The sequence below is a fragment of the Saccostrea echinata genome, unplaced genomic scaffold (assembly GCF_033153115.1).
Source record: "Saccostrea echinata isolate AGI-Se365-2 ecotype Australia unplaced genomic scaffold, CSIRO_AGI_Sech_v1 ptg000041l, whole genome shotgun sequence".
Taxonomy (NCBI): Eukaryota; Metazoa; Mollusca; class Bivalvia; order Ostreida; family Ostreidae; genus Saccostrea; species Saccostrea echinata.
The window spans coordinates 4,882,912-4,955,000 of NW_026889790.1; the positions used below are offsets into that span (position 1 = coordinate 4,882,912).

Below are 72,089 nucleotides of genomic sequence, written 5' to 3' on the forward strand. Positions count from 1 at the left end.
ATGGTATTTTTCTGCAGTTAGAGTGATCTGCCCTTAGATCTAAATTCCAATAAATAAAAATTTGCAGTATATTACTCAATCTATAATCAATTCAAGTATTCTTAACATTTTAAAAGGCCAAGATAAATTAATTGAACATGCTATTTACATGTATTTTCTCCATGGAAGTAAACAGTGATTTCTGTTCACTGATACTGTGTTGTGTTTAAAAATTTTTCCCGGGGTAATTGCCACGTACCATATATTAAAAATTAAAATCAATATTTACACCTTTATTCAATATAATTTTCTCTAGGTCCCAAAAACATTTTCCACTGGTGTAAAGAGGGTCCTTAAAAAGTTACTTTCATTCGTATGTCGACTCGATATATCCCACTAATGCGCTTGAAATAAAAGATAACACAGATTCTGACACATCTGTTTCATATTTGGATATTTTAGTAGAAAAAGACGTTAATGGTAACCTAACAACAAAGCTTTACGATAAACGTGATAGCTTCAACTTTTCAATCGTCAACTTCCCTTACTTAATTAGCAATATACCCTTATCACCTGCCTATGGAGTTTATATCTCTCAGTTGATTCGATATGCAAGAGCATGCTCTACGTATGATCAATTTGGAAAACGAGGCAAGCTATTGACAAACAAGTTGATGTAACAAGGATATCAACAGTCTCGTTTGAAGTCATCATTTCGCAAGTTTTATGGTCGTTATATTGATCTTGTCAGCACATACAACCTATCATTGAGTCAAATGCCGACTGACGTTTTTCATACTTATTGTTAGGCCATTATTTATACACTAAACTGTCAACGGATTTTTCCGTTTTTTCCAATCATGACAAGGAATACATGGCGGTTGTGACCGGTCGGCAGGGGATGTTTACTCCTCCATGGCACCTGATCCCACCTCTAAATGTTGAGGTCTGTGTTTGCTCTGCTCCAAATTTGTAGCGTTTCATTGGACATTCGAGATTGAATTCTGTTCGTCTTCATATTTCATGAAACAAGTCAGTAAATTAAGACAGTCGACCTATTGCTACGCTTGCTACCTATTTTTTATCGACTTGGGTCAGTCGCGGCCGGGGTTCGAACTCACGACCTTCAGATCACGGAGCGAGCGCGTTTTGCATTGAGATATATATAGGAAAAAAACTTCAAACATCTTTTTCTCAAAAACTACAAAGCCAGAAAAGCTGAAACTTTTCCTGAGGAAGTGTAGATTCTAAATTGTACAAATCATGACTCCCGGGGGTAGGATGGGGCCACAATAGGGAATCCAACTTTGAAATATATAGGAAAATCTTGAGACATTCGTGGAAGCCTCCTGGGGCATTGTAGATTCTAAATTGTTTAAATCATGACCCGGGGGGGGGGGAGGGGGAGGTGGGACCACAATAAGTATTACAAGGGGGGTCTGGAAAAGAACAGCAGGGCCAAAGTTACTCAGGTGAGCGTTGTGGCCTCTTGATCTGATAATATATAATATTTAAAGTGTACAGTATTTGGCGGAAATTAATTTTTGAACAAGTTGCATAGATCTGATTAGCAGATTTCATAATGATCCTATTTATGTGAATACATATTTGCAAGACATCTAGCGTTGTAATTGATTAAAAGTGGAAGTATCTACCTCCAAAGGCGCAAAAAAGAATGCACAATCAAATGTAATACGTTTACAGTATTTCAAGTTCAGTGAAAGACATCGAGCTGACATATGAATGGAAGTTACTATTGTTAATTGATAAAACGTCGTCGGAGGCCAAGCAAGTGTTTTCCTGGGTTATTTTTGCCCTGAGGTTGAAGTTCATGAGTGTTGATGTATTTGTCCTTAAATATGATTTTTTTTAATCCCCAGTCTTTATCTGGCCGGGCTTTGGACTGATACAAAGAATCATTCTCAATGATTTGGTATTCCTCGCTTCTTTTGACTTGCTAAAACATTTGGCGATAGAGAATCAGAATGATGTTCAAGTTCTACGTGATTAATTAATGTTAAAATGTTCATGAAATATGGAGATAATGAACAGTATTCGAGCTCAAAAGTCTATTCAAACAATTCAAACTATTCTCAATACAAATCAGGAGCAGAGCAAACCGGACCTCTAAAACATCAGAGGTTGGGTTAGGTGCCATAGAGGAAAGAGCATCCCCTGCAGACTGGACACACCTGCCATACGCTCCTTGTCAAGATCGGGAAATAATGGAAAAAATCCTTTGACAATTCTTCGAGTAAATAATGGCCTAATAATTAGTATGGAAAACGTCCATCAGTATTTGACTTAATCGTTAATGATCGATTTTATTTGCTGAGAAGGTCATGTACGTAACTTAAAAAAGGTACTCCATTTTCTGACTTAAAGAAATACAGTTGCATCACACTCATTGCAGATGTTTGAGAATCGACAAACTTATCACTTAAAAGGTTGTAAGGGATACATTATGTCTGGCTCACATGTGTCACAAATCTTTTTTGCACGACGTTTCTTTCTTTATATAGCCAATTGGCACAAATCTTCATGAAAAACAACAGCAAGCTATCAATATATACTAGTACAGGTAATTCAATGTGACAAAGTTTTAGAAAATCTTGGAAATCAATATGTTATCATATCTTATTTCGCTCAAATGTGTTCTTTTAATCCATCCACAGAATAATATTTCCAAAGATTATTTGATCTTTCCAACGTTGTTATCCATAGTTTTAAGAATGGATAAGAAAAAATCTTGACTTTGCCTTTATTTCCAAATCTATGATTTTTTCCCCCAAACATTCTACAGTATCAGTAGATTCATGTCTATATATTAAATATAAATATATATATATATATATATATATATATATATATATATATATATATATATATATATATATATATATATATATATATATATATATATATATATATATATATATATATATATATATATATATATATTCTTTTCACACCGAGACAATGAATACATATATTTATCTATTCTGTTTCATGAGGGGAAGGATCTTCTGTTTCAGAAAACATTTTATAAATAGATAGGAATATAAAAATGTTGCCGAAAATTGCGAAGATACAAGCTGTACCAGTGATCTGAAAAAGGAAAGAAAAGTATGTTTTGAAAAAAGCATTTCCACTTCCTTTATTTATTTTTTAAAGATATTACACATTACTGTACATGTGATTCTTACAATGGATGTGGAGTGCACATTTTAGACAAAGTATGGGAACTCTTGACAAATAAGAATTTAATCTGCACGTTCGCGCCTTTATGATCTTTAAAAACACAACATATATAAATATATACAGTATACGAATTGTGCGACTTTTGAAAGTTCAAAGCCGTGAAGACGACACTTAACTGAAGGATTGTTTGGCCTTTGCGCATATGCATTGTAAAAAAAATTACAAGTATCAAAAATATTTAAAAACCTACCTTAGAATTATTAGTGAGTACAATCGGGAGAGCGTTGGCTGACACAAAAGCACCTGTTGCAAGGAATAACGAGAGACCTGACCATTTTGAAAGGCCTGGTAAATGTCGGCGTAAGGGAGAACAGAGGGCAAACCAAACATGAAAAAATGCCACGAAGAAAGGATAAAAATTCCTAAAACCAGAAAATTCGTCCAAAATACTTGTCACATCTCTGAATTATTAATGGCTGATTGGTACTAACGATTTGCTATCTGACCTAATTGTCAATTGAAGATCATTGTGCATTCTTTATATGAAGAAAATGGCTCCAACTTAAAAAATATAAGTTATAGTTACATAAATATAAACATGAAATGTATAGATAACGAACGGAAATCAAGCTCAAAAATGCATCGGAACAATATAAATTGGGAGCAGAGCAATCATGGACATCTTAAAACATAAGAGGTGGGATCATGTGCCATGTAGGAGCTAACTTCCCCTGTCGACAGGTCACACTCGCAGTTGATTGAATCAACTGGGAGACATAAACTACTTTATATTTATATAATAGTTATACTTGCTTGAAAGGAATGCATCCAATAAGTAAGAGCGTTAACCCTATGGCGAACAAAATTGCACAACAAAACAATCTTGACATTGGTTTACAGTAGAAAAAAAAATAACGTCAAACAAAATTATTTTAAAATGAAACAGTTCATAGTCGTGGGACATAGACTTCTCTCCGCGTGTCGGAAGAATTTTATGACATAGAAAATGTGTGTACATTTGTACATTTGAAATATGTATATTGTCTTCCACTTTCACTGACGCTGAAATTTTCCAAAACGTTGCTTGAAAATAAGAGATATCTACAAACTTACATTTGCGTATTGAAAGAACTGGTTGCAGAAATAAAGCACTGCATCTTTTACATGCATTTGATTCAATTATCTCTTCATCTACGCTGACGTGTTCATCCTCATCTTCATCTTTCGCCATTGTTTCTGATTGGATAACAACTGGGTATTCTTCTACGTCATGAAGTCGATGTCCTCCAATCAAGCAGCTAAGACACACGTGGACCTGACAGTCTTTACAAAAGGCCTCACATCGGTGACCCGGATGTGACGTACATTGCCGCCTTCGTCTCTTTTTTAACGGCATGATATCATGTCGTTCATCCTTCAGTTGCTGTAGGTGGTTAGCAACGCACTCCCCACACAGATAAGCCTGACAACTTCTACAGCAGATCTTGGCAGCTTGATCACAGAAGTTACAAAGGTAGACATCTTGGGCCATTATGGACTTGTCAGCCATGACAAACTCTTAACTGTCAACAAAAAGGCAAGCTAAAGTTTAGGATGAATATAACTAATGTTATTTTGACCAACATTTTCTGCAGAAAATAATGATATCTTATACAATGTAAACAATAGGTCCATGGCCACATAGCGCACCTGAGTCACCCTTGGCCCTGCAGTTCTTATGAACTGACGTCATGCGCAAAGACATCGAATGGCGAGGAGGCGACCTAATTCAAGTGATGCTTCATTTGTCGGTGATAGGGCCGTTTAAATGGCGATAGCATCATATTAGTGATGAATAAGTTGTAGAAGAATCATCTCTTTACTGAGTTCTCGCGTCTCGGAAGTTAGATCCGCGAAATAAAGTTGTAAAAGGTAGGCAGAGTCGCGACACCAGCTGGTGTCGCTGAATTCCCACTTTTCAATATGGCCTCCGCTCTGACTCTCCCCTGCACATGTCAAAAAATAAAAGCAGGGGTTAGAGTCAGAGGAATCTCGGATTAATAATTTGGGAGACACAAACATCAGAGGAAGGTGATGTTGGAATCATACTTAATAAATAAGGGAAGTAAACGATGGAACACCTGAAGTCATCCCGTTTGTCGAAGGTATTAGTTGGTCATTATCGTTAATGTCAGTAAAACATCCAAATGTGAAACAGACTAAAACCTACACTCCCTGAGGATACTTGCATATTAATATCAGTTATCATGGTCATGCTTTATTTTAGAAGATTTTAAAAAATATTTTCCTATATATTTCCCCGTAAAACATTGATCCCCCACCCTATTCCTTGGGGCCATGTTTTGAACAAACCGGAATCTACACTACCTGAGGATACTTGAACTCTTGGTATTAATTAATATCACTAATCGTATTCCTACTGTCCCTGAGAAGAAGGTTTTTAAACAGTTTCCCTATATATTCCAATGTAAAACTTTAATCCCTTTTTTGGCCCCAGTCTACCCCCGTGGGTCATGATTTAAACAAACTTGAATTTGCACTACCTAGGAATGCTTGCATATTTCTATCACTTATCGTGATCTTGCCAATCTTGAAAGAAGATTTGTAAAGAAATTTCCTATGTATTTCCATATAAAATTGATTTTCTATTGTGGCCCCACCCTACCCCTTTGGACCACGATTAGAACAAATTTGAATCTACACTATGTCAGAGAGCTTTCATTAAGTTTTCATCTTTTTTGGCCAAGTGATTCTTAAGAAGATTGTTTTATGACAACCACCCTATCTTTGCCTTTTCTTCATTATCGCTTCTTGAAAGAAGCCCTATCCCTTCATGTGAATACATATGAATCCCTTTTACATAGTGATACCCTGCGCCTAGTTGAGATTGGCAATTGGTTCTGGAGAAGAAGATGAAATTATGAAAAGTTTACGAATATGATATGTGAAGATCATGATTAGTTAACACACTCGAGGGTCTATTTAAATAATACAGTTGGTGAGCAGAGCCAACACGGACCTCTGAAAACAAAGGTGGGATCAGGTGCCAGGAGTAGGCATACCCTGTCGATCAGTCACATTCCCCGTGTGTATCATCAACTTATTTTTAATAGCTGTAGACGACAACGACGACAGAAAACGAAATAAAAGATCAGAAAAAGCACATTTGAGTCTTCGACTCAGGTAAGCTTAAACACAGCATTTATGCTCTTGATGTTCTCTGGTTGACTACTCTTCTTTTCTAATGAGGAAAATGTCAGCAAACAGTCAACGTTTCAATATTTCACTCAAGAGGTCAACTGATAAGGTGACCTCTCTAAAGAAAGAATTGGTTTAGCTTATTCAAATTTCATTATACCCTTTACCATTATTTAATGTTGTGAGTAATTCAAAGAGATATACGAACCAAAACTTTTAAGTCAATATTTAAAAAAAACTTTAAAAATTGGTTTATGCGAATAAAACAAAATAGTAAGGATTGTATTAAACAAACGTTTATAGACAGACTGATGGAAAAAAGTCTGTGTTATCTTACATATGTATAATTATATTTAAGATAACACTTAAGACCGCCACATAAAGTGGATCCAGTATCTTTTTTTCCCTATACGTTAATTCTCTCTTTTTTAACTGCAAAATTTCGATTTAATTGTTTTGTTCATATCGCTGAATAATTTAACAGAATGTTACTGCATCTAGCGTTGTTTTGTATGAATATATCCAAGTCAAAAAGCAAATGTTGGATAATTCCAGCATCATGAAATATCGCATTTCCCCCAAAACCTTTCAATATTTAGACTTTTGAATTATAATCATATTATGATAATTTTAAGCAGACAAATATCTGAAATATCACTGACCTCGTAAATGAAGTCAAGGGAACAATCGTTTTATTTCATTGACAACCTGTCTATCTACCTGTACAAACGTAAGAGGTACGTTACATCCAAGCATTAATTCCAGTTAACAAAAAAGCTTTCACTTTCGATTTTGATGAATATATTATTGCAACAGTGGCTGTCAGCTATCATCCGCAACTGTACTCGGCAATGCTGGTACCAATCGTAACTACTCGGCCATTTCCGTAACCACAAATAACTTTTTATCGGTTACGGAAAAGGGCGAGCGTGATCCGAATGTGCTGGTACCGGACATCCATGACTGTACCTGCTCATTAATATCAAAAACGGAATGCCAGAGCAAGATTTTCCGGATTGTTCAACGTATTAAACTGTATGTTGTTAATTAAGTGTGGATTGTTTTTTTTAATGAAGCATACGAAATGTGTTAATAATTAATCTACTTTATGGAAGGTGTAATCGCCAAAACGGTAACGATAACTAGCTTAGTGAATATATCACGGAAAATGACTATGCCTAAATCCATTGCATAGATCGCTATTATCTCTAAAAAGTAACATTTACTACAGCGTACATTTTGTATATCTATGACTGTATACCTGTGCCTGATATACAACATCTGCGACTGTACCTGTGCCGTACATACACACTACCACTGACTCAACCCGCGCTTGATTAACTTAACCCAAAAAATTCTGTGGATTTTCTCCGATTTAGATTTAGACTGAAATGGGTGAATTCAAAAAAAAATGACCAAATGCATATTTATCAACCCACACTAAAAATACAGACAATGAAAATAGATTTCTATGTCTCAGCATATGTCTTTAGATAGTGTCTAAATACCTGCCAAATATCTCGTTGATATCTCAATTAACAAAAAAGTTATGCCCAAAAATGATGCTAAAATTGTCAGGAGTGCAACACCTTTTTGTGACATTTTGAAATTTCAATATTTTTTGGAGATCTGTGAAATAAAAAATAATGTATCATGTTGAAAATAAAGACTTTCCTGATAATGTTCAAAGTATTGAGCTTTAAATGTGGACTGTTGAAACTTTTGTTTAATCAAGTTGTGGTCATGGCTGATGTTTAAAAAAAAAATGTTATACCATGTCAGGAGTGCAACAGAAAAAATGTAGTGTTGCCAAAAAAACATTGATTGTAAAATTCTGATAGAAAATTAAGACAAAAAAGAATTTTGAAAGTGTAAAATCATAACTGATATACATTTTAAAACTTATAAATGTTATATAAATCACAAGCAGCATTAATGAGAGTCAAGTATATGTGCATACCCAAAAATGTCAGGAGTGCAACATTTGATGTTTTGCTTCCAAGCATGAAAAAACTATTATCATTATATGATTTTCTGATTTTTATTTTGGAAAATAAAGACACAAAGAACATTTTTACCAAATAGATTTATCAATTACAGGATCTGTCTGTGCTTCAGATCCATATTTCTATGGTCAGGAGTGCAACACATTTTTTTTTTAAAGATTCAAGTTCTGTGACGAAAAGACTTCTATTCATGCTTAGAAGTATTCATTAATTAATAATGATCTTTTTGTATAATTTAATGCTATATTATTGACAGTTTTATTATCAAAATCCTTCCTTTTTCAATTTTATCAATTCAGATGTGTTTTTATCTTTTTTGTGATTTTTTTAATGAATTTTAAAAATAAACACACTAAAACATTGTCATAAAATTCAAGTAATTCCTCCTCAACTTCACTGAAACAACAGAACAAGTTCTTATGTAATTTTCACTTCACAACTCTACTTTAAAGGCCCCAATGCTTTTGGTCAGGAGTGCAACAAATATGTTAGAATTATAAATCATCCAATAAGAATAAAAATAAAGAAAAAATGATGAGTAGAATTTTTCTGGTGGGTTACTGTGTTTGTCTTCTAAAGGAAAATATGCTTTAAAATATATTTTATCTTCTAAATATACATTTAAGCTAGTTTTTTGGCATAAAATAGGGTATAATTCCAGAAAAAATGCGAATTTTAAATACTTTCATCTGTTTTAATTATGAAGTATTGGACTATAAGTATTGCACAATTTCATTACCACTTGATGTTGCCAACACTTTATGAATTTTTGTGTTCTATGGTTTTAATTTTAAACTTTACTGCAGTCAGGAGTGCAACAAAACTGCTTCATAATTACCGATGCTTTTTAACTATCTTTTCTAAAACATAAGTTGAAAAAAAATGCTTGATACTATTTGATGTTCAAAACACTATGTCTATCAACAAATTACAGAAATTTTACAGTCAATTCAGGGAATAGTTTTCATCATATCACATATATTTTAAATACAATTTATATATATTACACTTTGCAAATAATCATGTTTTAAGGTCTTCAAAATATGAAAAACCTGCTGTAAACGATGAAAAATATCAACACGACAATTTGATTTACAAAGTAAGAAGGGGTTATTGTGTGTTATTATTTTTAAAACAATATTAAATAAAATACATATCAGATCTCAGGAGTGCAACACAATAATGTAACATAGGATGACTTCAAAATCTAGTATTTTTTGTAAGATAACTCGTATATAACAATTCTTTTTTGGCTTAGATTTAAAGAATTGACTTGAACGGACAAAAAAGTGAATTTTGGGGAATTTTATTGCTTCATATTTTTTTCATATTAAAACTTTTCAAACCAGAATTGAAAAAATAATGTAAAATAACAATCAAAAACCCAATTTTTTGTCACATGTACAAGAGAAGATACTCATTCAAGGTCTAGATTTAATCATTTATACCCCTTTTACCATTTTGAAGCATAAAAAAACTATAATTTCTTGTGATTATGTATTTTAGAAAGTCTTTTAAGGTGTAATGATATTTTCTTTTTTCAAAAGAAATTTTACTAATTAAAATTCTGAAACATTTTAATCCAATTGTCTATTCTATTGCCACTTCAGGATTTTAAACTAGAATGCATTTGCAATATGATGATATAAGTGAAAAATATGTTATAAGTAGTTGAATTTTGCCAAAAAAATTCAGTTTGGTGGTCATTTTTTTTAAATTCACCCAATTCAATCAAAGCGCAATTAACGCTTATCTTTATATTACCCATGACAGTGATACCGAGACAAACGATGTCAGCAGTGATTAGGGAAGGATCCAAAACTTTTACAGATTTAAATTTAAAGCTTTATGTTCATAGTACAATATGAGCCAGGTCTTTAATTTTTTTTTTTTTTTGGGGTGGGGGGGTGGGGGGGGGGGGGCTGGGGGCATGATTTCAATATCCTACGTGCTCAATAACAATGATGAATTTAAAATGAAACATGCTAGTATAATTATAGAAAATATACGAGTAAACAATAAACAAAGTAAAATAAAAAAGGAAATTAAAATAAATATTGGAATTAATTTGTAATCCTCAATTTTATGTTAGAAAGTACGTCACAATATTATTAATTTCACCCATTTCATTGATCACGCAAGAGGTGTCAATGAAAAGCACAGGTTTTTTCCCATAAATATATGTCTTACGATATATACGGGTGGAATGGGCTGATCCACCCATTTTCAATGTGTTATATATAAACATCTCAAGTGCACCCCAGGAAGTAGCTCCTATATGCCCTGAAAAAGAATAGTTCCTGACAAAAAAAATTATTTATTTACAAAGTACATAAAATTTACTAGGCACAGGTATCAAAGTTGTAAAAATAGGCTGGAAGACCCCCCCCCCCCCCCGCCAAAAAAAATCTCAAAAGAAATAAAAATTAATTTTATTTGCATGGAACAATTAACATCTTGACTGGTCATTAGCCGTGGTGTGATACCTGGAATATGTAGGGTATGGTATTAAAATAATTGCTCATATTAAAGGAAATTAATGCTATAATTTTACACCATGACTGTACCGGTGCCTGATTGACAACATCCACGACTGTACCTGTCCAGTACACACACTTTATTCTACATCCATGACTGTACCAGTGCTAATAAACAACATCCGTGACTGTACTTGTGCCTTATAAACAACATCCATGACTGTACCTGTGCCTTTTAAACAACTTCCACGACTGTACCTGTACCTTATAAACAACTTCCATGACTGTACCTGTGCCTTATGAACAACCTCCACGACTGTACCTCTCTAGTACACGCACTTTATTCTACATCCCTGACTGTACCTGTGCTTATAAACAACATCCACGACTGTACCTGTCCAGTACACACACTTTATTCTACATCCCTGACTGAACCTGTGCTTATAAATAACATCCATGACTGTACCTGTCCAGTTCACACACTTTATTCTACATCCATGACTTTACCTGTGCCTTATAAACAACATCCATGACTGTACCTGTCCAGTACACACAATTTATTCTACATCCCTGACTGTACCTGTGCTTATAAACAACATCCACGACTGTACCTCTCCAGTACACATACTTTATTCTACATCCATGACTGTACCTGTGCTTATAAACAACATCCATGACTGTACCTGTCCAGCACACACACTTTATTCTACGTCCATGACTGTACCTGTGACTTATAAACAACATCCATGACTGTACCTGTCCAGTGCACACACTTTATTCTACATCCATGACTGTACCTGTGTCTTATAAACAAGATCCACGACTGTACCTGTCCAGTACACACACTTTATTCTACATCCATGACTGTACCTGTGCCTTATAAACAACATCCACGACTGTACCTGTGCATATATACATACTTTATTCTACATCCCTGACTGTACCTGTGCCTTAAAAACAACATTCACGACTGTACCTGTCCAGTACACACACTTTATTCTACTTCCATGACTGCATCTTTGCGTTATTAACAACATCCAAGAAAAGTTACTCAAGGCTCTCCTAAAAGTTTGTTCTTTTGTCGTTTGTGACCCGAACCCCCACCCCCAATGCAACCCCCACCCCGTCAAAAAAATTGAATCATATGCCTGCAAGAAAGCTTGGGATTTAGTCTTTTTTTTAAGAGGAAATACTCCTTCTTTCGATATACTCCATCCTCGCCTTCACAACTTCTGCTAAGTTTTATTATTATTGTAGAAGAGTTTATAAGTAATGGATTAATTATTTTAAAACCAGTGTCAAAAAGTTAACTTCTCATTTTCTTCTCATTTTCAAACTCTTCTCATAAAGAGGGGGAAGGGTTAGACAATTTTATAAATTGAAATCGGGCTTTAAGCATAACAAGTGATCCAGATTTTCAAATACTCATGGAAATGGATAAATAACCATCAAATCTCTCCTTATGTTTATTTTATGTAAAAGTCAACTGACATATTAGATTCATTGGCAATAAAATGACTATTTTTGCTGCTTTTAGTCTGTAAACATATGTTCTACACCCTCATCCCCCCCCCCCCCCACTCCCCTGAAACAAGAAACAATTGGTATAAATTTGAATTTGTGAAATAACAATTCATAATACTTTAAAAGGAATTGTTGTTTCAGTGAGAGGGGGGGGGGGGATAAAAATATTTTCCGTTGATTTCTATAGAGATGAAGTTTTACCAAAATTATAGACTTATCTCTCTTTGTTTTCCCAAGTAAGTTATGTTTTTTGATAAAATTCACATAAATATTCGGTATATAAATATGAAAAAATCATTCCAATATGTCAACTTTCTAAATTAACTCTACGATAGGTGGCAGAATTTTACTATCATTCTTGCTATCATATGGTTTATTCAAGCATGCGTATTAAAGTTATTGAGACAAGCTTTCTGCATTAACAATACTAGTCCACTACCGGCAAGTGTTATCTGGTTCCCATTAAAAATTGAAAAATGCTGTAATTCTGTCAAAAAATCATTGAAGCGGAACATAATGCAAACTTGATCTGTGACTCATCAAGATACACTCACATACCAAAAATCAACTCAATATCTGCAAACGTTTGGAAAAAAAGTGTGGAAAACCCTTAAAAATTAAAAAAGATTGTAATTCCCTCAAAAATCAATGAAGCAGAATGAAATTAAAAACTTGATCTGTAACTCATCGATACACACTAACATACCAAAATCAGCTTAATATTTGCAAGCGTTTAGAAAAAAGTGCGGAAAACCAAGTGGGACAGAGTGACAGAGGGACAGCTAGGCGGACAGTTTGACAGACAGACGAACGGACAGACTCAGAGGAAACATATCGTCCCCTCCGGTTTCAATTTATTTTATTAGTCCCCTACCGGTGAAACCGGAGGGGACTATAGGTTTCCTCTGAGTCTGTCCGTCCGTCTGTCGGTCTGTCTGTCTGTCCCACTTGGTTTTCCGCACTTTTTTTCTAAACGCTTGCAGATATTGATGAGCTGATTTCTGGCATGTGAGCGTATCTTGATGAATTACAGATCAAGTTTGCATTTCGTTCCGCTTCAGTGCTTTTTGACGGAATTACGACCTTTCCATTTTTTCAGGGTTTTCCGCATCTTTTCCTAAACGTTTGCAGATATTGAGCTGATTTTTGGTATGTGACTTTACCTTGATGAGTTATTGATGAAGTTTGCATTTCGTTCCGCTTCATTGATTTTTGACGGAATTATGGTATTTTCAATTTTTAACGGAAACCAGATTACACTTGCTGGTAGGGGACTAGTATTGCTAATGCAATACTCTCAGAATGCTTGTTCTTGTTGAAAGGGCAGATTACTCTATTTGCATAAATGTACCACAAAATTAGAACTCTATAGTGTGCAGTGTATAGAGGGCTCTTCAGCACATGAAAAAAAATCCAACTTTGTCCTCATTTTCCCCTCCTGTTTATGTCATGTTTCATCATTGGGTTATTATACCCCCGCTCCGAAGGAGAGGGGGGTATACTGTTTTACCCTTGTGTGTCTGTCTGGCTGTCCGTCTGTCTGTCTGTCTGTCCGTCTGTCTGTGTGTCTGTCTGTCTGCCTGTCCGTAACAAAATTTTCGTCACAGTTTTCTCAGCAACTACTCATCGTAGATGCTTGAAATTTTAGCACACTCTTTGTTTAGGCATGCCATATTGTGGGATTCATTTTTGTACGAATCTGATGTCAACTTCTTGTTCATTCTTGTGTCTGTCCATAACTGAACTTGTGTACATTCATGTCAAAGCTGGGGTATTACTAGTGAGCACTGGCTCACAGACATCTTGTTTTTTTAATTCTTTTGGATGCCATTTAAACATTGAATTGTGAAGAGTAGATACATGTAGTATTACATGTACTGCAATAATTATTTTCGATAGGTCTTTCTTTGTTAACACGATAAAATGCGCTATTCCATCCTAAAATGTTTTCAACTATCAAAACATTTTTACACCTTCTTCTGTGCCAACCCCAAAGTTGCGGGGTATTATTATCATAGTTTACAACTGATTATACGTCAAACGTATACGACTAACGTTTATTAAAATTAATTAAAATTATTAATAGTAATTGGCTATATGTTGACTTATAGCTTTGAGTTTTCCACCTGTACACTGATGATTAATTGTGTCTCGAACCTGATTCTAATTGATTTTCATGGTCAAATTTTAAGTGTCAAGTACACACTTAAAGATCAAAATTTTTGAGTGAAATAAAATTGTTTAAATATTGTTGTTTTTTATGGTAGGATGGTCCAAATACAGTATACAATACTTACCTCTTAAACCCTGAGAAGTTTATTGTGTGTAAATCTTGATTATAAGGCATAGGTACAGTCATAGATGTAGTGTGTGTCATACGCAGGAACAGTTGTGGATGTTGTTTATAAGGCACAGATACAGTCAGGGATGTAGAATAAAGTGTGTGTACTGCACAGGTACAGTCGTGGATGTTGTTTATAAGGCACAGGTAAAGTCATGGATGTAGAGTAAGATGTGTGTACTGGACAGGTACAGTCGTGGATGTTGTTTATAAGGCACAGGTACAGTCATGGATGTAGAATAAAGTGTGTGTACTGGACAGGTACAGTCATGGATGTTGTTTATAAGTCACAGGTACAGTCATGGATGTAGAATAAAGTGTGTGTACTGCACAGGTACAGTCATTGATGTTGTTTATAAGGCACAGGTACAGTCATGGATGTAGAATAAAGTGTGTATACTGGACAGATACAGTCGTGGATGTTGTTTATAAGTCACAGGTACAGTCATGGATCTAGAATGAAGTGTGTGTACTGGACAGGTACAGTCATGGATGTTGTTTATAAGCACAGGCACAGTCATGGATGTAGAATAAAGTGTGTGTACAGGTACAGTCGTGGATGTTGTCAATCAGAAACCGGTACAGTCATGGTGTAAAACTTCTAGAGTTTTCAGGACAGGTACAGTTGTGGATGTTGCATCCCAAGAAATTCCTTACGATTTTCTTTGAGCTGAACACAATAAAGGTGCTATTAACGCTATTTACCAATATTCCCTATAGATTGATTCCAGACAATTGATTGCAGAATCTTAGAGAGGCGGATCTAATAAGAATATTTACTTATACAAATATTTTCTTCGGATGTTATCGATAATTATAGCATTAATTTCCTTTAATATGAGCAATTATTTTAATACCATACCCTGCATATTTCAGGTATCACACCACGGTTATCGACCAGTCAAGATGTTAATTGTTCCATGCATATAAAATTAATTTTTATTTCTTTTGAGAATTTTTTATTTGGGGAGGGGGTGTTCTTCCAGCCTATTTTTACAACTTTGATACCTGTGCCTAGTAAATTTTATGTACTTTGTAAATAAATAAAGGTTTTTTGTCAGGAACTATTCTTTTTCAGGGCATAGGAGGCTACTTCCTGGGGTGCACTTGAGATGTTTATATATAACACGTACATTAAAAACGGGTGGATCAGCCCATTCCACCCGTATATATCGTAAGACATACAAATGTATATTTTTGGGAAAAAAAACCTGTGCTTTTCATTGACACCACTTGCGTGATCAATGAAATGGGTGAAATTAATAATATTGTGTCGTACTTATACTTTCTTACATAAAATTAAGGATTACAAATTAATTCCAATATTTATTTTAATTTCCTTTTTTATTTTACTTTGTTTATTGTTTACTCGTATATTTTCTATAATTATACTAGCATGTTTCATTTTAAATTCATCATTATTATTGAGCACGTAGGGTATTGAAATCATGCCCCCAGCCCCCACCCACACCCCCCACACCCCAAAAAATTAAAGACCTGGCCCATATTGTACTATGAACATAAAGCTTTAATTTCAAATCTGTAAAAGTTTTGGATCCTTCCCTAATCACTGCTGACATCGTTTGTCTCGGTATCACTATCATGGGTAATATAAAGATTAGCGTTAATTGCGCTTTGATTGAATTCAGTCTAAATTTAAATCGGAGAAAATCCACAGAATTTTTTTTCGTGGATGTTATTAATCAAGCGCGGGTTGAGTCAGTGGTAGTGTGTGTGTACGCCACAGGTACAGTCGCAGATGGTGTATATCAGGCACAGGTATACAGTCATAGATATACAAAATTTGGGCATAGTCAAGTTTACATATATTTTCCGCGATATATTCACTAAGCCAGTTATCGTTACCGTTTTGGCGATTTATTTAAATTTTCTTTCCTCCATATTAACACATTTCGTATTTTTCATTAAAAAACAATCCATACTTAATTAACAACATATAGTTTAATATGTTGAACAATCCGGAAAATCTTGCTCTGACATTCCGTTTTTATGGAACGCCAAATTAACATATATTCAAATATTTGTACCTATCTTCAAATAATTGTACCTATCTTCAAATCAATTGTACCTATCTTCAATTGAATTGTACCTATCTTTAAATCAATTGTACCTATCTTCAAATGAATTAGAGATAGGTATAATTCAATTATACCTATCTCTGATTCATTTGAAGATAGGTACAATTGATTTGAAGATAGGTACAAATGCAATGAATTGAAGATAGGTATAATTAATTTAAAGATAGGTACAATTGAATTGAACCTATCTTTAATTACTAAGATATTGGCAATAATAACTACTCCCTTCATTATACGTCATTTCCGTTACGTCTACCGATCTCCGACACTTTCGGTGTACTCGGGTTTTTATATTTTGTCGCTCACTTATTGACATACATGTGTATTTTAATAAGTATATAATGCTTTTTGCACATTTTAATATACCTTTATTTCTCCTTTCATCCTCGTTGTCGTCGCTCTGTATGCTCTGTGCGTTTCCCTCCATGTTCAATATTGTCTCCAAGGGAGCGTTCATTATTTTCAATAACACAAAACGAATTGAACCTAGGTATAATTCAATTGTACCTATCTTCAAATCCTTTGTGGATATGTTCTAATTGTACCTATCTTCAAATCAATTGTACCTATTTTTAAATCAATTATACCTATCTTCAAATGAATTAGAGATAGGTATAATTCAATTGAACCTATCTTTAATTGAATTAAAGAAAGGTGTAATTCCATTAAAGATAGGTATAATTTATTTGTACCTAGGTATAATTATTTAGAGATAGGTATAATTATTTACACCTATCTTCAATTCAATTGTACCTATCTTTAATTCAATTGTACCTATCTTCAATTCATTTGAAGATAGGTACAATTATTTGAAGATAGGTACAATTATTTGAAGATAGGTACAAATATTTGAATATATGTTAATTTGGCATTCCATACGTTTTTGATATTAGTGAGCAGGTACAGTCATGGATGTCCGGTACCAGCACTGCCGAGTACAGTTGCGGATGTTAGCTGACAGACCCCACTCTATTATTGACATGCACAAAACAAAACAAAACGGGTGTACTGTAATGTAAAGCATGAAAAATCTTGTGATCTTGAGGCTTGGGTCAATACTTTATTGAATATTCTGACTATAGGCAATCGTGGATTTGTCAATATAATTTACTGAAAGTTGAATTTCTGACAAAAATAGCATGAATAGGGCCCATTTCATTCACCCAAATACATGCATAAAAACGAAGTCTACTGTTCCAAATCTACTAAAAGAAGTTTGCTCAGTTTTATAAGAGAAAATTTGAAATTCGCCTATCATAAGGAATATCTGTGAAGTTATTGGAGTTGAAATTATATAACCCCTACAATCAGTGACCAAATAAATTCTACAAATACTCAAGCAATGAGTGGATAATCTAGATTCTAATTTGCTCAATAACGGGTATGATCGTTAGTTACAGAACACAACTTACGAATAGATTGAAATATTTTTAAAAATACCAGAAATTGTCTAGATGCAAGCTAATGAGATCTTAACAGACAAAATATGTACTTTTTTGAAAGAGAAATCTGCAATATTTCAGGCATCACACTGATGCGTGATTTCAAGTTTGTGCCTTACACATAAAAGAATCCAAAATCTCAACATAAGAATTTATACTTCATGTAATTTATGTTCAGTATTTAATTGTCACATCTGAATGGTTAATTGCCGATTGATACTAAGATCTGCCATCCGACATTTAAACTGACATTTAAAGTTCATAATTTACTTTATATTAATTATTCATACTTTATTTGATCGAGCGACTTATATAACTTATGTCGTATATGATATCATATATATATATATATATATATATATATATATATATATATATATATATATATATATATATATATATATATATATATATATATATATATATATATATATATATGATATCTTGTATGATATCCTAAATGATAGATTATATCTTATACTTCATATCTTTTTAATACTTGCTTGACAGGAGCACCTCCAGTGACTAAGATGGCTGCCTTGGCGATGAACGAAATTGCACAACTAATCTATGGTCCAGACTGGAACGAAATCAACATTAAACAAAACCCGATGTAGTATTACCAGCTTTCATCTATCATCCAATCATACGCAAACTGAATTTAATTATTTACGATTGCTATATTATACACCTTAGTTAAATTCGCCCTTCAGTAGGAATGGTGGAATAAATTCATATTCAGTTTTACGCTTACATATATATCTCAGAATTTTTACTAATAAAATATGGATAATGGAAAGTAATTTTGAAAATTGTTTTTCAATAAAATGAAATGATTGACTTTACGCAAGGATGATGCAAAGAAATCAGAAAAAAAACTGCGATCTGTTCTGTTCACTGATTTAAAAAATACTATTACAACTTTAAAGTCTGGTGATGGAGGACACGCCTTCATTATACTAGTATTTACGTGTACATAGGTTTATTCCATGAAGATACGTAAAAATAATCAATTTTTGGAAAGCGTTGCTTGATCATATTAAACCACATTTGGCGAATGAAAAGAAACACCAAGCTTTGCTCTACTTCATTTGATTTCGTATACTTTGAAAAGACCGTAAAGGGTCTAAGATCATAGTAAAATGGTTGAGATGTCAGTTGACTCAAGCTTATTTCTAATCATATAATCTTAACATTAAGTTTCTGTCTTAATAATTACTTAAAACAATTATTTCACGTATGGAACAATTTGTGGAGCTTTCCATGTTATTCTGAGGTGTGAACTTTGGATGTGTCAATGCAGGGAATGCTTATATGTGTTCATTCATTCGCGAATACTAGTACACGTACTGTAAACGTGAAAATGTTTGCTTTGGGAAATTTTTGCTGATCTTGTGTGACGACTTAAGTTTCATAAAATCTATCACCACATCAACGGTTTCTCAAAGACATGTAGTATAAGAGATTGAAGAGATTTGATGTATACAAGAAACAAGCACATTTTTAAAATTCTCTATTTTCCCCAAAACTAACCTTCAGACACTTGTGTAAAATTTTCCAGTTTTTTTTTTCCAGTTTACATTGTACTAATTATTTTTTGCGTTACATTTTGAATTTAAAGTATTTTCAGAAAGACATAACAAATAACAACAAGTATTTGGAAGTTGTCTGGGTTTTATACATGTATGATATGAAAATATTTCTGTTGCAATGCACAGTAATGTGAAATTTTTTAATGAGTAGATGGGAGATATCCTTCAGAAACCTAATGTCAGCTTGGAAAGAAGTAAATTTAACACTTGATCATTTGATATATATATATATATATATATATATATATATATATATATATATATATATATATATATATATATATATATATATATATATATATATATATATATATATATATATATATATATATAATTATTTATACACAAATTAATAAAATAAAAAAAAAAACGCCTATATTTTCTTATACAAAATAAATTATATTGAAAAGTTGGTCTTTTGCAGATGTTTACATAAGAAAAAAGAGTGGTCGAAAAACGACTGCTATAAATCTTAAGAATAGAAACAAATATTTCTATCTATGTTTTTTATTTGTTTATTTGGGAAGCATAAAATATACATCTTCATACAGCATTCTTGTGCTCTTGTTTAATGAAACTCGTAAATTTACATACCATGTTATTGGACATAAGCAAACTTATAGAGTCTATAAGGAACACGGGGTCTCAAAGAACGGTTGGTGCCCCTCGGATTCTCCTTCGCGGCATCAACAATTTATCATACATACAGTCAGCACATAACCAGTTTTAATTTAAAACAAACCAAACCTTTACTAAAATAAAGGATTGTAACATTTCAATCAAAGATATTTTACTAGCTGACCTGTTTTTATATTCCTATGAAGCAGAATTTATTCAAAAACGTCTACATGATAAGAAGAAGAAAAAACACAAAATATCACAAGTTTTACAATTTTTAGTAAAGCATTTTGAAATGGGACACATGGGGTCCGAAAAGGAATTATTGAACCCTGACCCTAACCCTGACAAACGAGATGACTTCAGCTTTTCCATCACCACTTTCCTTATTTATGTAGTAATATTCCGCTATCACCTGCATATGGTGTTTATGTTTCCCAGCTTATTCGATATTCAAGAGCATGATCTGAGTACTATCAATTCTTTAACCGAGGCAGGCTACTGACAGATAAGTTGATGTTGACTTACCTTGTCATCGGTCATTTGCAAAATCATTTTGTTAAAAAACAATCTGATTGTACACACAAGTACTTTGAAGTTGACATTAAGGTATTCAATGTATAACGACCATATTTTGTATCTAATAAATGAATGGTCCTATATTTGTAATTATGGTATCATTTTGATAGTGTTGTGAAATAAAAATACTCCACCAAAGAAATTTAAATTTTTTTTATTATTGTCAAATTAATTGCACATTGAATTTTACACTGAAGTCTATGGGCAATGCATGAGTTATTAGAATATTGTAAAAAGTATTTTGAATTTCATAAAAAAGCTCTTGGTGAAAATATGCATACACTCCCTCATTATTAAAATATGAAATAAAATTAATCATTTACCACAGATATTTTGACGAAATTAAAATTTTCTTCTTTGCATCAAGGGCAGATAACTCTTTAAAAACTTTAAAAGTGCAGAATGACCAGCTTCTTATATGTTATCAGTCATGTGATTTTGGTTCATTTCACTTTCATCGTTATCTAGCAATGCAATTTTAACTAGTTTAAAATGATTCAAAATTCTTCAAAATCCCTTCATTATACATTAAATACCTTAAAAAGATACTAGAGTTTCTGATTGACAATATCTATGTAGTTTTTGGAGACCAGGTCTTCTAACAATCTATGGAAATTTCCATGGGTACCAATTGAGCCCCATTATTAGCAGACCTATTTTTGTATTCATATGAAGCAGAATTTATTCAAAATCTTATACCTGCGAAGAAGAAAACACTTGCTGTAGCCTTCATGTCCACATTTCGATATGTCGACGATGTATTATCAATTAACAATAGTTATTTTCAGTCATGTGTCGACTCAATATATCCCAGTGAGTTTTAAATAAAAGATACCACAAATTCTGACAAACTGTTTCATATTTGGATATTTTACTAGAAAAAAAAACGTTAATGGTAATCTAACTACAAAGCTTTATGATAAACATGATGACTTCAACTTTTCAATCGTCAACTTCCCTTGCTTATGTAGCAGTATACGCTTAGCACCTGCATATGGGGTTAATGTCTCTCATTTGATTCCATATGCAAGAGCATGTTCTAAGTACGAACAATTTCTAAAACGAGGCAAGCTATTGACATATAAATTGATGAAACAAGAATATCAACACTCTCGTTTGAAGTCATCATTTCGCAAGTTTTATGGTCGTTATAATGACCTTGTCAGTAAATACAATCTATCATTAAGTCAAATGCTGACTGATGTTTTTCATACGTATTGTTAGGCCATTATTTACACACTGAATTGTCTACGGATTTTTCCATTTTCCCCCGATCATGACAAGGAGCACACAGCAGGTGTCGGCAGGCGATGCTCACTCCTGAGCTTGAATACAGTTCGTATCCTCCATATTTCATTATAGAGATTTCAACAACCTCATTTAAAGTCAAAATTTCGAAAATTCTATGTTCGTTATAATGACCGTGTTAGCAAATATAACCTATCACTCGGTCATATATTGACTGACATATTTCGTCCCAATTGTTAGGCCTTTGATTTTATACTAATTTGACTACGGAATATTCCGTTTACCTGATCAATACTAGGGCTCACGGCGGATGTGACCGGTCCACAGGGGATGCTTACTCCTCCTAGGCACCTACATGACCTAGCTGATCCCAACTCTGCAATTTTCAGGAGTCCGTGTTTTAGGCCTTGTTTACAGATTTGTATGTTTTGAAGGTTTTTTTTTTTTTTTTTTTTTTTTTTTTAGATCGATCACTGTTTATTATTTCACCTTTTTCATCTAATAAAAACATTTTGATTCTAAGCAAAAGTACTCCTAAGCTGATATTGAAAAGATGCTTGAGTATCTGATTCACAATATCTATGTAGTTTTGGGGGACCATGTCTTCCAAAATTCTGTTGGAATTGCTATGGGTCCTAATTGTGCCCCTTTATTAGCAGATGTTTTTATATTCATATGAAGCAGAATTTATTCAAAAACTTTTACATGAGAAGAAGATGTCTCCTGCAATGATCCTCAATTCGACATTTATATATATTATATATTAACATTCCACATGTATTTTGCTTATAAAGTGTGTGGAAAGTTACGGCATTTAAAACACCATAACACGGACGGGGAGGTCAAAAGGTTAAAGTATGCGTTTTATTTTGACGTCACAAACATTGAACGCCATGCAACTCCAACGTCATAAGCGAAAATCAAAATCCACACTCACATTGAACAGAAGCTGTTGCAATGGCTCTTCCATTTATTGTAACTTACCCGAAGGATAATACACGGATTTTAAAATCTAAATCACATTTGCAGACAAGGCAAGGAGTTTAAAAATGTAAATATAAGCATTGAATCATTATTTTTTCAACGCGCGCTACTCAATTTGTTTGCACACACCGTTGCAGTTATGAGACTACTTCTTTCAAAAAATAATGATTCAATGCTTAAATATCGACGACATTTTATCAATTTAATTAACAATATTCATTTTCATTCTTTCGTTGGTTCCATGTTTCCCTTTCAACTCGATATAAAAGACACCACGGAATCTGACACATCTGTTTCATATATTTGGATATTTTCATAGAGAAAGACATTGTTGGCAAACTAGCGACTAAACTTTATGATAAACGTGATGATTTCATCTTTTCTATCGTCAACTCGCCTTATTTATGTAGCAATATACCACAATCACCTGCATATGGAGATTATCTCCCAGTTTATTCGATACACAAGAGCATGTTCTACTTAATTACGAACAATTTCTAAGACGAGGCAAATTACTGACAAATGTGTTGATGATACAAGGATATCAGCAGTCTCAAAGTCAACATTTCGCAAATTCTATGGCCGATACAATAACCTTTTTTTAACAAAGACAGTCTATCTTGAAGTCGAATGTTGACTGACATTTTTCATACAAATTGTTAGGCCATTATTTCCACACTGAATTGTCCACGGATTTGTACGTTTACCCAGTCATGAGGAGCACCGGTCAACAGGTGATGCTTAATTTTAAAGTTGGAATTACCAATTCTTAAGTTGGAAAAGCCAACTTTTACGTTGGAATTGCCAACTTAAAAAAAAAAAAAATATTACGTGACACTAATACGCTTCCGTATTTTCTTCATATTTCATTCTATAATGCATCGTATATAGGGTTACATTGTTTTCGCTTTCCTTCCTGCTTCCTAAGTCTTTTCTTTCACCCTGTCACTTTTAGTGATTTGCTTAGATTTTCTTGTCTGGTAAAGCTTTAGAATAAATCAAAGCTTGATATTTCTTGCCCAGTTGATACTCACAAAGTCAAACTAAGGCTGTGTAATTTAATGCAATTACAGATGGCAACGTTGAGATGTTCTTTTTATGTTTTTGTATTTTCACTAGAATTGGCTTTTGCGGGGAAGTAAGTATTTCCATTGTCCGGCGATTTCTCCTGTTAAATTCATTCATTTATTATTTTATTTATTGCTAAAACTTGAGCAGCTTCAAAAAGGGATGTATTTTGAGTATGTTTTTAGACCTTGTCAAGTGAAATTGAGAGTAATTTGCAAAGCTTTTTCGCACAAAATTACAGGTTATGAAAAATTTCAATGGCTGCATGTGGCAAAGTTTTTGCATCCCTTTTTAAGATACGTAAATGCATATTATAAAAGTTTGATATGAACTGTTAAGACACTTAATTGAAAAAGTTAAATAAATTTTTGAGAATTTTTCAGTATTGGAAAATCAAACTCATCATATTTTGGGTTTCTGGCAATTTTGTTACCAACTAAATTTCTGTTTTGCAATATTAATGAATATATCAGCAGCAAGTTATGCTATTACGAGGTTTGTTCAGAAAGTTCACGGACTTTTGACATAACTTTTTAATTTAACGTCATATTATATCCAAATTGAGTAGAAATGTTTACAATAAATTCGAATGATGTGTATTTTAAAAAACACTTAAAAATATCGATATATTTCAAACTTATTAAGAATTAAAAACTGCGAGAATGAGATAGCGGAGCAGGTAAGAATTTAGTAACTTTACAAACAATACACTAAATAGTAATATCTCTGTAAAAGGGCACAGAAACGACGTCCAAGTTAAGAATAGATACATCGTTTCATATTCCACATTATGACTTAATCAAATATTTTGCTTCGTTGAAAAGAAATCAATTTCAGAGGATAATTAGTCCTCATTGAAAAAAAAAAAAAAAATGACGCGGCCGCCGTAGAATGTCACGGAGCAGGAACTAACGATATATTTTTGTATTGTATTCGGGAAAGAATAAACTCAGAAAATACTGGAGGAAGCAGGAACTATGTCAGAAGTGAGTCGTGCATGTGTATCTTAATGACACAGGCGGTATTTGTATGATAAATACTCCGTATCACACGAGGACAATCTGTGAAGAATCGGATTATCTGTAAAATTCTGATCCAAAACAACAGGAGTAACGTCATGGAAAAAGATACCCAGGTAGCACAAAACGTTTTCATAACATTTTATTCTGTTTGTAATGTTATCAGAAGACGTTTTTTATCAAAACGTTTTTAAAATGTTTTTATATCCTTTTATTTCGGTTGTAAGGACGTCATTAGAAAACGTTCTTGACAAAATGTTTTAAGAATGTTTTCATAACATTTTATTCCGGTTGCAAGGACGTTTTCAGAAAACATTTTAACATAACATTTCTATAACGATAAAAAAAATCATTTAGCTATTTTTCGAATAGCATGGTAAAAAATTATATGATTTTTTCAATTTAGATATTTGGAAAAAAATAATTTTAAAAAAATTAACAATGATTTTAGGAACATTTGTGATGTATTTTGTTACTTTGACTTAGATTGAAATAATGTTTTAAAATTACATATATTTATACCTTGAATAAAAATTAATTATAATGAATTTCATAGATTACAAATGTTACCAGACAACATGAACATAACATTGTCTTGAAATGTTGGCAAAACATTGTTTAAATCTTACAGGAAAACTAATCATCTAAAATTTATTTTTTAAATTTTAGTACGTGTAAGACGTTTTATATATCAAAGTTCTTTTTACTTATAAATTACAACAAGATATTTTGGATCATTTTGAGCTATAGTTTTTAAAAAAAGACAAAAATAGGGATTTTTTTTTTGAAATTCATTCTTCTAATTTTAATTGTTTCATTAAAGCCACATTCCTAGTAATGTTGTAAAAAAAAAAAAATAATGTACAAAAAAAAGAGTATAATCCCCCCCCCCCAATAAATGCTAATTCAACAAAGTTGAACAAAATAATGTAGTGCATTTATTTACTTGTGCTCCTTCGATCATGTGTTTATGGAGAGTTGAGTGACACAGATGGATTTTAATTTATAGCGGCTGCTTGGGAAAAAAAAAGACAATCACTTTTTTACGACAAAATGAGGTTTTGGACATAAAGAAGTTTGCACCATACCTACCTGGAGGGATTTATTAATAATGTTAAGGTATGTTTGAAGTTTTTTGTCAGAAATATAAGGGTACTTGTTATGTTTTTTGACAGAATTGTATACCAAAACATAAATACAGTTGTATTCATCAGATTTATAATTTACAAACTATGTGTAGTTTTCAGATGATCTGAAGCATGGATATGTTTAACTAAAGATATGTATGATTGAGTAATCATTTTGTAAATTGAAATTTTATATCGAAATCTTTGTTTTTCAGAACTTGAGAAAACAAAGAAGTCCACGTGTCAAATAGATGACTCCCAAACAAAGAAGGCTGTTGTGATTTATTCATATTTCAATTTGTACAAAGTTCATTTGCTTAAAAGACTGAAAATTCTGTGCAGGTGTTTGGAAATACATACAGGTTTTAAGTTATATATTAATGAGGGATATTATCTAATTAAAAATTGTTGAAAATACCATGATTTTTATGTTGTAAAAATGATTTCTTAAAAATGTTTTGCAAACGTTTGATAAAACATTACAGACTACAATGTTTTTGAAAAATGTCATAATTACGTTTAAAAAAAAAACAACAAAAACACACACACACACACACAAACTAATATAACGTTATAATAACATTTTAGGAAATGTTTTCCTAACATTTTCACAACGTTTTTATTTAGGTATTGAATCATTATTTTTGAAAGATGTAGTCTCGTAACTGAAACTGTCTGAGCAAACAAATTTGGTAACGCGCATTAGAATGTGTCCCAGATACGGTGCTGTTTGGGCCCATGGGTCTCTTTTTTCCTTAATGAAAACTCGAATTACAAGAAAGTCAAATGTGGAAGTTTGAATTCTGTTGACTGGTACTTTATCTCTACTACAGAGTCTATAAAACTTAAACAGTAGGAAATCTGCAATGTAAATATATATTTCAGTTACATTATTTATACACTGAGCTATCTACTGATTTTTCCGGGGTTTTTTTTTCGATCATGACAAGGAGCACACGGCGGGTGTGACCGCTCGGTAGGGGATGCTCACTCCTCCATGGCACCTGATCCCACCTCTTAATATTGAGGTCCGTGTTTGCTCTGCTCGAAATTGTATCGTTACATTGGACTTTCGAGATTGAATACTGTTCGTTATCTTCATATTTCATTACTTCATTCTTATGAACCAATGACTTAAAAGAAACCCCAAGGCCTATAGTTCTTCAGAGTCAGAAGCTGGAGTTGTTTTTATTCTCACTCACTTTGTCAATCTATTTCTGTCAAATATTCTCTAACAAACATCTAGTTTGTCAAAGTAATAGGCAAGCATCTTATGATGTATAATATTCCAATTTGTAAAAGATAAGGTCCACAAAAATGACATCAGGACAATGCAACAGTAGGCTTTCATTAGCATTTATATACAATCTGATTAAATTCAGATTCTTTGATCTTGTGTAGCTATCTATGTGAGCGGATCAAAGGATCTGATTTTAATCAGATTGCATTTATATATTAAAAAGAACTGAAACACTACAGTTTGGGTTATATTAGGGGGTAAAACTTTGTCCATGGCAGTAATGTATGAAAAAAATATTTCCAATTCTCTCTTTTCAAGACCATTCAATGTACAGTTTGTTAGGATTGGAGTACTTAGTATGTCTTTCAATTTATTCAACCCATGTCCTCTCACCTAGAGTGTGGTAACAAGAAGGTTGTCAGTTTCAAATTTAAAATTAATAGGAAAATTCATCTACATTGTAAGTCATATTCTTCTAAAGAAAGCAATGAGAATTGTGATGCTTATATAACCAATGCCACCGAGTCCAGAAAGAAGAAATAATATGAATTACTCAGGAATCTACAAGAAAAAGTCTTTTTTTTAACTTTGTTAGAACATTGAAATTCAATGAATTTCATCTCGTAAAATAAAAAGGTTTCCAAATAAAAAAAAAAAGAATAGAGAAACAACTCAATGCGTATAAATTTTGAATTTATTTTTATCAAATAAACAAACACATACAAAGTGTATCAAGCCTGTACAAATCATTGCAGAATAACAAAAAAAAAATTATAAATAACAAAGTATTGGACATTTTGGCAAAAATAAATCATTAGGTTCCTACAATGTAAGCCTGTAGCGATCCATCTTGTTACGGGAGTTTTCCCTTGATATCTGCTGTATATGATGCCTAGTATGAAAGTAAATGTGGTCACAAATAAAGTCTAATAAATCAAAAGCTATCATAGGATTTGAAGACAGAAATGAAATACTTTACTTTAAAATGGAATTAACTTTTAATTACTCATCTGTTAGTAATAATACATGTATACTGGAGAATTCATATATAGACATGTATGTCATAGAAGCATCATAATTGATTGGAAGTTTTAACTTCTAATAAGTAGTTAAGAATTATGCATACGTATGCAATCAGTAGATAAATAAATAATTTATAGAAGGATAATTATGTATGTATGCTGGTGATATAAGCTAAACACACAAAATGAAATTACTTTTACATTAATATTCCCCCATGTATGCTGTACATATTGTATTCATTTTCAACAATATATTATCCTGATATCAGGGAAATATACCCATCTACGTTAGCAGTATGAAAGAGAAAAGGGAGGGGTACATTTTCTATATGTCACTGATAGGTACATGTAAATGCTAACATTACATTTTCATGTACAAATAAAAACCCTCCACTATGCAGAAAGAACTTTTGACATTTTATCTCTAGTTTTTTAGTTTAGTTTCTCACAGATTTATTTTTTTTTTAAAAAAACTCTACATTTGAACACTTGCATATTGTGGCTTTGCTTGAAGTTGTACCTTGAGAGTGTAAAACCCTAAATCCATAGAATACGCTACTTACTAATTATAGGAGCAAAAGGGGGTTGGTCAATTGTAATATTATTAATGCAGTAACTGTTATAAAACAATTGTCATGTCTTTTCTATGATGAAAAGTGTGAAAATGATCAGTAACAAAACAGTTATACAGACATGATGAAAATTTATGCTGATTGCTTAAAATCTTGCATGGTGGGGTATTTTCTGGCCTTGCTGGAGTTCAAAATATGTAATAAGTTAAATATTATACAATTCAAATATGCAAAATATAAGATAAAAAGCAGATGAAAAACTTATTTTATAAAATGAATAATTTATGATACATTTTGAGTTCAGAAGTCCATAAGCTGAAATAAAGCAGCCCCTGGCACAACCGTAGTCACTTTTGAAGATCATTCTTTAGTATATTGTAAAATCACTTATTTTCATGGGGGACAAATTTTTGTGGTTTGGGTGGGGGGGGGATCTTGATTTGCGTGGATTTTATTTCGTAGTTGATGACGTGAACAAGATGCTGCAATTTAAAACTTTAAAAAAGGAGGACAAGAATTTGTGTGCCTCATCATACAACGACAACAATAAAAAAAATATCCCCATGAAAATTAGTGATTTCATACTACATGTGTAATAGTGTAATAGACATGCAATTATTTGGGAGAAAAGGCAGTATTTTATATATATATATATTATATATATTATATATATATATATATATATATATATATATATATATATATATATATATATATATGGGACTTTGCTATGGTCAAGCCTGTCTATAGCTACCATTGAATCAAATCCAACATCACATCAATCCTATAAGACTCCAAACACCAAGCATTCACTGTAACCATGTAACTGGTTACTTAAGTTAACTGATTACATGTGTATACCTATTTCATATACTATACTGTTAAATGTTTTAGAACAAGTTTCACAGGAAATGATGCAAGGCATGTGGAGATGCAAACCTAATACATAAAGATGATCTGACTAATACTAACAATTCACCATCTCTGTTTTACAGCAACAGGTCTGCAACATAAAACACTACATTACTTCTCTCTGCCATCAAATTTTTCTACATCAAAATGTAGAATTAATTTTTTTCAAAATTAATATTAAAAGGTCAGGTTCTCTAGGTCTGTTTTAAAATATAAATAGATCAGGTCTGTGTTCATCACCATGAGGAATAATCTAGCTCATCATTTCCAAACACGAAGAAATATCCAAGGATTGTTAGAAACACGACAACATTCCCTGCCAGGACCAAACCACAGGCTCCCCACTGGATCTACAACACATCAACGACATCCTGAATAGTAAAGCTAAGGATAAAAATACTGAATAATTACATCAACCATTGCCGGAAAAGTTATATCAAACGATATACTGAACAGTTGTTTAAACAATATGCTGAATAGTTACATCAAGGATATAACAAAAAGTTACATCAACATCATACCTAATAGGTACTCAATGACTTACTAAATAGTTACACCATTGATATAAATACTGAATAGTTCCATCAATGATAGTAATTCTGAATAGATATGGCAATGATATAAATACTATAGTTGATGAGGAAATGTTTGAATCAAAACATAAATACTGAATAGCAGTATCATTAACAATAAGTAATGGGTTATAATGACTTCCCATTTACAATTAGTAATGGGTATATTTTCTTCCTGTTACAATAAGTAATGGGTATATTTTCTTCCTGTTACAATATGTAATGGGTTACATTTACTTCCTGTTTACAATAATTAATGTGTTTATTTACTTCCTGTTTACAGTAATGGGTAATATTTACTTCCTGTTTACAGTAATGGGTTATATTAACTTCCCATTTACAGTAATGGGTTATATTAACTTCCCATTTACAGTAAGTAATGGGTTTTATTATATAGTCTATAAATAGTCCCTATATAATCTATACAAACGCAAACGGTTCATAACACTACATATTCACTGGATTTGAAGCCGTATTCACCGGAGGGTCAGTGAGCGTGCAGCGGCATTGTGACGTCACAATCAATACCCCAACGTTAAAAACAATATGGTTACAACGGCCGGAGCCAGCTGTGTATCTGAGCAGGAAAAATGTTAGGCAAGTCTATTGCAGGATTATTTTCCAAACATTTCAATGTTTTACACACAGCGAAATGAAATCACGGAAGTTATAAGTTGAATAATATGTACGTTTCATTTTTTAAAATTTTCTACAAGAGGTTCGTTAAAAAAGGTATCGTCATGCAGCCTTCAATGTCTTATTTATTTCAAATCTGGACTATATAATAAAACAATTATGGACCCTTTCACCGAAAGACTCCATAATTGTATAATATTTACTTCCTGTTCACAATAAGTAATGGGTTATATTTACTTCCTCTTTACAATAAGTAATGGGTTATATTTACTTCCTGTTTACAATAAGTAATGGGTTATATTTACTTCCTGTTTACAATAAGTAATGGGTTATATTTACTTCCTGTTTACAGTAAGTAATGGGTTATATTTACTTCTTCTTAACAATAAATAATGGGTTATATTTACTTCCTGTTTACAATAATGTTATATTTACTTCCTGTTTACAGTAATGGGTTATATTTACTTCCTGTTTACAGTAATGGGCTATATTTACTTCCTGTTTACAGTAAGTAATGGGTTATATTTATTTCCTCTTTACAATAAGTAGTGGGTTTATTTTCTTCCTGTTTACAATAATGTTATATTTACTTCCTGTTTACAATAAGTAATGGATTATATTTACTCTCTGTTTACAATAAGTAATGGGTTACATTTACTTCCTCTTTACAATAAGTAATGGGTTATAGTTACTTCCTCTTTACTGTAAGTAATGGGTTATATTTTCTTCCTGTTTACAATAAGTAATGGGTGATATTTACTTCCTGTTTACAATAAGTAATGGGTGATATTTACTTCCTGTTTACAATAAGTAATGGTTATATTTACTTCCTCTTTACAATAAGTAATGGGTTATATTTTCTTCCTGTTTACAATAAGTAATGGGTGATATTTACTTCCTGTTTACAATAAGTAATGGGTGATATTTACTTCCTGTTTACAATAAGTAATGGTTATATTTACTTCCTCTTTACAATAAGTAATGGGTTATATTTACTTCCTGTTCAGATTACTCATGAGAAATTTAGTTTTTGAGAAAATTGTATTAAAGTCTTCACTAGCCAAGATTTTCTGGTTCACTCCAGTCCTCACAAAGACTATTGGCTGATCATGTCAATTAGACATCAGGATAATTTATATCACGTGACCATTTGGATTACATCAGGGACATAAAGAAAAGTCATTTTAAATCTGAACTTTCTCAAGAATACTCAAAAACAAGAGGCCTATGGGCCACATCGCTCACCTGAGTAACTTTGGCCATGCTGTTCTTTACCAGATTTTCCCCCTTGTAATACCTATTGTGGCCCCGCCCTATCCCCAGGGGTCATCATTTGAGCAATTTAGAATCTACACTACCCAAGGATGCATCCACATAAGTTTCAGCTTATCTGGCCCAGTGGTTCTTGAGAAGAAGATTTTTAAAGATTTTTCCTATATATTTCAATGTAAAACTTGGATTCCCTATTGTGGCCCCGCCCTACCCCCGTGGATCATCATTTTTAGAATTTAGAATCTACACTGTCTTAGGATGCTTCTGCATAAGTTTCAGTCTTTTTGGCCTTGTGGTTCTTGAGAAGAAGATTTTTTAATGACCCCACCCTATTTTTGTCTTTTCTTGATTATCTCCCCTTGTAAGGGGACTTGGCCCTTTATTTTAACAATTTAAACTCCCCTTTACCCAAGGATGCTTTGTACCAAGTTTGGTAAAAATTGGCCCAGTGGTTCTTGAGAAGAAGTTGAAAATGTTAAAAGTTTACAGACAGACGGACAGACGGACGGAGGACTGACAACGGGTGATCAGAAAAGCTCACTTGAGCTTTCAGCTCAGGTGAGCTAACAGGTATTTAGCTTTGATTATTTATTAGGATGTTAAACTATACATCTGCAAAGTATACAGCAAATCATGTTTTATCCACATCATATTAGTGAGATTACATCACTGCTTTTTATAGAATGGTCATAGACAGTCATACTACGTGTGTCTTATTTCTGTAACAGATGTTATGTGAGCTTTTCATTCCCAAGAACATATACAGCAGTCAAAAAACATCCCAAATGAAGACATAATAAGTAACTGTAGCTTTAAATTGCAATGATTGGTTAAATCCATTAGAGATACTGTCCACATCTCGAAAAATCCCTTTTGATAGTACAGTAGACCAAGGGTTTGTGAGGAATGAAGCAGTCCGTTCAGAAATACTAAGTTTTGCTCAGACCCAGGCTAGGACATTCTACCTACTAGTTTACACTGATACTGGCTTTAATTTTATATTCATATAGATCTATAGAAATAAAAAATATTATTTATATTTATTTTAGCCTAAATAGGTAAAATATTTGAATCTTATTGGTCAAGAACTGTTTGAAAAACATTCTGTGCCAAGTGTTTCCTTCACTTTCTTGGCTGATTACCATTATTTACCTGCAATATTTATGTATTTGACTTACCACTGAGGTTCTAGCCAATACAATGGGTAAACCAACTGCTGAAATCACAATTCCCACGGTCAGAAATATACACAGCTCGATAAGGGCACTGCTGGAGGAATCGAGACTGCCTGAGAGACGACGAGAGATTACCGTTGGTACTGGTGACAGGAAGTAGAAAAACAGCACAAACATTGGCCACCAGTTCCTGCAGAGAAGTACAGAAACAATACCGTAATTTGTCAGACCGATCTGTCACCTAATCATTGTAGTCATCTTTAAATGCAGTATTCCAAATCCTGCTTTACTATGGTTACTAATGAAATGCCCTTGAGTTTAATTGAATATCCCTGACTACAGTTCAAGGTCAAATTATCAAAGTAACTTACTGAAACAGAGCACATCCCAGAACAAGAAACGTGATCCCAATGGCAGCAGAGAAAGCCAAGGCTATTAATCTAAAAATAAAAAAATCATCGATATCAATCACACACACTTATAGGAAATAGAATGTTTCCAAATGGAATATTTTAGAACTCTTCACTAAAAAATTACCATGTTTACAACACAGATTATTTTACATGAGTATAAAATGAATTGTCATATTTATTTTCAAATCCATGAAATAAAGACTGAAGTTTCTTGTAACTCATTAAGGTTATTTTTGTTATTATTATTTTGTATAATATCAAATAAATAAAATCAATAATCAATATTTTGAATATATGCTGCTGAATCTCAGTTGCCTTTATACAGTCTAGACAAACTCCCAAAGGAGAGTGAATGCCAAAAAAAAGGACCTTGGCTCCATCATGCATTGTGGCAAATGGTGTGCATTGCATATCCAAAGTAATTAAATAATGAATTGTTGTCACTTTTTCCCAACATACAGCAGCATAATGGCTTTTAAGTTTTTAAATCTTTGGAAAATGGCAAAAATATGTTTTGATGGTTATATCTTGTCTGTATGCGATAAAAAAATTAAGTAACTGTAAATAACAATGGCAAGAACTTATACTTTTAATTCAGGTGTTTTTAGTACTTTGAACAATCTAAATCCTGAAATGCTAATTGATGTTTAAGGTTCAGCCAGGTTTTTCACAGTAACAACATATATTGTTCCATAATGATCTCTTGTGAAATGTCAACTTCGAAAGTGAATAACTTATTTTGCAAATAGAATCAGAAATCTAATGAACACAATCTCTTCTTAAGACTTTTATGTAGCATTTCAGAGTACTGACACGATTGTCAGATTTTCCAACTCTCTGCACAAGCAGTTTTGGTAGACCTATGATTTTTGCTGAAACATTGACATTTTTTGTGTTTGTGTGTATGCGTGGAATCTATTTTCAGCGTCTTATTTTAATCTTAAATTCTTATTCACTTTCAGAGGTTCATTTCGACTGATATAAGGTATGATGTGTCTAAATAAAATGTGCTGTCTATAGTTGACAGAAAACTTTACAATCAGATAATATTTCTCAAAATACTGTGTTACACCTGTGTTTATACTTACGCTATAGAACATTCCAATCAAAAAGCCAGGAAAAAACAGAGAGCATCAATATGAAAGATAATAATAATTTGCATTAAATACATATTATTATATCACCATGATCACTTAAAGAAACATAGAAGAGCGTGTACATTTCCTTCTGCACAATCACATTAATGTCATAATCTCTCTATCAAATAGTTTTATCAAAATAAATATAATTTTCCATAAAATAAATAAGAGTAAATTATGTGTACTATCCTTAATTATCTTATCTTAAGGACAAAATCATAATCGACACGCAAAATATTATTGTAAGACTTTACTCCTGAAATTAGAACATCATTCGGTATATAATGCATAAATTACGCATAATTTATCATTGAACTTTGCAAGACCAGGAAGTAAAGTATAAAATAATTAATACACAGAGTGACTGACCGGAACTTTCTTTTTCTTATTTACAAAATTGACCAGACCCGGTACAGAATCATCTCAATGTTAAAAGATCGGAAACATCTTCAAATGAGCAGTTTCCAATGAACAGTGATGCAAAATTGCTATCTCATTTAATGACTTCAACAAAAAATTAAAAAACTGCAGATAAAATTCTCTCAGAGTTCAAAATTTTTAAGAAAGTTAGAAACTTAGAAAGCTTACATCTAATTCCGGCCATTTTTGTTGACGAATAGTCATGAACAGATGATCAATCGATGAATCTAGAGTAATTCCGATATGAAAAAACTGGTCCTCTAATTCATGAGAACCAAATTAAAAGGCTAATTCGTGCCAAGTTTATTCTCGTGCATATTTAAAGCGATATCATATGCTACATTAGAAAGCACAACTATGGAGTTTGTAATCAGAGGTAATAAATGAAATATATCATGGTGTTACAGGAATCTCAGAGGAGGTTAGAACCCCCTTTATTATTTTTTTTGCCAAGTGGAAGAGAGAAAGAGAAAAAAAAAGGGGGGGGGGATAAAACATATTTTCTTGAATAGGCCTAGATATTTACGTCTTTTTCGTTTTGAATTTAAGGAGGTTGGATCCTGCCATCAAAAGTAATGAGAATTTTTAATCAAGTATATTTTTAGAATTTATACCCATAGCTTAATTAAAACTCAAAACAAAAATTGGGGGTCAATGTGCTTCTTTTGGTGCTACAGAGCATTTAGTTTGACCTTTTTGCACTGTAAATATGTCTTACACATAAATCAATTTTTAAAGTTTTTCCTCCAATATTTTTTATTCAAATAAATTAAGGGAACAAACACAGTCCTATTTCATCTTGAATAGACACATTAAAATTTGTGACAATGAAATTTTTTTTCAAATTACTCCGCATGTTCAATTATTTGACCTTTTTGCACTCAAAAAATTTCATTTGTCTGGCATTAGAACTTTAACAAGCAAAAAAATCACTTGAAAGTAATGACATTTTACTGAATTTAAGAAGAATGGTTAAAAGTATCTTGTATATTCAGAAAAGAAAATAAAAAGTGGGGGTCTGTGATGTTAATTTTTAGATATTACTAAAATAGTGCTAATTTTAAGCTTAAAATAGGGATATTTTTTTCTTGATTTTCACAATATATTTGCTATATTTATCAAATATGATGATAGAATTCATGACAGTTTATTTAATATATAATTTAGGACCAGTATAAAACAGTTCACAACACAAAATAACTCTGTGTGCAGACTGCATGTAAAAATTGGAATCCAAACTAAACGTACTTTAAATACTTCGAAAGAGAAAAAATGATCATTTTCTTCTAAAAAAAACCTTCCGCCACAAAATATAGTTCCTCACATAATGCTTTTGGTATGGAATTTAATCATGGAGTTTTAACTGAATATAGTGTAATTGGCATTGTAGAATCCAATTTTATTGCAAGAATTAAAACATTATGCAGAATTTTTAAAATATAGGTTAAGATAAAAATCTGCTCAAAAGCTCAGGAGCCAACCTCGTTAAACGTAGTACAAAACCGCTCGATCGACCGCAAGAACTTATAGATGTATAGAGTTTCACATATTTCCTTCCCTCCATAAATATTTCAAATAACCGCCATCCTCAGAGTCTGCCGCATCCACACAGTTTTGTTTTACTTACTATATATAGACGATAAGGGCCAACTAACAACTAAACTGTATGACAAACGAGATGACTTCAGCTTTTCCATCGTCAAATTTCTTTATTTATGTAATAATATTCCGCTGTTACCAGCATATAAGATGTTTATGTCTCCCAACTTATTCGATACTCAAGAGCATGCTCTGAGTATATGATCAGTTTTTAAACCGAGGCAGGCTACTGACAGATAAGTTAATGTTACAGGGACTTCAAAAACTCCCTTAAAAGTCAGCATTTCGTAATTTCTATGATCGTTATAATGATCTTGTTAGGCTTACAAACATAACTTATCATTGCGTGGTATTTTGACTGCATATTTCCAAAAAGCTAGTTTTAATTTATCATGAAGAATGGTTGTATAAAGTGTAGTAAAGTTATACCTTTTGATGTTACTGACTTTTTTTTTTTAAATGTGACTTTTAAATTTACTAAAAGTTCTTTGGAGTTTTTGAGAATCCCCATCTGATTTACACTTCTGGAATACCAGTATGCTGTAGCACAGTGCGTCTGAAATTCCTCCTTTAAGGTACTTAGTATTTTTGTGAGGAGTAAAGACAGGGGCTTGGTAGAGATTTGTTGAACCCGGCAATGTATCTTTTTTGTAAGAGTTTTTATGAAGTTTAGGAATGCAGTATAGAAAGGAGAGATCGAACTCAGTCACCTTCGTTGACATGAATGTTAAAAGTTTTTAAAGACTGAAGTGTGATTCTGAAGAATTTCCCCTTAAAAATTGAACTGTGAGTATATGGTGGAATTCCAGACGTAGAATTAAAACCGGCCAAGTTCTTCTAATTATAAACTACATTTATAATAATGAGCCTTACAAACAAAAACGATATCGTTACAAGCTTGTCTGCTGGAACGATAACATATTGTTCATGTAGTCTTTCTAATTTATATACGCCTCCGATTTAGTAAAAACGGAAGGATAGGTGGTTGGTTTATTCCCCTTTAACTTTCTAACATGATTCTTTAATGTATTTGTATATAAAACATTTAATCCATTCTGACAAATCCCGCTTTATATTTCGCCTGGAACGTTTGGCATAACCTTCGACAAAATTCAGAATAGCTAATAAATAAAAGATACTTCTTTTATCTTTGACATTTCGAAAAAAAAAAAGTGGCGACCATTAACTTGATTTCTTGTGATTGTTAAACTAGATTCATAAAAATTAATGCAGTTTTTTTTTAACTTTGAACCCATGAAAGTGTAAGTGTGGATCGAGTCACCTTAAAAATTAAATAGACAAATATGAGGAAAACATAGCAAAATAAAACAAATAAATAAAAAAATTTATAGAAATAAATAGATTAATAAAACGCTAAAACTGTTTTTTCTTGGGGGGGGGGGGGGTACTTCAGTCATAGCTGTAAGGACATATATAGCAGGGGCGGATCCAGCAATTTTTGAAAGGGGGGTCCAGGTCGGTGCCCCCAACATTCATGCATAGAATTATGCCACAGGCACTTCAAGTCCGTAGCAATGCTTTATCAAAAGGGCCAACCTCCGAACAGAGTTGACAAGCTAAAAAAAAAACAAAACAAACAAACACAAAAACAACTGTGCGCCACATTCTTACATCCTATTTCGGGGTAAGGGGGGTCCTCTTACTTTTTGGCACTTTTTTGGTTTCAAATGCTTGAATTGCGTATTTTGAACTTCAAGCAACAAAATGGGGGAGCATCCAAATCAGAACTTGCACATTAAAACTACAGCATAAGATAATTCTCAGAAAAAGTGAACACACTCCCCCCGCATATTACCGGGGCATTTTACACCTTTCTCTTCATAGATTAAAATATCACCATAATAGTATGCTCCCTTTCATGACATTCATACTTTTTAAAGTTAGTTACTTCAGAAGATGGTCCAAAAATGGCATAGCTGAAGTTTGCTGGAATCTTCCAATGATACCAAAGTGAAATCTTGCATGTTACTTGTGGGTGGTCGGGGCCCGGGGCCAAGGTTCTGAAGGTACGTGGAGGATGGAATAAGGGACACTCTATCTAGCGAGCAGAAAGGGCAGAGATTGAACTACTTATTTTATTCAAAATATTAGACGTTTAATTATCTATATTACAGAGATCTCTCTCTCTCTTTCTCTCTCTCTGCAAAAATAAAGGGGGGGGGGGTCCAACCCCGGAACCCCCCTCTGGATCCGCCAATGTATAGCAACGTACCTTACCTACTGATAATTTTTCAAGATATTCTTAATTTAAGATAGTGCCATCAGATGTTCGTAGTGTAGACAAAAAATCAGCATGCATTACCAGGGGTTTTGAAAATAATCAATTGATGAAAATTCTTGTATAATTCAAAGAAAAATATACAAAAATTACTAAACTTATATTCTAGATGTTTTTTTTATCCAAACTTTTTTTTAGAAGTGTACAACAGCATATATACACATTAAAAATTAATGTAGCACACAGTTCCTTTAGGTATTGGAACTCTTCAACTCCAGGAGAAAAGATAATAAAGTTCAAACTACGTTGCGTATATTTCCTTAATTTTATTAGTTTTTGTGACTCAACTAAGCCGCACTTTAAAAGTATTGGCGTAAATAAATAAATAACAAGGCAAAAAGGACGTGCATGCTTTGTTGATTGCAAGGGGTCTGAACTCCATCACCCCCCCCCTCCTTAACCCAGCATGATAAATGGGTTGAAGCCCCTCGAAGCTCCACAGAAATATTGACAATATTTGGAAATGATATAAATTTATTCTCAGAATGTGTTTTTGTGAAGATAATTTGCATTAACACATTATATTCGAATAATGAAACAAATATTGAAATGTACGTGAAAGAATTTTCTAATTTATTTGATTTATTTTTGATATTTTGGTGAAATATAATGTGGATGCTTTGGCATACAAGCATACGGGGTAGCTAAGTACTACGCCACTGCAAAGCTTAAGATTATAGTGCCATAGTGCGGCTTGCACTGAACGGGAAGAAGATTGATTGATTGTATATTGTTTTACGTCCCATTCGAGAATTTTTCACTCATATAGAGACGTCACCATATACCGGTGAAGGGCTTCAAATTTTGACCTTTACTCGGCACTCAGGGCCATTGAGCAGTGAGGGATCTTTATCGTGCCAACGCCTACCGTGACACGGGGCCTCGGTTTTTAAGGTCTCATCCGAAGGACCCGCAACTTTCACTTCAAAGTGCCGAGCGCATGGCGAAAAAGCTTTTCCGTATTTTATATTAAAAAAAAAACTACATAAAATTAGAATTGTATCCTAACTCTGTTTATTTCTTTTATATGAATAATGAAAAGTTCTATATATATGTGTGTTAGTTAGGTCATATTTTGCCAAATAGGTGCGACTCATTGGTACACGTCAGGTTTATTTATATTCCGGAAATGTAATGTTTACGTTCGAGATTTTTCGTTTTACAATATAAACAGCCATTTTGTGCTCACGAACATTGCGTCGTGAAGTTGTGTTTGAGAAAGACTATCATAGATCATAAATAATAGACAAAATGGCAGAAGGAACAAAGTAAGCAATTCATTCATTTGATATTGTGTTAACCTGTTCATATTAAGTAAATATTTCCTTGGAAGTCCATGTTATTTTTGTAAAATTTCTTACGCCGGTAGTCTCGTATTTATTCAAAATCAGCAAGTCATCATATCAAGAATCTGCTATTTTCAGTTTACATGAATTAAGATTTTTCAAGGAAAATTGTTTTTTCGCTTAAATTAATGTAATTTGAAGAAATACAAAAGCTTTTCTTCTTATAAATATAGTTTTTGTTCATCGGACAAAGAACATGTCTGAATTTGCAGACGATTTCGAACAGTAAGCATGTCCAATTCAGTTTTTTCCCCAGTAAGATTATACTGAACATATTAAATAAGATAAAATATTTTTAAAATCTTAAGAAAAAACAATTGAGGTACCATTTTTAGTGTTCAAAATTTTAACAACTTCGGGGAAATCCTGGATCCCCTTTGTCTGTTTACATAATGACGTCATGTTCTAAATACGAACGTGTCGCAGTCAGGTTCAAAACTGCTGTTTCACTAAAAATTGTGTAACAATTTTAGTTTCACTTTCATTTTTCACATGCCCAATCTTAAGAAAATGATATACTTTATGACAAGACTTTTACTTATGTTAATACAAGAAAATTAAATAAAAAAAAACAACATTAGCCAAATAGGAGAAGACATAACTAAAGATATTTTGTATAACATTTATAAGGCTTTAATTTTTTATCTGAAGTCTACTGAAGCCACTTTATCAGTGTTATTTCCTTTACATGGAGAAGAATTTTCAGTGCCTACAGTTCAGCAATGAACAGGAAATAAAAAAAACAAACATGTACAACATATTGAATCCTCTGACTTTCTTCAATTCTGCCAGAGGATCCAGGCATCTTTGAAGCCAAGAGGTTTAATGATCTACATTTCCCACAAACCCCTGATAAATCCCTGGGAACAACTTTACTGGTCCCCAGAAAAAACGCGCTAAAATATAGTGTCGCCATAGGCGACTTCCATATATATGAGATCACGTGAGCAATGAAGAAAAATTAAAAAGTATGAGTTTTTGGCCTTTTTGAGCCCAGAATCATTTATATAAGAATGTTCATCTGTCAGTTTTTTAATGCAACAGTTGTCTTTAAATTGGAGTGAAACGAACAAAATATCACAACTTTCAGTGGCATAATCTGATGAGGGTTTGTGGGTGGGGAGTGTATTGGACTGATAACCCTTTGCTTGCAGAGATGAGGTATCTGCGGAATGCTCACATGGCAAACATCTGATGAAATTTTGTTTTATTTATGTTTCATAATGTAATTATCAGATTCTATAGACTAAATACTGGTACATTGTTACTTGAGCTAACTAATCCAATAAATGATGTGACTTTTCAGTGATGATTTAGCAACAGCTATCTTGAAGAAGAAAGATCGCCCCAACAGACTACTAGTGGAGGAAGCTATCAATGAGGACAACTCGGTCGTTTCACTCTCTCAGGTACAAACTTGATCCCAGACTGGCAGTTAAAGTATATTTTATAAATTTTGATAGATAAACTAGTAAAAAAGAAAACTATTAAATCATAATTTTATGTAGGATTTTCTTTATTTGATGAGTAGTCGTGTTAATTACATACACATATTTGTAGTCTGTTCTCAGTAATTTAATAGAAAAATAATTTGGGTTGATTACTGATAAAGAATTTTGTAACTGAAGTATGAATTGAATGCCTCTGTTTAGGGTAAGATGGATGAGCTACAGTTGTTTCGTGGCGACACAGTTCTTCTGAAGGGAAAGCGTAGAAAGGACACAGTTTGTATTGTCCTGTCTGACGACACCGTCAGTGACGACAAAATCCGAATCAACAGATGTGTCCGTAACAACCTCAGAGTTCGTCTGGGGGATGTTGTCAGGTAAAGTAAAAGACCAAGACACAGAAATCTTTGGTCCATAAATCGCACATTTAAAAACAAAAATACTGTAAGAACTTATAAACCAATTGTTTTATTTTTAATTGAAAAGAAAACAGATAACTGAGAATGCATAACAGAGCTATAGGTTAGATATGTTTTTTGTAAATATTTCTTCCATGTTTACAGTATTCAGGCCTGTCCTGATGTCAAGTACGGGAAAAGGATCCATGTTCTGCCTATTGATGACACAGTGGAGGGACTAACAGGGTAAGGAAGGGAGGGGATAGAAAAAAGGATACAAGTACATGTCAATCTAGGGGTACAATAATGAAATCATTAAAATCCCATATTAAAATTTAACAGTACATTTTGGGGGGGGGGGGATGCAACAAAGCATTGATTTAAATAATTTGAGGGAATTTTATTCATCAATGCAATTTTTAGTGGATTTGTAACTTTTACTGTCTTAAGAACCATAATAGCTCTGTGTACGTATACATTTAAGACTCCTAAAAATGTGTCGTGAATATCAGAGATTTCACTGTTCCAGCAATGATGGTCCGGTCAGGTAATGTATAAGATGGGGCTGTCATTGATGAGTTGATTAAAATATGTCATTGATTTAAAATGCTCTGATATGATATTGATACATTTTTTGGGAAATGATATGTTACACACCCATGTAATAAACTGCTGATATTACATTTACACTACATATTTCCAGCTACTTGTATGAGTTAATATTTCTTCATTACAAAGTTGCAAATCAGACAAGAATTTCGCTCTCCAAATTCCCATGGAACTGTTCTTATTCCAATAAGATTTATTCAAGCTCATATGCTACCATCTTACCAAATCAAAATTATGAGCTAAGATGAAATTGTACACAAAGAGACAGACAGACAAAGGTAAAACTGACAAAGCAACGTACAGAAATAAGCAAGATGAAGTTGCAGATAGAGATGAACAGACAATTGAAAAACACAGATACATGTATGTTCGAGCGATGGCACACAGCATAGGTTAATGTAATCTTTTAAAAGTATATGTGCCAGAAATAACATGATTGAATTCCATTATTGTAATAAAAACTGTAATTGATTAATTTTTCCAAATAATGAAAAGACCTGTACTTGTAATGGATATTATGATTAATGACAAGTTTGGAAATGCATTTCTATATATAAAAAATAAAATTTAAAATCACAAGAAACAGCATGCCTCAGCCAGCAAACATTCAGCATTGCCAGCAAGTATAGGTAGCATGACTAGCATACTGTCAGCATGACTAGCATTCATGTCAGCTTACTAAAAAATCCAACAATGAGATATTGCTTAGCTCAAATACAAAGTGTATACATTTATTAGCAAGCTATATCAGTATTTATGTAATATCAGAACAACCAGTCATAAATATTTAGAATTCATATGCAATTGCATTGATGAAGTTTGATGTATCTTATGCCTCACTATCAACAGTGCTGTAAATAATTCAAGGATTATTGAGCTCATTAAATTAACATGGGATTAGCATCAGAATTCCTAGTATTAAAAACAGATAAATATTGAATCTTTAATCAGTTTGTAAAATGCAAAAGGTTACACCGCCAAAAAAATTTAAAGAAAAAAAAAGTAAGTGATGTGGTCAATGCTACCTGGAAATTTTTGTATCTGTGATGTAAGTTTAAAATATAGTTACCCGGTAATGTGGCTAATTATGTTGGTGAATAAAAGCAAAAATTACAGAAAGTAAACATTTAACAGTCAGGGGCAAAATGCAAACAAGTTATTGTCAAAAATAACTCGTTATTTTTTGGTCACAGTGAGTTACCTCTCTTAGCTTCTGTCCTACTTTTTCCCATCAGTAGTAACTCAAGTTATCTTTCCAAAATAGTTTCAATAAAATGATAACTTGTTTAAGTTATTTTATGTCATTTCTCCCTAACTTTACACCTTGTGCAATAAAGGTTTTTGCTCATGCACCAAGACAAAAACAAATCTTTGGTTAAGTTTAAACCTTGCTAAATCAGGGGTTGAAATATTCCTGGAAAACTCACTAGCCAAGGGGCTACTGATCAATAAAAAAAATACTAGCCCAAACCTCAAAGTAACACCCAGCAATTTCTTGTGCAAAATGAAAATATAACACAAGTAAATTTTCAAATGCTTTGGTGACGGAAACAAATTAAACTAGTTCTCGGTCAAAAGAAACCTGTCTACATAGCAAACAAAAGTAAACTGACGAGGATTTTTTTCCTGGTCTGCTAGTCCGATGGACTATCATTACATTTAAATAAGCTAGCCCGAGTCTAAAACAATAAGCCCCAGATGTCAGGCTACCATATATTTCAACCCCTGCTCAATCCACAGGGATAGGCATTAACTTTCAGATTTACTTGCCCTTTGGGCAAGTAATCTCAAACTTTGACTTGTCCGAATGCAAAACTTTGTTGCCCAAAATAAGGAAAGAACTTCAGAAGAATTTTTTTTTTATTACTGTAAATGTTATGACAAGAAATAATGTGACCAAATACACTACTGTCAATTTGGCAAGGTGAGGTACCTGAAAAAATTTCGCTGCTGTGTTTGTACATAAATGTATATCACTGTCCTTGTAAATTTAACCTGTTAACACACACTGCCATATTGCAATAACCCTCCATTTTAATGAAATTCATATTTTAAAAAATTATTTTCGGTAGGATTCTCTTGTGAATCGTGATTTTCTGAGATAACTGTGAAACAACGCGTGATTTTCTGAGATAACTGTGAAACAACGCTAAAGGAAGATAGTTGCTACGTAACATACATCGATCTTTACTTTGATGAGGATACATTGTGTTACACTGAACTTACATTCTGTGAGTGAATAAATAATCTAATATCCAAATAAGTTAACATTTTAGATGTTAGACAAACAGCAAATTTATCAGGGAAAAAAAAACCTGGAATAACGAACCCGATTTTCAAATGAAAGGTATAATCCAGAAATTGTGACTAGGAATTCCAAATGCAAAAACAATGTCAGTCAGTCAGGTACCTGGCAGAAATCAAATCTTCATTTTATTGTTTTTTTATATAAATTGATGTAAACTAAATAAATATGTACATTTCTATTTCACTTACCCGATCGGACAGGTACGTCGTAAGATTCACTTGCCCGAACTGAGAATTTACTTGTCCAGGGCAATCGGACAACTGTAATGTCGATCCCTGATCCAGAAAAATTGTCCAAAGTCTTGGGAAAAATCATTTATTTAATGATAAAAAATTGACCAAAAAATGTAAATAACTCTTCAAAATAAGAAGTAAAATGCTATTTGTCTCCACCTCCTCACCAATTCTCCATTGGAGTCTGTGCACTCCATCTTGTATTACATAATGGAATACATTTTGGCAGGAAATACGAAACCCCCTTGAAATCAATGTCCAAGTAGGATATAAAAGTAACTTACATAAGTTATCATTAAAAAAAAATTTGTGTGTGTACACTAACTTATATAAGTTATTTTTCTAATAACCTGTTTGCATTATGCCCCTGACTGTTTAATATAACTAACACATTGTGTCATATAATATATAATTTTGTAATGAACATTCTTTCTAATGATTATGATGCACTCAAATAGAAGCAAAATCTGACCATAGTTATAAATTTGTGTTATAAGTAACTTTATTTGTGAAACAGGTGCTTAAGAGACAGTAATTTACATAAAGAATCAAAGTGTTTTGAAATAAACTTGCAAAAATGTACATGAACTTTCTATGTTTGATTTTTCTTTATTCATCCTAGTCTCTACCTTGTCAAAATTTTGAACAATTACTTATATTGGAAATTACATTAATGTACATAGGTAATGGCTATGTGTTTAAAAATATACCCCTTCATCTTTCCAAGTTTTCCCAGAATATGTATGCAATTAAATAAAGAACATATATTATTGAAAAAAAGTAAACAGAAATGAATGAATAACTGATTTCTAGTTGATTAAAAACCTTCAAATAATGGACTAATGAATTATGCTCATTTTGACGTCCCTAGTTAAAAATGACATTCTCAAGACAATTTTCATTGCTTTCAGCACTTGCACTTCTTTAGCATGCATAACGTAAGCTTGTTGGTGAAAAAAAAAAAGATCATGAATATTCAATGAATATTCATCCAAAGAAGTAAATATCTGATTATTAGAACCTTTTTATCATGCTTCTGCAGTGTTTAAGTCCTTTTACGTATGTTGCTAATTGCTGAGGTCAATAAAATGCATTTTTTATTGACTGTTTCCATTTTTTCTCTTGAGATCTGAGGTTTTGAATTTCATTTTTGTCAGAACAATATTTTTGGCTGAATAAAAAAAATTAATTCATCTGTTTGCCAATTATTTTTCTGTATCAAAAAATAATAAATAAATAAATAAAACGTGCAGTTATGGACCATATCAATTTATCAACAATGAACAAATACTCACTGAATACACAATATCTGAAGCAGTGAAAACTTTTAGAAAAAGTTGCTTTTATCCAGAATTATCTCTGCTCTCACAATGTTTTCCCCAACTCTGCATACACCTTTTATGCATTGTTCCAATGTGTTACATTCATCAGTTAAGTAATGACCAAGCACAAAGCTAATGCTTTTATCATTTTTTTTAAATATAAATATGCAAGCCTTTGCTCCATTAAAATTGTATACATGTGCATGATGTTTGTACATGTGATTTTTGGATAATCTAAGAACAGGATTCAGGCATGTGGTTGTATAAAGGTCTTCCTGAATGTTTCAAATACTTCATTTCAATTAGATAAATAATACACCTGTTGGCAGTTATGAGTTTTGTTGTTGTTGTTGTTTTTTTTTTTTTTTTGTTTTTTTTGGCTTGGTTGACGTAATTTAATTTGCCTAATTTTTTCAGAAATTTGTTTGAGGTGTACTTGAAACCCTACTTTCTGGAAGCCTACAGACCTATCAGAAAAGGTGACATATTTTTGGTGCGAGGAGGAATGAGAGGGGTTGAGTTCAAGGTCATTGAGACAGACCCTAATCCTTACTGTATTGTGGCACCAGACACTGTCATCCACTGTGAAGGGGAACCAGTCAAAAGAGAGGTTAATTAATTTTATTTCCTTTGTATTTTGAGTGCATGTTTGGACCACCATTGGGTTGTAGTAAAATGTACCATGTCCTAAGGTCAAGTGAAGTTATTAATGAATGGAGATAGGAACAGTTGTCTCTATTTATTCTTGCAGATTAAAATTTTATATAAGGAACAATAAGAAATACATTTGGAATCATAGGAATTAATTAAAAATTAAAATTAATTAAAATTATTCTTTAAGGCAATCCGAGAATTGTTAGAGTTGTTTGTTTCATACATGTAAGTGAAATGATTTGATTATTTTATGCCTGGGTCAAGGCTGAATGTTCAGTGTTTGTTATGACAGGAGGAAGAAGAAGCGCTGAATGAGGTCGGGTACGATGACATCGGAGGCTGTCGTAAACAACTGGCTCAAATCAAAGAAATGGTGGAACTCCCCCTCAGGCATCCACAGCTTTTCAAGGCTATAGGGGTCAAGGTCTGTCACACGTAAACAGGAGCATATAAAGTATATGTATAATGGTCATAATTGGAACTTAAGTACTTTGGAATATCTTAGAATAAAAAGCTGTGCAATGACTGTGCAGTATGGTTAATTGTCCTGTAAACTTCTAATGAATTGAAAATGTAAATGTAAAAGTAGAAAAATATTTCAGGGAACAAAATATTGCATTTATAGAGAATATAGCTTTTTGACCATTTTATTCTGTTTTATATCACAGCCTCCACGTGGTATTTTGCTATATGGACCCCCGGGTACAGGAAAGACTCTGATTGCCCGAGCTGTAGCCAATGAAACGGGAGCATTTTTCTTTCTCATTAATGGTAAGAAATTCTTCTATAGAAAAAATTATAAATTTGCAATAATATTATTTGAAGGGAGGTTAAAAAAAATTGCACCAAAAATATTAGGTCATATTTGATTTGTACTTTCCTTCATTAACAGTATAATTTAAAAATATCTGCCCTGACCATTTGACATACGAAAAATTGAAAACCTCCAAGGAAGATACAGGAAGTAATTGTTTAGTCCATGGTCTCTCTGATAACTTTTACCAGAATAGCCTTCAGATTTGTGAAATGTTCTTTTTTTTAGGTCCTGAGATTATGAGTAAGTTGGCAGGAGAATCAGAGAGTAACTTGAGGAAGGCCTTTGAGGAAGCTGAGAAGAATTCTCCCGCTATCATTTTCATTGATGAATTGGATGCTATAGCCCCCAAACGTGAAAAGGTAATGACATGTCATTTGCAGACTCGTTGTAGTAACGTATTATGTACCAATAAGAATGCCTTGAGCAGACTTATAATGATGATCTACATTTAGATTTGTTTATTGCTCTCATACTTCTTTTGCATATTAACATTAGATTAATTTGTATCATACTAAGTGTTCTTTGCTATTCCGACTGTATGCATGTAGAACTTAGTTGGGCACACTAACCCACTGCTTTTGACATGGTACTCTAGTGTCACATTAATTTTAATGTTGAGCTTTATGAAGACATGAAGAACCAATGTTTTTCTAGTACTGATAACAGTAAACCTTGTAGACACATGGAGAGGTGGAGAGAAGAATTGTATCACAGCTGTTAACATTGATGGACGGCCTTAAACAGAGGGCACATGTCATTGTCATGGCCGCCACAAACAGACCCAACAGTGTGGATGGAGCTCTTAGACGATTCGGTAAGATGGTGCCTGACTGCCTGTAAACTGAAACGTTCCTCAAAATCATTGATCATTTACTGGAAAATTCTACACCGGCCAGTAGATATACACTTCTACCGGCTGTACATATATGCTAGTTAATTGAAAACTGATGAATTCTAACATTATGTGAAATAAATTGTTTGAAATTTTCAGTGTATGTTCAATATCTCTAATACAAAGTTAATTGATTTCTAAATGACTTTCCCAGCCCCAAATATGCTAAAAGATCATGTTTGTGATTCTGTCTTACTGAGGTAAAAATTAGTGTTTTCTAATGGTTGCAGGTCGATTTGATAGAGAAGTTGACATCGGAATACCTGATGCCACTGGGCGTTTGGAAATCTTGAGAATTCACACAAAGAACATGAAGCTTGCAGAGGATGTAGATTTGGAACAAGTTGCCCAGGAAACCCATGGTCATGTAGGAGCTGATTTAGCAGCATTGTGTTCAGAAGCTGCCCTACAACAAATTCGTGAGAAGATGGACTTGATTGACCTTGAGGATGAACACATTGATGCTGAAGTCCTGGACAGTTTGGCTGTTACAATGGAGGACTTCAGGGTATGTGTGTAACATTGTTTATACTTGACATAATGTTAAATGACAGAAATGAAGATCATCCTTTGATATACAATGTAATGTAATGTAAGTTTTCATATACATAATCAAGTTTTATTTAAAGATTTACATTAAATTTTAAACTTCTGCTGGGCATAATAACATAGTTTATATACACAGCTGATTGTTAAAAAAGAATTTTTTTCTATGTAGCTAAAAATCTTTGTAAAATTTTCATTTCATTTTTAAACCACATTTTGTTTGGAAATCCTCAATTAATATAAAGACTTAAAAGGACTTATGCTTATTATTATTAAGCTGAAGTAACACTTTATCATGTGCCTGTTTTCAGTGGGCTCTCAGTAAGAGTAACCCCAGCGCTTTACGAGAAACCTGTGTTGAGGTTCCCTCTGTTACCTGGGACGATATTGGAGGTCTGGAGAATGTCAAGAAAGAACTGCAGGAATTGGTCCAGGTAACAATAAAACCTAATATGTATGTTTACTCTCAAATTATTCTGAACAAAGGCTCTTGACATTTTTCATGTATACCAATTTCTCTGCACCCTTTTGCTTCATCCACATGTAATGGTAAAGAAAAAGAATGAAAACATTGTAAAATGAAAAAAAAATTATCATAGAAAATGTGGTAATTTCAAATGATGGAAATGGTACATTAACAAGTGAAGTAATGGAACGTCTTTGCTTCATATTCTGAACTACCAGCAGATATACAGGGTTAAAGTATTTATTTGTTTTTGTAGTACCCAGTAGAACACCCAGAGAAGTTCTTGAAGTTTGGAATGACTCCTTCAAAAGGTGTCTTGTTTTACGGCCCACCAGGATGTGGTAAAACTCTGCTGGCCAAGGCTATTGCTAACGAATGCCAGGCCAACTTTATCTCCATTAAAGGCCCAGAGCTGCTGACCATGTGGTTTGGAGAGTCTGAGGCCAATGTCCGAGATATCTTTGACAAGGCCCGGTCAGCTGCCCCATGCGTGTTGTTCTTTGATGAGTTGGACTCCATAGCTAAAGCCAGAGGAGGAAATGCTGGGGATGGAGGTAAGACAGTATACCCAAAAGTACAGAAAAAAATTATATTGGTTGCAAAAGGAAACAATTGACGTATTCAGACTCTTGAGTGATTGGATTTTTGTTTATGTATAGGTGGAGCTGCTGACAGGGTGATTAACCAGCTCCTGACAGAAATGGATGGTATGGGAGCTAAGAAAAATGTCTTCATCATTGGTGCAACAAACAGGTGAGAGACAATGCTCAAAGTCACTTTGTACAAGTACAGATTAAAGTTGGAAATATTTTTAGGTCACCTGAGTCACTCAGGTGACCTATTGCTATCTGTTTTCGTCCGCCGTCGTGCGTCGTCCGTCGTCCGTCGTGCGTTAACTTTTGAACATTTTTAACTTCTTCTCTAGAACCGCTCAACCAATTTCAACCAAATTTGGTATATAGCATCTATGGGTGAAGGGGAACAAAAATTGTGAATTTCATGGTCCCTGCCCCCCTGGGGCCTGAGGGGTGGGGCTAAAACCACCAAAAATAATGCAATCTTTAAAAATCTTCTTCTTTACTCCTGGACATCAAGCAGTCAAACTGTTGGCATCATTGTAATAAGCATGGAGCCCTCTACCAAAATTGTGAAATTCATGGCCCCAGGGTCAGGGGTTCTGGCCCCAGGGTGGGGCTATATAGATCATATAGTGAAAGTGCATTATTTCTTTGAAAATCTTCTTCTCTGCTCCTGGGTATTAAATAAAGTTACTAAGTACATAGTTATGATGAGCAAGAGTGCCTCTTCCGAAATTGTGAAATTCATGGCCCAAGGGTCAGGGGTTCTGGTGTTAGGGCGGGGCTCTATAGATTATATGCATGTAGTGAAAAAGCATTGATTCTTTGAAAATCTTCTTCTTTGCTCCTGGGTATTAAATAAAGTAACTAAGTACATAGTTATGATGAGCAAAAGTGCCTTTTCAAAAATTGTGAATTTCATGGCCCCAGGGTCAGGGGTTCTGGTGTTAGGGCGGGGCTCTATAGATTATATAGTGAAAATGCATTAATTCTTTGAAAATCTTCTTCTCTGCTTCTGGATATTAAATAAAGTAACTAAGTACATAGTTATGATGAGCAAGAGTACCTCTTCCAAAATTGTGAATTTCATGGCCCCAGGGTCAGGGGTTCTGGTGTTAGGGCGGGGCTCTATCGACTATATGGTGAAAATGCATTAATTCTTTGAAAATCTTCTCCTCTGCTCCTGGGCATTAAGGTGATAAACTAAGTACATAGTTATGATGAGGAGGTGGGCCTCTTCAAGAATTGTGAAAGCCATGGCCCCTGGGACAGGGGTTCTGGTGTTAGGGTTGGGCTCTATTGATTATATAGTGAAAATGCATTGATTCTTTGAAAATCTTCTTCTCTGCTACTTGAGATTATTTAAACAAACTAAGTGCACGGTTATGATGCATAAGGATGCCTTTTCAAAAATTGTGAATTTCATGGCCCCAGGGTCAGGGGTTCTGGTGTTAGGGCGGGGCTTTATAGATTATATAGTGATAATGCATTGATTCTTTGAAAATCTTCTTCTCTGCTACTGGAGATTATATAAACAAACTAAGTGCATGATTATGATAGACAAGGATGCCTCTTCCAAAATTTTTAAATATATGGCCTCAGTTTTTGGGGTTCTTGAGGAGGGGGGGGGCTCTATTGATTATATAGTGAAAAAGCATTAATTCTATTAATCATTAATTAATCCTGTCTGCTCCTTAGTGTTGAGCTGATAAATAAATTGCTTAGCTATGATGAAAATGGGAGCTTCGAACAGAATTTTTAAATCTTGTGGTCCTAGGGTCAGGGGTTCTGGCATAACGAGGGGGGGGGGGGGGGGGCTTTTGATAATATAGTGGAAAAGTGTTAATTCTTTGAAGTCCATAGTTATGATGATGAGGGTAACTCTTCCAAATTTGTAAATTTCTTGACCCTTGGTCTTGGGTTCTGGTGTTAGGGTAAGGCTTTGTTGAATCTGTAGTGAAAATGCATTGAACCTGTGAAATTCTTCTCTGCTTCTGGGCATATTGGAAGCAAACTGAGTAAAAGTTTAAATGATATGAGTAAGCGTATTTCTACCAGATTTTTAAACATCTGGACCATTGGTCTAAGCATTCTGGTCCTGGGCAGGGCTCTATTAATTTGTATTCTACTGAGAGAAGTTATTCCCCTTTTCCATTCACCTTTGATAATTAATCACTGTAAATAACGTATTTGAAAGGTTAATAGAATAAGATAATTATGCAAGAATGTTTATCGTATAATTAAAAAAGTACTTTCTTAGTTTTAATAAACAGGTAGACCTGTAAGTAATAGATGAATAAAAATGAGACAAAAATAACTTATCTTATTAAAAGTTCTTCAAAGACCATAAGAGAGGTCAATGCTAGAGGTCTTAATATGGGTTTAAAAATAGTACAGAAGCACTAATAGTTTGTTAATAGTCTGCATAGTGTTAAGTGGGGGACAGATTAGAACTTAATTTATGAGTTGATACTGAATACTAGAGTAATTATTTTGTTGATCCTGATCTTCCTACTTCTCTTGCTTTAGGGCAACAAAGCTTCAACTATCAGTGTAATTAACTTCTAAATTGTTGTATTATACTCAGGTGACCATTAAGGCCCTTGGGCCTCTTGTCTGATAATGGAAATTAAAAATATAGTTTCTTTGCTTTCTTAAAGATTCCTAGATTTCTCACAGGTTTAAGATGTTTAACAATGGGGTCCAAATTTATGTTGTTTATATCAATTTTTTGTACAGACCTAACTTTGTTGTTAATAATGGGGTCCAAATTAATTTTGTTTTTTTTTCTGTAATTTTTGTTTGGACCTGACATCAATTTATTTTGTTTATGTCAATATTTGTAGACCTGACATTATTGACCCTGCCATCTTGAGACCAGGTCGTCTGGATCAGCTGATCTACATTCCTCTGCCAGATGATAAATCCAGAATCGCCATCCTCAAAGCCAACCTCAGAAAGTCTCCAGTAGCTAAGGTACCCTCACCATGTAAACAAATGTCAAATGCTAGTTAGGTGTACACAGTTTACTCTTATTGAAAGTGTTCATGAAGAGTCTCGAAGTAATTGTTGTTGGAAAATTTATACATGTATTTTACCATTAATTTCAGCCTGGTAACTTACTCAAATTAAACATAATTTATCACACATCTTCCCATTCTTGTATCATCCAAACTAGAATACGTAAAGTGTTTGCAAAAATAATGTGATTGGTATTGCTAGCAAGAGTTGAGACAAAGAGTTTAGGCAAGATGTAGACTAATTTGGACTAGGCTTCCTTAGAAGTAAATTTGTTACACTAATATTTATTGCTCAGGATGTAGATCTGGATTACCTAGCCAAGGTGACACATGGCTTCAGTGGAGCAGATCTAACAGAAATTTGTCAAAGAGCTTGTAAACTAGCCATCAGACAGTCTATAGAAGCTGAAATCAGAATGGAAAGAGAGAGGGACAGAGATCCTAATGCAGACATGGTAAGTTTGAGTGATCATTTTATGTTTGTTATTTTCATGAGAAAAGATCTTTTGGTTTAAGATGTCCTTCCCAAAGTGAGATAATGTAAAAGTTTAACCAATAGAGACTTAGATCTAGAGTTGTCCTTCCCAAAGTGAGACAGTGTTAAAGTTTAACCAATAGATACTTAAATCTAAAGTTGTCCTTCCCAAAGTGAGACATTGTTAAAGTTTAACCAACAGATACATGTACTTAAAGCTAAAGTAAAGTTTAACCAACAGAAACTTAAATCTAGAGTTGTCCTTCCCAAAGTGAGACAGTGTTAAAGTTTAACCAATAGATACTTAAATCTAAAGTTGTCCTTCCCAAAGTGAGACATTGTTAAAGTTTAACCAGCAGATACTTAAATCTAAAGTAAAGTTTAACCAACAAAAACTTAAATCTAGAGTTGACCTTCCCAAAGTGAGACAATGTTAAAGTTTACCAACATGGACTTGAATCTAAAGTTGTCCTTCCCAAAGTGAGACAATGTTAAAGTTTACCAACATGGACTTAAATCTAAAGTTGTCCTTCCCAAAGTGAGACAGTGTTAAAGTTTGCCAACATGGACTTAAATCTAAAGTTGTCCTTCCCAAAGTGAGACAATGTTAAAGTTTAACCAACAGATTCTTAAAGCTAAAGTAAAGTTTAACCAACAGAAACTTAAATCTAAAGTTGTCCTTCCCAAAGTGAGACAATGTTAAAGTTTGCCAACATGGACTTAAATCTAAAGTTGTCCCTCCCAAAGTGAGACAATGTTAAAGTTTAACCAACAGATACTCAAACCTAAAGTTATCCTTCCCAAAGTTAGACACTATTAAAATTTAACCAACAGAAACTTAAATCGAAAATCTGTAATGTGGCTGTTTATTACTGGTCTTTATTTCAGGAAATTGAGGACTTTGACCCAGTTCCAGAAATAACCAGGGCACATTTCGAGGAGTCAATGAAGTTTGCTCGTCGGTCTGTCAGTGACAATGACATTAGGAAGTACGAGATGTTCGCTCAAACACTACAGCAGAGTCGAGGATTTGGTGGAAACTTCAGGTAATCACTGCAGATATTTTATTGTTCATACATTATACATGTGAAATTTTGATGCAGATTTGCACAGTAATCTTCTATAAAATATGGAGAAAAACAGAACAATGGGGGAAGAGTTTGGGGGGGGGGGGGGGAGTGTTCTTTAATAGTTGAACCAGATAAATAGGGTCATCATATTAAGTCAGTTTGAAATCAAGGTTTTATGCTGAGTTATTATATTTTAAATATTATATAACAAGTTGAAAATTTTGCCATAAATGTGCCTTGTATTGGACACATTGGAAGCGAAAAATGTTCAGGCCCCAAGAAAATAAACTGAAAACAACCTAAGTCCAAATTTCAAATGTGTTGAACTTTTAAATTAATCAAGAAAATAAAACCAAATTTTCAATGAAGTAATACAGTAAGTCAATGAAAATTTGGTTGAATACTTTAGGAACTTGCACCTTTTCAAGCTTGTATATAGAATTAAAATCAAAAGATCCTCAAAATATAAAATTTGATATAAACCTTTTCTCAGTTTATGGTCTTGGGGCCTGAATATTTGTAGTGATACATCAAAAACCAAGGCTAATGGACATTTTTATAAATTACAGGTTTCCAGGACAACAAAGTGGCAGTAATCCCCCAAATCAAGGTCAGGGAGGGAACTTTGATGATGGGGACGATGATTTATACAGTTAATTGTGATTAACAACTGTTAACAGAAAACACAAACTCAGACAGTGATAGTAATATTTATAAAGTCTTGTTTTCATTTTGATTCATTTCTCATTTTGGAGTCGTGCAAACATAAGACTGTTGTCATATGATTTTTTTTTAATGCGGCAAAGCTTTTTCACATTCAGTCATCAGTAGTGCCACTGAGTATAAGAGGACTATTACAACACAGTACCAGCATGACTAGCTCTGTGTACAATGTGTATTAAATCAGAAACCAGTACCTTGTTTTCTTATTAAAGGTATATTGTAAACAAACCAGAGAATAAGTTAAAGGTAACTATAATGCATGTGCTGTATATTGGAATGTCTGTCTATGTGACTTATGTCAGCATTTATAAAATCCCTAAGTTCTGATGAGTAAGGTAATGTTGAAATATTAAAATTTGTCTTGGCCCTGGACAAGTACTTGCCTTTTACGTTTTGTATTGTATATGAATAATCAGGTTTCCGTGTAAAGTAGGTTTCTGAAATGTTTCCTTGTATTGGCAGCTTGTGTCTTGTATAATACAGGTGTTTCACAATGAGTGGATGCCACTGGTGAACTCTCAGCTTCAGCTGCTAAAGAAGTATATCGAGACAATTCAATAAAAATCAAAAGGCACTGGATAATACATTGAGAAAAAAATAAAGAACCGTGTATTCAATAGAAAATCTGTGTCTAGGAGTGTGTGCGTAGGAAACAATGAAAGATGTAAAATCGAGCAAGTCTTCTCAAAAAAAAAACAAACAAACAAACAAACAAAAAAAGCTTATCCAGCCATTAGTCTGAGTGGTACATTGGCCGGTATAGCACATGGTATGAGATTGTTTTTAGTTCACCTGAGCTGAAAGGAATTTGTCCATCGTCTGTCTGTCTGTCCATCTGTAAACTTCACATTTTCGACTTCTTCTCCAGAACCACTGGGCCAATTTCAACCAAACTTGCCACAAAGTATCCTTGGGAGAAGGGGATTTTCGTTTGTTCAAATGAAGGTCACAACCTCTTTCAAGGGAAGAATTAGTAAAATTTGGTGGTATCTTTTCAAAATCTTCTCAAGAACCACTGCCCCCCCAAAAAGTTTAAACTTATATGAAATCTTTACATAGTGTAGATTTAAATTTGTTCAAATCATGACCCGCGTGGATAGGGTGGGGCCACAATGGGGGATCAAAGTTTTACATAGGAATATATAGGAAAAAAATCTCAAGAACAGCAGAGCCATGTTTAGTCATATTTATATGGAAGCATCCCCAGGTAGTGTAGATTCAAGTTTGTTCAAATCATGAACCCCAGGGGTAGGGTAGGGCCACAATGGGGGATCAAATTTTTACCTGGTACATAGGAATCTTTAAAATCTTCTCAAGAACAGCAAAGCCATGAATAGTCATATTAATACGGAAGTATTCAGGTTGTGTTAGATTCAAGTTTGTTGAAATCATGACTCCCTGGGGTAGGGTGGGGCCACAATGGGCGATCCAAGTTTTACTTAGGAATATATAGGAAAAAATCTCAAGAACAGCAAAGCCGCCATTAGTCATTTTAATATGGAAGCAACCTCAGGTAGTGTAGATTCAAGTTTATTCAAATCATGAACCCTGGGGGGTAGGGTCGGGCCACAATGGGGGATCAAAGTTTTACATGGGAATATAAAGGGAAAAAACAATAAAATTTTGGCTACAGACCAATTATTATACATGTACTTGTTATACTATGTATTGAGAAGGGCTTTGCGTAGATTAATTTCCCCTGATGTGTGATCGTCTAATTCTAAAGAATAATATTCATCTTATAAAATGGAAGTTTTTGTTTCATTTCTGCCGTATGCGTGAGTTTATGAACTGCTAGTTTGAAATTTCAAATATAATTTTTGTGATTTATGATCACATCATGAATTAAATACTGGGACTGCATATGAGTTACTGATGATTAAATACTATAATCTAAGCACGTTTATATTTGTTTAGTACAAAAAAATATAAAATTGTTTCGAATGGTTTTGTGCGATACATTTTTATTTTAAGAGAGTACTAAATACAAGGTATTTTATATCAACTTAAAAATCTCTTTTGGCTGGGTATAATTCAAGAGTTCTAAAATTCTGATAAGTACATATTGTACGTATAACGTATCAAGGGAAACCTTTTTCGTTGGAATTTGTGTACGGTTTATGACTGACTGCAGAAAAGCAAAGATGGAAAGACAATTTTAAACCCGTTACCTTTACTAACATAATGTGGACCAAAAAGAAAAAAAAATGGCCACGAATTTCTATTCTGTGGCCACGAATTTAATTCCCTTCCCACGAATTTTATTTTCTGAAGTTTAATTTCTTAGCCGCGAAATAATAATAAAAAAAGTCATACTATGTCCTATACCAGTCACCGTAGAGTGGTAATGTGTCGTCTCCAAACTCCACCCACAATATTGTAAAATCTTACAATTGAATTTCTCTTGACTTTTGATCACTTTCTCTCTTAACCAGAATCCGTAAGGAACCATTAAACCAAGACTCAATATAACACCCACATTGTACAGATCCATAGAGAGAGAGAGAGAGAGAGAGAGACATCTTAAAAAGATAAATATCTGTCATTTAATCAATGGGTTTTATTATGTAGTATAATTAGCAATTGCGAGATCGATAATCCCCAAAACAGTCTGACGAGGTGTGGCAGCTCATGACCTACTGGTCATTAAGTCAACGGATTATTCGTCATTTACGTTTTTTTTTTCTGAAATAAGAAGAGTTTTGGAAAAGAACTGATAATCAATGTACTTTCTGTGAGGGGATATTGAGGGACCTCTGACATCAATTGCAGTGAAGCTTATTTATTTTTTCCATAGTGTGATATGTTTAAGGTTGTCTTCCAATATGTAAGAGTAAGTTATAAGGATCCAAACTATACAAGAATACTGTCATTAGATTACAATGAATTTTGGATTCTTGCAAATCTATATAATACACCAAAAATCATGTACATTTATTGATGCAACAAATTAAAGTTTATCATATACGTCATATCCTATATGGTTTGATATTTTCAAGGAAGACTTTTCCAAGTTATCCTTTTTTTTTCTTTTCAAATAATAAAGTCCATGTTTAGTCTTGTCCCATAATCCCCTGCACTTGGTTATTGGGGTCCCCGATAACGAAGTGTAGGGGATCATAGGACAAGAGTAGAAGAAAAACTAGTTGACGTGCCAAATCTCAGATACTCGAGTTTGAGGAAATACTAAAATTAACTTTTGCTGATAATGAGACTCAGAGATTTTCTGTTTTTGGTCTGAGGTTTTTTTTTTCTCTTGACTTCTCCGGACCCTAAATTATACGCCAGTTACTGGAAATAAAAGACACCATAGTCTTACACATCTGTTTCATACCGTATATGGATGTTTAACTAGAAAAAAAAGATAACCTAACAATTAAGAAATCTTTATGATAAATGTGATGACTTGAACTTTTCTATCGTCATGCAGTTTCCCTTAATTATGTAGCAATATACCATCATCAGCTGCATATGGAGTTTATGTCTCCGAGTTGATTCGATACAAAAGAGCAAGCTCTTCGTACGAACAATTTTTTTAAAATAAGGCAAGCTATTGACAAATAAGTTGATGATACAAGGATATCAACAGACCCGTTTAAGGACATACGCAACGTAGTTTGAACTTTTTTGCCTTTTTCCATGGAGTTGAAGAGTTCCAATTCTTGAAGGAACTGTGTGCTGTATTTTAATGTCTATATATGGTGTTGTACACTTTTTCTAAAACAATTTTGGATAAAAGAAACATCTAGATTATATGTTTAGTATTTTTTATATATTTTTCTTTAAATCATCCAAGAATTTTCATCCATTGATATCTTTGAAAAGCCCCTGGTAATGCATGTTGATTTTTTGTCTATGAACATCTGATGACACTATAATCTTAAATTTAGAATATCTTGAATGTTATCAGTAGGTAAGGTACGTTGCGTATGTCCTTAAAGAGGCCTGGACACAGTTGTGTTGTTTACATTTTAAATTTCTACGCTTATTCAAAAAATAAAACCAGTTACCGACGACGGACCTAATTCATTTCTGCAATAGATTTTTATTCAAATTTTAATATGAGGTAAAGTGACATTTGGTGAGTTAAAATCAATAAAAAAAAATCACATGGTCATCGATATAGATTTTTATTGGGGAGCGTTTCAGAGGTTGGCGATGGAAATCGATAATTACTATAGGAAGTAATGGGGAATTGCCAGTGTAGGGTATAAGAGTGATCACTGAAAAAAATTCTGCAATAGAATTTTTATTCATATTAAAGGACAATGTTAACATGACAATTTACTAGCAAATTATGCCAAAAATAAATGGGTCATCGGCTTAGGTTTTTCAGGGAGGAGGGGGGGGCATGTTGAACTCAGGTGTAAGGCACATTTTGGGGGAAATTTTCAATGAAAATACCTTAATTGGCCAAATAAATCATATATTTATAAAATCAACAAATGAATATAAATCGAAATATTTACAATATTTTTGAGTTTGAATATCTTTAAAAGAATTAAAAATGTATATTTCTTATCTTTTGCAATACATAATTAAGTCAATTTGATTCAATGCATTTGCGCGGTTTTCTGCGCAGTGGCGCGAAATTTTGAATTAGGTCCGTCGTCCTTAAATGAACTGAACTTACATGAATATTCTTAGAATTCAATAACAACTACATTCTTCTTCACATCACGTCAAACATCTGTTTTTGTAAACAGGGCACGAACTCTGTTATAGTTAATGTTAACATTTCAACAGGTGTGCTCAATTTGTTAAACTCTTCACACATCACTGAGCACGGACTGACAATACTGGTGAGTTTTTTTTTTTGCCTCTAACATTTCTACTCTGAATTTTCTGGATTATAGTTTTAATATTTTACTATTAAGGATAAAGTTTACTTTGTGAAAGTCCAAGGATGTGTTAATCAAACGCGTCCCGAAATTCGTAGTTTCAATAATTTCCAGTTAAAAGAAGTTTCTGAACACGCTTTTATTATTTTTTCGTGTGAAATGCTGTAGCAACATATAAGTCATGATTTATACAGAAAATTTGAGCAAAAATTAACTTCAAATCTGTGTCCAGGCCCCTTCAAAGTCAACATTTCACAAGTTCTATGGTCGATACAATGACCTTGTCAGCAAATACAATATATCGTTAAGTCGAATGTTGACTGGCATTTTTCATATACAAATCGTAAGGCAATTATTTTTACACTGAACCTGTGTACAGATTTTTCCGTTTGCCCAATCATGACAATGAGCAAACTGCGGGTGTGACCTGTCTACAGGGGATGCTTTCTCTTCCCTGGCACCTGATCCCACCTCTAATGTTTTTTTTTTTAAGATCTGTGTTTGCTCTGCTCCAAATTTTTATAACTCCTATGGACTTTTGAGCTTGATTACTGTTCGTTATCTTCAATTTCCTTACTTGTATGTACTCCCAGTACTTCACTCAAGCCAAATAAAAGATACACCCTCTATAAACATAATATTTTGCTTAAAACACCACTGGGCCGCTTGTTATCTCCTCATTTGCATAATCGTTTATTCAAAATTAAGCACCTTGTCTAACCGTTACTTTGGGAGAGTCGGAAAAAGAATGGGAAGTCGCTTTAAGAACCCTCTAAACACGGCACACTAAAGAGTTCTGATTCTGTGTTATTTTTATGTAGTTAGAGTAATTTGCCCTTAGATCTGAAATAAAATAAATTGAAATCTACAGTTTATTTATCAATTTCTAATAATTCAAGCATTCTTAACATTTTGATAGGCCAATATAAATTAATTAAACACCTCATCTGCATGCTTTTTCCCCACTTAGGTAAACAGCAGTGATTTCTGTTCATCAAAACTTTGTTGACTTTGAACATTTTTCCTGGGGGTAAAAGCCAGGCACCTTATGTTGAAAATGATATAAATAAGTTCAATATTTACACCTTTATACAATATAATTTTCTCAATGTCCGAAAAACATTTTCGTTTAGTATAGAGAGGGTCCTTAAACGCGGGGGGGGGGGGGTCCAATTCCTTTGATTCATACTCGGCCGAAAGGCAGGTCACAGCTTTTTAGTTCATTTGTAACTCAAATGCACAAATTCCTTATATCGCACGGAACAATACAATATCTAAGGTACATGTCCATCGGAAGTTTGCCAGGCTTAGCCACCCAGTATGCACAAACACTTCGGATCTACTTGCAGAACTCATAAATAGATATGAATGTCAGTGACCAAAAAAATGTATTAGAATATTTACGCAGTATTACTAGTGGTAAATACTCTTATAAGGAAGGCACGGGAATAATTTCTACTTTCACCAGAGGGGGAGTCGATTTCGGTAAATATTGAAAAGGGGGAGTCACAAAGTACTTTGGGTTCAAGCAAACTAAAATATAATGTACCACCTAGTGTTCTTGTATTGATTTTTAAAAACACTTAAAAGAGGTATGGGGCCACCTCGAGAGGCCACCTGTGAAGCCCCCCCCCCCCCCAGTGGAATGCGCATAACAAGGAATTTTTCCCAGAAGGGAGGTGGGTGGGCACATCAACTCAAACAAATGCCAGACTCAGTGGGTGACCATTTCACACGTTACATATACTTTCCTGCACCAAGTCCACGACATGTGTATAAACATGGCCAGAGAATGGTAAGATTTGAAAGTTTAGAAATTATATACATAGCTGATAGAGAATCTTATTCAAGTTATCTTTTGTGTTGAAAGAGATTACATATGAAATGATATAGTCAAAACCTAATATATTTTCTTTTTCTTCTTTAAAAATTGAAAAAAAAATCTCTATTAACCTCGCAGCGGCGAGAACGTAAATAAACATTACATTACATTGTATTGTTTGTTTGCTTTAACCGTCTCGTTGAGAATTTTTCACTCATATTGGGATGCTTGGTGATTTTTTTTTTCTTTTTAAATCGTGATTTACTATATCCAGGCATCTTGAACGAGGTCACTTGATATTTTGTTTTATATTCTGAGATCATTCTTCGTTCTTTTTTAGAACGTTCTACATTTTGATCAATTCTTAAATCGAGACAGGCTACTGTCAAATAAGTTGATGTTACAAAGCTTTAAACAATCTTGTTTAAAGTCAGCAGTTTTCTAATTCTATAGTCCTTATAATGAGCTTCTTTGCAACTACAACCTATCCTTAGGTAGTATTTTGGCTGACATGTTTCATACTAATTGTCATACCATGGTTTTTATATTATTTTGATTACGATTAGCTGACATGTTTCATACTAATTGTCATACCATGGTTTTTTATATCATTTTTGACTACGATTACTCTGTTTACCGTATTCAATACAGAGGAGCTCGAGGGTGTGACCAGTCTACAGGGGTGTACCTGGCCGTTTTGTTTGTTTGTTTGTTTTTTTTTTGCCCGTTCACATTTTGTTTTGTTTAAAGGATTTAGTTATACGATAAATCACTATTCGTTATCATCAGTTTTTTCAATCGAATTCTACTTTCGGAAATATAATCAGGAAGCCATTACAGTCACATTTGATTCTGATTAGAGTTATCTCCTTTGACAGGTTGGCTACAGGATGTCACTAATCAATTGTCAGGTACATCTAGTTTCTAACAAGAAATAAATATTTCATTGTCAGTTAACATATATAACATAATGCAAGAAAGTCCCCCGCCCAAACCAAATAAATGTGGGAGGGGGATAATCCAATTTAACGTAAACGGTTACCACTGCCTCGTTAACGACATTCTCTGATATCAGAATCTGACAAACAGACAGACAACATTCTGTCATTGCGCTAGAGTTTGACAGATCTGGTGCTGTGGCACATTTCACGGTTATACTGAGTGACAACAATACCTCCTTGTCAGTCAAAGTATCTCTGCCAATACAAAATTCATTATCTTCCCGATAAAATTTAAATCAAATGCATACCAGATACATATATTTTAAAAATGTGATCAAGTGATCAATTGGAAATATTTTAAATTTTGTATAAAAAATATAAAGAGGACATTCAATATACGGTATTTATTTCATGAGTGGGAAAGAATTTTTAAAAATATTTTCTCGAGTGCGAAGCAATGAGTCAAATTATATATATATTTAAAGAAATCCCGTCTCACGAGTAAAATAATTTTTTACATCTAACTAAAAACATTGGATTTTCTGTTTATTACATTTATTTCTTTGTTCTCCTGTTGACAATATTAGTTAAGTAGTTCCGATTGACATTGAATAACATTGTTATTTTCACAAGTGTAAAAAAAACAAATATTTGTGAAAATAGCAAACATCTATTAAAATAAAAAATATCCGTGAAAAAATTCTGTGAAAATTTCAAATTAATGGTATGGCTAAATTTCACCATTTTACTGTTGTAAATGTAATAAACGGTTGTATTGTCAGTTTCCTTTTAATCACTTCTATACTATACACGTATCTTCTGTATGTTTTAAGAATTTTATTTAATTCTTTGGAGTCTCATAATGCAATTGAATATTATTCCCAGCCCCTATGTTCGAATATGGAAGGTCCGTTTCCAGGCACTGAACTCAGTTATATAAAAAATTATAAATATAAAACAAATTCCGGATCAAACTACATATATGAACCGCATTTAGACTGAATTAAAATTACTATCTACATGTGATTACTATAAATTATGACTTATCCTGAACCAAATCTTGTATATCGGAAGCCAATATACATCAAACATACGGCGATACATACATGTAAGAGATAATAAGGTTCTTATAGAGCAGTTAACTTGTACCGTAACAGAGTTTAATTGGAAGGTTTGGAATTTTCTAATATTATTATACAAGTTGCAGGTTGTTATCAGTAATATATGCAATAGTCCCTGTATGATAAACGCTATAAATCTGGGATTTATTATTAATGTGTGTACTTTTTTTTTTAATAACAATTATTTGGGAAGTAAAAATATACTTATTTCTCAGGAACTTCATATCGTCTTTAATCACTTCTCTAAGAAACATTTTTATGTAAACATCATCTTGGTATTCATATATTACAAGAAGATATATATAATTAGTAAATAACATTATCGTACTAAATAAAGCTTTAAAATAGTTCATAAAAAGTACACGATTAAAGCTTTAAGATTAGCGCGGCTTCCTTCTTCCATTATTTCACGTCATTTGTCAACAAGACAAGTGACAATCAGCTGGTCTATAAAGTTAAGATACTAGATTAGGCAAAAAAGTTCGTTTTTGTGGACCAAACTATAGAAAAGTTATAAAGTACACAACAAAACCTTACAGAAAAGGAAATAAATTTCTGTGGTTAGCTAATTATGGCAAAACATCAAAGCAGGGGGAGGCCACTCCTGTCAAATTCAGCAGCAGAATAGAAGTGAGTTTTGTGTTGACATCCTCTTCGTCTGCCAGCTTTCACATGATAGTCCGACCGAATCTAGATTGAAGGGCCGCCCAAGAAGACGGCAGAAAAATGTAATTATCTGTACAAATCGAGACCGCACTATGGAGTGTGTGCACAAGTAATTACACCATTTAAATTTTTATTCAAAAACAAGATCGGCAATTCTCAGCCCAGTGGTAAATAAAAACAAAGCCGATCTCGATAGATATTAAATTATAATGTGATTAGTAGCTAACAACTCTGATGGCATCTGCCGCTCGGCGCTTCAGTGCAAGATTCCCCATGAAAGTATGTCTGCTTATCGCACTGTTGGCGGTCGCACAACTTGGGTGGCCTCTCCTGTGCGGTGAATGGTTGCTAAGCAACTAATGTAATGCCGCTGTTACAAGAGAATTCTTATTAGTGCTCCTCCAATCGTCTTAAAGATGTGGGTGATCTTCCTATGTCAATCAAGGGAAGAGGGGCGGAGTCGATGCAAATCTTACAAGCAAGCAGTTCTATTCTAAGAATCATATGGAATGCACGGTGTTTTGATGTTTGAATGATATATACTGAATATAATGGACTACACAGTGATTACTCAGGAGTTAATTAAAGGACAATGTAGATCTAGAGCTGAGTATCTTGAAAACTTTATTTCAACTTCAAATACCGGCTAAAATCTTGGAAGAATTTTTGCACGTGGGTTTTTAAACTTCCAAATGGCAACTCTACATACGTGATTTGATCCTTAATTCTGATGGAAAGACAATGAGATCAAGGAAGAAACCTGAGAAAGAGGTGGACGAAGAGTTGGTGACTCGGACAAGCTGGGTCAACGCCGAGCTAGCCTACAAACACGTCAAAAAGGTCAGTAGTAAATAGTTATCCCTCCTTAAACTGCGTCCCGGGGGAATCGGACCCGCGGGACATCTCAGAGGGGTGTAGAAACAATTATGAAAGTCATTCAAGACATAACTAGCTTTGTACTGATAGCTGTATATTGACATTGTTTGGAAATGAGGAAAAATCATTCATAATAATAACTGACAACAGACACACATGTTACGCCGTGGTGCTCATGTGAAACGCGAAAAATGTTGTTTATTATGACCTTAAAAAGCTTAAAAATAACAATAAAGTTTTGAAATACATTCTCTGAATATCTGAAAAGATCAGTAGCAAAATCAAATCAGATTATTTTTGTCATATTTATAGGGAAAGGCAGATGGAAGCGCCTGTGCGTTGTGGTTAAGAATGCACATACAGCGATACATGTTTAAAATCGGCGGATTCATTCAGTTACATTGTGGAAAAGTACTTTTTGTTGGGATTTTACTTTTATCTTTGTGCTGTATCGGATTAAAAACGACCACACTTCAGACCGACGTAGAGAAACTCTGGGTTGAAGGTATGTATACATGTTAACAAAATTCAAAAGAACGGTAGCTCCGCCATTTTGGTGACCTAAATACGACTCGGCGGTGTGTGTGGTCCTGTAATGTACAGTACAGACGGCAGATATTTTCAGATGTTTTCGCTTCACAAAGAGAAGATACAGGCTGGAAAATATCGCAATGTCCGGCCGTATCTCTGCTTGAATTTACCCGCCATAGCTTCTATTTAATCCGTCAGGAAAACAATCGATAGGGTATTAGTGAAAGTCGCAAGACTCTTGTTCTACTGTAGATTTCTTATAGACCCATTCTTTTTATCCTTCAGAATACATAAAAGGAACGTTTTTTCATGATTCTGTCTTATTGTTTTTTTTCCCCAAATGCATATTTTCCCCCAAATACATATAAATAACTAAAAATTACTATGTATGTATTTATTTGGTAAATATGCGTGGAAATAGATAATGTATCTGTTTTGTCCAAAGCATTCCTAAGCCGATGCAATAAAGTACACAATGGGAGAATATTTCTGAAATAGACATATAACAGGTTGATTAATCGTCCCGATGGAGCGGGAACAAAGCTTGGGCAGACCACACACACGGTATATTAAATGGCTGCTCACTCACCGTGACACGCCACGGCTCAATGACTCCTTAAATTCGCACTGAAATCTTTTAAACCATCAAAGGTTTGTCACAATTCAACAAAGTACCGATTAATTATGGCAAATGTGTAAATTTTATCAGTTTCAGATTAATTTATCTGTAAGAAAATAGAATATAATAGTTAGAGGGTCATATGTTATTTTTGGGAGGGAAAGTTGTCCACCATGAAGATGTACACAGCTGTAGCGCTTGTCGAACACAAAACAAGCCGCTATCGTGTTAGGGGGTGATTAGCACGTTACCTTCTTCTGTACTAACCCAGGTGCGCTGACACTGTCCAGCAATTTACCATAAATAGCAAATAAATTACCAAAAAGTCAGGAATCTAGAAAATTTCTGCAAATTATCGATACAAAGAAAATTAACCAATTTCTTAAAATTAAGCATTTAAAAATCTGAAACTTTTTCAATGTGGAAATTCAGGCCCTTTACATTTTTCTTCTATTTAAGGTTAAGAACTGTAATGATAAAATATAAAAGGAGTGAAACAAATTAATAAATATAAATTATGACACTATTTCAGGGAATTTAATACTTTATTAAGTATGCTTAATGAACAACTAAATCAATTTTGTCATAAAGTTTTTAACCGATTCTGGGTTGTTTGAGGATTATTAAGACAGTAACTACATATTAGCGTACATTTTACTCTGCACTTGGTTCACTCGCTCTGGTCGGCAGAGAAGCATGAATTCAAGATAACAAATTAAGAAGCGCCAGTTAAAATTGGGTCAAAGGATCTTCTGGAAAAAAGTAAATTAAGAGAGTTAAAAAGTAACTGCTTTTGAGCGGGGACATTGTTAAGATTGGTGTGTACGCTCTTGTTGAGGTTGTCCTGTCATTGTGTGTACCCCGAACGTCCTAGCTTCCTCCCAACAAAGCCTCCTTTGTACCCACGTACACTCACAGTTCTCAGCACGACTCAATCCTCTTTTCTTTTTCCCATTACATTACCGAACAATGAAATCTTAAAGAAGTTTAATCAATCTGAGACCACACACAAGGAATGTCCTCGTCATTCATAGACAGAAACCCAATCACAGGCCGCGCAGTAACCTGTGACGCCGCAGCTTCACGGGTCAGGGGATCCCCAGTATTTCTACTACGCTGTGAATTGTATCTAGATAATCGGCAAGTTGGACAAGAAAAAAACCCTGGCATATCTAGAAGTAACAGTGAACAATGGTAACACTGCTGGTCATTAGATAACGCGGCTATACCCCCCATCAGATACTGCGTGCGAGCCCAGTGATTCCTTCCTTAGAACTAACGTCTCAGATCAGATTGAATTTCAGAATTTGTGGAGATACGAAAGACATGGAAATAAATTAGCGAAAAGAAAGAAAACAAAGGAATGGAAAATATCTCAAGAAATTTAAGAAAATTACTATAGGCTGAAAGTTTTATACAGAGAAGACAATAACTTGTAGTAAAGCTTAGATAGAAAAATGGGAAAGTCAAAGAATTGTAGAAATAAAGAAAAAAAAAGTCTGGGACATTTTTAAACACATTTATTCCTTCAGTTCATTTTTAACATGTTTAAAATGATGATATACATGCAACAAACAACGTTTAATTCAAATTAAATGTCAAAATTATAAAATCGTATACAAGTCCAAGTTGACATTTATTACACATGAAAATGATATTGAAAACATTTCTGTAAGTACTACTACAATATACGAAAATGTATTACCTAGATACATGTTTTAGAATGTTTTACACAAAAACATTATATGAAACATCTATAACACTAATGGTCAACACAATAATTATGAATGTTTGTACATCAAACATTGCGTTAATAAAAAACAGCAAGTGTAGAATTTTTTGTCTACTGAACAATGAGACAAACTGCCATTATTTATGACGAATTATTATGCAAACATTAGTTAATACTGATAGACCTACATGTGTACATATAATATTGCCATAAAATAAAATGACAGATAGGACCGCCCAGCGTAAAAAGATTGCAACAGATATAAAAACAAAATTGTAGGCAAGAAGTGCAGGTCATAGCAAAAGATAGGATAAACATGTCAACAGATGAATAAAAAGACTAAAGAATGTGGAAATTGTGTCTCAACAATTAAATTTTAAATGAAGAATTTTAAAATTCATAAGTGTTACTCGAACTAAGAACTACGGAGTAACTACATAACTAACAAAGTCTAATGTTAAAGTTTTACCAAAAGTGGGTGAATTTCTTGCTAAATAAAATCAAACAAGATTTAGTCATAGAATTTAATCTTTTAGCGTTTTAAATATAGACCTAATCATTAAACATTGATTCTGCCCATTCGTGTGCCTCGCAGATTATTACTGTATACGCAATAAGTTTCGAACAACGTTCCTTACATTCTGTAAGATAACCACTGTGCAGTTTCATGCAGATATAGAACTCCTGTAAGTTAATCTGTCTGTTGACAATCGACAATGAAATGCAATGAAAACAAAATACGGAGCCTCTGTAATGCGTGTAGCCGAGATAAGACTCGGCCGCCTGTAAATGTCAAGTAGTCGTCGACATTTCACTACTTTCATCTACAAAAAATAAACTCTGAATAAAACATCGTCAGTCACTGAGAGAAGGCATTCCTGATTTCTTAAAAATTCTAAAATTGATAAATCTCAAGGTGTTTAACACGCATAAATTTGAATGACAGTTAGAGACCTACCGCAGATCAACAACCATTATATTCCGTGTTGTACCTCCTCAGTACACGGCTAAGTCCTCAAAGTACGGACTCCTAGGTGGTAACTTCTCTCTTATTAATGACCTGACAAGCTCGATCTGAAGTCTGTAACCTTTCAATTCTGAATTACTGCATTTTATTTGGGTTTTATAAAATGATTCAGATAAGAGAAGCATTACATGAAAACCGTCTGACATTAAATACATTTTGCTTGAGAACAGAGCGTGCGTTTCTTGTTTGAAGATGGTGATTTTATTTGATGACAAGTGTATATGAATGAAAGTTTTAATTATGGCATGAGAAATAACTTAAACGTTATCTGTAATAAAAACTTGATATATAAAAAAAAAACTTAATTATAAAACGCAGTGATGAAAGAAAAAGATGAATGTCCTGGGGGCTATATGCCTGAATGAAAAATACATAGTATGAAACTCACTTTAAAAAAAGCCCAGAAACATTATATTGTGAACATATTAAAAAAAATGACAAAAATGTAACGTGTTATTGTAGAGGGTGGCAGGCTAGAGAAGGAACTGGAATATACGAGAACAACAGTCGGGGAGGGTCGAGGAACCACGAGTCAACTGGTCATCCAAACCCCGAGGGGAGATTCCAACATCCTCACGGTGCCATCCTTCCAATTTCACCTAGAGACCCTCCTGAAAGTCACCCAAATATCCGTAGACATGTTTGACGTGTAAGTCTTAATCCTCCCTCAGGCATTGGTTATCAAATATCTTATATGTTGCCTGGAAATTCTTTTTTCATGTTATTTGAAGTACAACAGTTCCAAAGTCATGAAAATATCCAATGATATAGAAAATTAAACATTGAACATGTTTTTGTTTTAGGACATGGAAGTTCCACGATCTCTGCTATCTCCCTGAATTTCCTAAGACAGAGGGGAGCGGGGTTTGGTTTGCTAATGTAAGATTTCCACCAATGTTCAACGGATACTATATAGTATCATCATATTTTATTTAGATTTATCCATTTTTAAAACGTAAAGTTCCACAGATGAAAATAAAACAACTATGAAACTGTTTTACCATTACGTGAATATTATAATTACTTAGAATCATCAGTGAAGTTGTATTACTATAAATGATAGTTAATAAGCAATTGTTCGATGTGAATACAGTATTAATTGCACCATAAGCATGATAAGACAAGCTATTGCTCTGCTGAAGTTTCCGTCCTGTCCTTTATTGTAGAGAATAGAAGAAATAACCCCCTGTTTGATTATTACTCCCCTGGACTGTTTCTGGGATGGCGCTAAAATT

The 72,089-nt window shown here is 33.5% G+C and overlaps 3 protein-coding genes and 1 long non-coding RNA gene across 4 annotated transcripts in view; 2 read left to right on the forward strand and 2 right to left on the reverse strand.

The window, feature by feature from the left end:
• Nucleotides 1-28,418: 28,418 nt before the first annotated feature.
• On the reverse strand, nucleotides 28,419-30,339 carry LOC133200972 (uncharacterized). The gene is made up of 2 exons (XR_009723021.1): nucleotides 30,091-30,339; nucleotides 28,419-28,634 (listed from the first exon to the last, which is right to left on the reverse strand). It is a non-coding gene; the product is annotated as an uncharacterized LOC133200972 (long non-coding RNA).
• Nucleotides 30,340-30,349: 10 nt separating this feature from the next.
• On the reverse strand, nucleotides 30,350-34,783 carry LOC133200862 (leptin receptor gene-related protein-like). Its single transcript, XM_061336674.1, has 4 exons — nucleotides 34,776-34,783; nucleotides 34,275-34,343; nucleotides 33,907-34,093; nucleotides 30,350-30,598 (listed from the first exon to the last, which is right to left on the reverse strand). The coding sequence occupies exons 1-4, from the start codon at nucleotides 34,781-34,783 to the stop codon at nucleotides 30,485-30,487; spliced, it is 378 nt and encodes a 125-aa protein (XP_061192658.1). The 3' UTR covers nucleotides 30,350-30,484.
• A 6,134-nt stretch (nucleotides 34,784-40,917) lies between these two features.
• On the forward strand, nucleotides 40,918-56,871 carry LOC133200838 (transitional endoplasmic reticulum ATPase). The gene is made up of 17 exons (XM_061336654.1): nucleotides 40,918-41,041; nucleotides 42,426-42,528; nucleotides 42,772-42,944; nucleotides 43,131-43,211; nucleotides 47,855-48,047; nucleotides 48,384-48,515; nucleotides 48,760-48,862; nucleotides 49,134-49,267; nucleotides 49,587-49,722; nucleotides 50,031-50,308; nucleotides 50,658-50,780; nucleotides 51,069-51,366; nucleotides 51,472-51,565; nucleotides 54,237-54,366; nucleotides 54,707-54,865; nucleotides 55,774-55,931; nucleotides 56,525-56,871. Exons 1-17 carry the CDS (start codon nucleotides 41,025-41,027, stop codon nucleotides 56,610-56,612), a joined length of 2,400 nt encoding a protein of 799 aa, XP_061192638.1. The 5' UTR covers nucleotides 40,918-41,024; the 3' UTR covers nucleotides 56,613-56,871.
• Nucleotides 56,872-66,551: 9,680 nt separating this feature from the next.
• The window catches only part of LOC133200839 (protein patched homolog 1-like), a 15,977-nt gene continuing 10,439 nt past the window's right edge, over nucleotides 66,552-72,089 (forward strand). Inside the window, exons 1-5 of the mRNA XM_061336655.1 lie at nucleotides 66,552-66,909; nucleotides 67,258-67,450; nucleotides 71,317-71,503; nucleotides 71,658-71,733; nucleotides 72,021-72,089. The exon at nucleotides 72,021-72,089 is cut by the window's right edge and continues 32 nt beyond it. Coding sequence (XP_061192639.1) covers nucleotides 66,811-66,909; nucleotides 67,258-67,450; nucleotides 71,317-71,503; nucleotides 71,658-71,733; nucleotides 72,021-72,089 — 624 coding nt within the window. The 5' untranslated portion in view covers nucleotides 66,552-66,810. The remainder of the gene's footprint in view (nucleotides 66,910-67,257; nucleotides 67,451-71,316; nucleotides 71,504-71,657; nucleotides 71,734-72,020) is intronic.

Coding starts and splice junctions, on each gene's coding strand:
- LOC133200862 (XM_061336674.1), bottom strand. Junction 34,094..34,274: donor CTGGGATGTGCTCTGTTTCA/GTAAGTTACTTT, acceptor ACTTCTCTGCAG/GAACTGGTGGCCAATGTTTG. Junction 30,599..33,906: donor TATTGGCTAGAACCTCAGTG/GTAAGTCAAATA, acceptor GATGTGTTGTAG/ATCCAGTGGGGAGCCTGTGG.
- LOC133200838 (XM_061336654.1), top strand. Junction 42,945..43,130: donor CGTCTGGGGGATGTTGTCAG/GTAAAGTAAAAG, acceptor CCATGTTTACAG/TATTCAGGCCTGTCCTGATG. Junction 43,212..47,854: donor ACAGTGGAGGGACTAACAGG/GTAAGGAAGGGA, acceptor TAATTTTTTCAG/AAATTTGTTTGAGGTGTACT.